This window comes from Triticum aestivum, chromosome 2B (genome assembly GCF_018294505.1).
Source record: "Triticum aestivum cultivar Chinese Spring chromosome 2B, IWGSC CS RefSeq v2.1, whole genome shotgun sequence".
In the NCBI taxonomy this organism is placed as follows: domain Eukaryota; kingdom Viridiplantae; phylum Streptophyta; class Magnoliopsida; order Poales; family Poaceae; genus Triticum; species Triticum aestivum.
Window position 1 is genome coordinate 666,019,484 of NC_057798.1, and position 72,089 is coordinate 666,091,572.

The 72,089-nt window shown below is 43.5% G+C and overlaps 2 protein-coding genes across 2 annotated transcripts; one reads left to right on the top strand and one right to left on the bottom strand.

Moving 5' to 3' along the window:
- Positions 1-38,433: 38,433 nt before the first annotated feature.
- Positions 38,434-41,736, top strand: LOC780683 (probable transcription factor FL). Its single transcript, XM_044469990.1, has 3 exons — positions 38,434-38,951; positions 39,045-39,442; positions 41,187-41,736. Exons 1-3 carry the CDS (start codon positions 38,537-38,539, stop codon positions 41,550-41,552), a joined length of 1,179 nt encoding a protein of 392 aa, XP_044325925.1. The 5' UTR covers positions 38,434-38,536; the 3' UTR covers positions 41,553-41,736.
- Positions 41,737-48,836: 7,100 nt separating this feature from the next.
- On the bottom strand, positions 48,837-50,584 carry LOC123046594 (60S ribosomal protein L12-3). Its single transcript, XM_044469991.1, has 2 exons — positions 50,003-50,584; positions 48,837-49,062 (listed from the first exon to the last, which is right to left on the bottom strand). Exon 1 carries the CDS (start codon positions 50,503-50,505, stop codon positions 50,005-50,007), a length of 501 nt encoding a protein of 166 aa, XP_044325926.1. The 5' UTR covers positions 50,506-50,584; the 3' UTR covers positions 48,837-49,062; positions 50,003-50,004.
- Between the last annotated feature and the right edge of the window lie 21,505 nt (positions 50,585-72,089).

Consider the following 72,089-nt stretch of genomic DNA (forward strand, 5'->3'; position numbering starts at 1 on the left):
TGCTATGATTGGTTTGAGTTGCATGTTTTATTATTGGTGCTGTCCTATAGTGCTCTCCGTGCCACGCAAGCGCGAGGGATCCCCACTGTAGGGTTTGCAATATGTTATTGATTTGCTTATGGTGGGTGGCTGAGTGACAGAAGCACAGACCCAAGTAAGTAGGTTGTTTGCGTATGGGATAAAGGGGACTTGATACTTTAATGCTATGGTTGGGTTTTACCTTAATGATCTTTAGTAGTTGCGGATGCTTGCTAGAGTTCCAATCATAAGTGCATATGATCCAAGAAGAGAAAGTATGTTAGCTTATGCCTCTCCCTCAAATAGAATTGCAATAGTGATTACTGGTCTAGTAACGTAGTCAATTGCTTAGGGACAATTTCACAACTCCTACCACCACTTTTCCACACTCGCTATATTTACTTCATTGCTTCTTTATCTAAACAGCCCCTAGTTTATATTTACGTGTTCTTTATTATCTTGCAAACCTATCCTATCACACCTACAAAGTACTTCTAGTTTCATACTTGTTCTAGGTAAAGCAAACACTAAGCGCGCGTAGAGTCGTATCAGTGGCAGATAGGACTTGAGAGAATATTTGTTCTACCTTTAGCTCCTCGTTGGGTTTGACACTCTTACTTATCGAAAGAGGCTAAAATTATTCCGTATACTTGCGGGTTATCAAGACCTTTTTCTGGCGCCGTTGTCGGGGAGTCATAGCGTGGGGTGAATATTCTCGTGTGTGCTTGTTTGCTTTATCACTAAGTAATTTTTATTTGATGTTATTAGTTGTTTTCCATCTTTAGTTATGGGTAGGAAACGCAAAATACCAAAAACATTAGTTGTACCTACTGCACCAATGGTTGAAGAACCACTCAAAATCTATCACACTACTGAAGCTCTTTACTTGGATCATCTTCGATCCCTATGTGCTCGTGTTGAAACCCCAACTAGCTTAGTTGAGGGAAAATCTTTAGATGAGCATGCTTGTTATGTGCGACACCGTTTATCTGAAAAAGGGGAACTTTTACTGGATCAAATTCATCATTTGCAATGCTATGCTTGTACTTTATGTGAACTATATGATTTTACTTGTTGTTCTGAAAACCCTAAGAAACACCTTCCCTATCAATGCTTGTCTAGTGATAATGGAATCGTATCTTCGTATGTTAAGGGTGTTTATAATTACTATGATGTTCAATAAATTGAAGAATTTGTTGCTTTTAAGGGTGCTTATGAAATTGCGTCTTTGATTGAAAAGTATGATGCTACTCTCTATAAATCTGAAATTTTTGCCATACTTGAATATTGTTATGATAATTATGATTCTAATGCCTATGTTAAACTATATATTGAGAAATTCTCCACTGTCCAAGAAGAGACTAATATTTTGCAGGAGTGTATGGAAGAAGAAATTGATGAAACTATGAGCTCATTGGATGAACAAGATGACGAGGAGAGCGAAGAACAAAAGGAGGAAGAGCGAATTGATCACCCATGCCCACCTTCTAATGAGAGTAACTCTTCAACTCATACATTGTTTAATTTCCCTTCGTGCTTACCGAAGGATGATTGCTATGATCCCTTTAACTCATTTGAAATATCCCTTTTTGATGATGCTTGATATGCTTGTGGCCAAGATGCCAATATGAATTATGCTTATGGAGATGAACTTGCTATAGTTCCTTATGTTAAACATGAAATTGTTGCTATTGCACCCATGCATGATAGTCCTATTATCCTTTTGAATTCTCCAAACTACACTATATCGGAGAAGTTTGTGCTTACTAAGGATTATATTGATGGGTTGCCTTTTACCGTTGCACATGATGATTTTGATAGATAGAATATGCATGTGCTTGCTGCTCCTACTTGCAATTATTATGAGAGAGGAACTATATCTCCACCTCTCTATGTTTCCAATATGATAAAATTGCAAGAAACTGCTTATACTATGCATTGGCCTTTACTTGGTGTGCATGAATTGTTCTTTTATGACATGTTGATGCATAGGAAGAGAGTTAGACTTCGTTGCTGCATGATATATGTTACTTTGTGCTCACTACTAAATTACAAATCATTGTTAATTAAAATTGGCTTTGATATACCTTGGGATCCGGGTGGATCCATTACTTGAGCACTTTATGCCTAGCTTAATGGCTTTAAAGAAAGCACTGCCAGGGAGACAACCCAGAAGTTTTAGAAATTCATTTATTTCTGCTGAGTGCTTTTATATAGTATAAAAAAAGAGGAACCTAAAAAAATTTCAAAAAGGAAAGTGAAAGTGAGAAAGACAAGCATTGTTGAAGTGGGAGCTAGCCTTGAACTTTGTTCATGCTCACGGAAGCTTTGTGAATCTTGATTACAGAAACTTTTCATCAAAAACAATTATCCCCTTGTAAAATTCCATTGTATTATAAAAATAATGTGCCAAGGTTTGCCTTTAGGATGTTTACAATACTTGTTGGTTTGTACGGTGCAGGATAGAAACTTTGGCTGTAGTGCTCGATTTTACGTTTTAACTGGAAAGTCAATTGGTTCTGATTCCTTTTTCACTGTCTTGCTGTACAAATTGTTTATCTGTCCTAATTTTCGTAGAATTTTTGGGGTACCATAAGTATGGTGGATGTTCAGATTGGTACAGACTATTCTATTTTTGATGCATTGTTTGCTTGTTTTGATGAATCTATTAATTTATATCAGTGGATTAAGCCATGGAAAAGCTATATTACAGTAGACACAATGAAAAAACAAAATATGAATTGGTTTGCTACAGTACTTAGAGTAGTGATTTGCTTTATTATACTAATGGAACTTACCGAGTTTTCTGTTGAAGTTTTGTGTGGATGAAGTGTTTGATTGAGAAGGTCTCGATATGAGGAAAAGGAGGAGAGGTAAGAGCTCAAGCTTGGGGATGCCCAAGGCACCCCAAGTAAGTATTCAAGGAGACTCAAGCGTCTAAGCTTGGGGATGCCCCGGAAGGCATCCCCTCTTTCTTCAACAAGTATCGGTATGTTTTTGGATTTGTTTCGCTCATGCGATATGTGCAAGTCTTGGAGCATATTTTGCATTTAGTTTTCACTTTTCTTTTATGCACCATGCTGGTATGAGATAGTCCTTGGTTGATTTATAGAATGCTCATTGCACTTCACTTAAATCTTTTGTGTATGGCTTTATAGAATGCTTCATGTGCTTCACGTATATCGTTTGAAGTTTGGATTGCATGTTTCTCTTCACATAGAAAACCGCCATTTGTAGAATTAAACTCTCTTGCTTCATTTATATCAATTTAGAGAGATGACAGGAATTGGTCATTCACATGGTTAGTCATAAAATCCTACATAAACCTATAATCGCTGAATATGATATGTTTGATTCCTTGCAATAGTTTTGCGATATAAAGATGGTGATATTAGAGTCATGCTAGTGGGTGGTTGTGGATTGTAGAGACACTTGTGTTGAGGTTTGCAAGAGCATGCACGTATGGTAACCATTGTGTGACAAATTTGAAGCATGGGGTGTTTCTTTGATTGTCTTCCTTATGAGTGGCGGTTGGGGACGAGCGATGGTCTTTTCCTACCAATCTATCCCCCTAGGGGCATGCGTAGTAGTACTTTGCTTCAAGGGATAATAAACTTTTGCAATAAGTATATGAGTTCTTTATGACTAATGTGAGTCCATGGATTATACGCACTTTTACCTTTCCATCATTGCTAGCCTCTTCGGTACCGTGCATTGCTCTTTCTCACCTCGAGAGTTGGTGCAAACTTCGCCGGTGCATCCAAACCCCGTGATATGATACGCTCTATCACACATAAACCTCCTTATATCTTCCTCAAAACAGCCACCATACCTACCTATTATGACATTTCCATAGCCATTCCGAGATAAATTGCCATGCAACTTCCATCATCATCATATACATGACTTGAGCATTCACTGTCATATTGCTTTCCATGATCGTAAGATAGCTAGCATTATGTTTTCATGGCTTGTCCATTTTTTGATGTCATTGCTACGCTAGATCATTGCACATCCCGGTACACCGCTGGAAGCATTCATATAGAGTCATATCTTTGTTCTAGTATCGAGTTATAATATTGAGTTGTAAGTAAATAAAAGTGTGATGATCATCATTATAGAGCATTGCCCCATGAAAAAAAATGAAAAAGGAAAAAAAAGAAAAAAAGGGAAAGGCCAAAGAAGCCTAAATAAAAAAGGGGGCCAAAGAAGCCCGCCAAAAAGAAAAAAAGAAAAGGGGCAATGTTACTATCCTTTTACCACACTTGTGCTTCAGAGTAGCACCATGTTCTTCATATAGAGAGTCTCTTATGTTGTCACTTTCATATACTAGTGGGAATTTTTTATTATAGAACTTGGCTTGTATATTCCAACGATGGGCTTCCTCAAATGCCCTAGGTCTTCATGAGCAAGCAAGTTGGATGCACACCCACTTAGTTTTCAGTTTGAGCTTTCATACACTTATAGCTCTAGTGCATCCGTTGCATGGCAATCCCTACTCCTCGCATTGACATCAATTGATGGGCATCTCCATAGCCCGTTGATTAGCCGCGTCGATGTGAGACTTTCTCCCTTTTTGTCTTCTCCACATAAACCCCCACCATCATATTCTATTCCACCTATAGTGCTATATCCATGGCTTGCGCTCATGTATTGCGTGAGGGTTGAAAAGGCTGAAGCGCATTAAAAAGTATGAACCAATTGCTCGGCTTGTCATCGGGGTTGTGCATGATGGGACCATTTTGTGTGACGAAAATGAAGCATGGCCAAACTATATGATTTTGTAGGGATAAGCTTGCTTTGGCCTTGTTGTTTTGAAAAGACATGATTGCTTTATTCGTAAGCTCAAAGTATTATTGTTTTTATGACAAATGATAGACTATTGCCGTGAATCACTCGTGTCTTAATATTCATGCCATGATTAGATATATGATCAAGATTATGCTAGGTAGCATTTCACATCAAAAAATTTATTTTTTTTATCATTTACCTACTCGAGGATGAGCAGAAATTAAGCTTGGGGATGCTGGTACGTCTCTATCGTATCTATAATTTTTGATTGTTTCATGCCAATATTATTCAACTTTCATATACTTTTGGCAACTTTTTATACTATTTTTGGGACTAACATATTGACCAGTGCCCAGTGCCAGTTCCTGTCTGTTGCATTTTTTTGTTTCGCAAAAACCCCATATCAAATGGAGTCCAAACGGAATAAAAACAGACGGAGATTTTTTTTGCCATATTTATGATTTTTTGGAAGAAAAATCAACGCGAGACGATGCCCGAGGGGGCCAGGAGATAGGGGCGCGCCCTGGACTCTCCTGGGGCCCCCGTAAGGCGGTTGACGCTCTTCTTTTGCCGCAAGAAAGCTAATTTTATGAGAAAGATCGGGCGAAAGATTCGCCCCAATTGGAGTTACGGATCTCCGGATATAATAGAAACGATGAAATGGCAGAATCTGAAAACGCGGAAACAGAGAGAAACAGAGAGACAGATCCAATCTCGGAGGGGCTCTCGCCCCTCCCACGCCATGGGAGCCAAGGACCAGAGGGGAAACCCTTCTCCCATCTAGGGAGAAGGTCAAGGAAGAATAAGAAGAAGAAGGGGGTCCCTCTCCCCCTTGCTTCCAGTGGCGCCGGAGCGCTGCCGGGGGCCATCATCATCATCGTGATCTTCACCAACACCTCCGCGATCTTCACCAACATCTCCATCACCTTTCCCCATCTATATTCAGCGGTCCACTCTCCTGCAACCCGTTGTACCCTCTACTGCTTCATATTATTATCCAATGATGTGTTGCCATCCTATGATGTCTGAGTAGATTTTCATTGTCCTATCGGTGATTGATGAATTGCTATGATTGGTTTGAGTTGCATGTTTTATTATTGGTGCTGTCCTATAGTGCTCTCCGTGTCGCGCAAGCGTGAGCTATCCCCACTGTAGGGTTTGCAATATGTTTATGATTTGCTTATGGTGGGTGGCGTGAGTGATAGAAGCACAAACCCGAGTAAGTAGGTTGTTTGCGTATGGGATAAAGGGGACTTGATACTTTAATGCTATGGTTGGGTTTTACCTTAATGATATTTAGTAGTTGTGGATTCTTGCTAGAGTTCCAATCATAAGTGCATATGATCCAAGAAGAGAAAGTATGTTAGCGTATGCCTCTCCCTCAAATAGAATTGCAATAGTGATTACCGGTCTGGTAACGTAGTCAATTGCTTAGGGACAATTTCACAACTCCTACCACCACTTTTCCACACTTGCTATATTTACTTTATTGCTTCTTTATCTAAACAGCCCCTAGTTTATATTTACGTGTTCTTTATTATCTTGCAAACCTATCCTATCACACCTACAAAGTACTTCTAGTTTCATACTTGTTCTAGGTAAAGCGAACACTAAGCGTGCGTAGAGTCGTATCAGTGGCAGATAGGACTTGAGAGAATATTTGTTCTACCTTTAGCTCCTCGTTGGGTTCAACACTCTTACTTATCGAAAGAGGCTACAATTATTCCGTATACTTGCGGGTTATCAGATGACAGCGTATGAACTATGGTTTAGAGAAACCTAAGCTGTCGTTTCTTAAAAGTTTGGGGCAACGACACTTATGTGAAAAAGTTTTAGCCTGATAAGCTCGAACCCAAAGCGGATAAATGCATCTTCATAGGACACCCAAAATAGTTGGGTATACCTCCTAATTCAGATCCGAAAGCAAAAGTGATTGTTTCTAGAAACGGGTCCTTTCTCGAGGAATAGTTTCTCTCGAAAGAATTGAGTGGCAGGATGGTGGAGACTTGATAAGGTTTTTGAACCGTCACTTCAACTAGTGTGTAGCAGGGCACAGGAAGTTGTTCTTGTGGCGCCTACACCAATTGAAGTGGAAGCCGATGATAGTGATCATGAAACTTCGGATCAAGTCACTACCAAACCTCGTAGGTCGACAAGGATGCGTACTACTTCAGAGTGGCACGTAATCCTATCTTGGAGGTCATGTTGCTAGACAACAATGAACCTACGAGCTATGGAGAAGCGATGGTGAGCCCGGATTTCAACGAATGGCTCGAGGCCATAAAATCCGAGAGAGGATCCATGTATGAAAACAAAGTGTAGACTTTGGAATAACTACTTAATGATTGTAAGGTTCTTGGGTATAGGTGGATTTTAAAAGGAAGACGGACAATGATGGTAAGTTTCACCATTAAGAAAGCTCGACTTGTCGCTAAGATGTTTTCTGACAAGTTCAAGGAGTTGACTACGATGAGACTTTCTCACTCGTAGCGATGCTAAGAGTCTGTTGGAATTGTATTAGTAGTTACTGCATTATTTATGAAATCTTGCAGATAGGATGTCAAAACATTGTTTCCTCGACGATTTTATTGAGGAAAGGTTGTATGTGATACAACCAGAAGGTTTTGTCAATCCTAAAAGATGCGACCAAGTATGCAAAACTCTAGCAATCCTTTTAAGTACTGGAGTGAGCATCTCGGAGTTGGAATATACACTTTGATGAGATGATCAAAGATTTTGGGTTTATACAAAGTTTATGAGAAACTTGTATTTCCAAAGAAGTGAGTGGGAGCCCTGCAGAATTTCTAATGAGTATATGTTGTTGACATATTGTTGATCGAAAATGATGTAGAATTTCTGGAAAGCATATAGGGTTATTTGAAAAGTGTTTTTCAATGGAAAACCTGGATTAAGCTACTTGAACATTGAGCATCAAGATCTATAAGGATAGATCAAAAATGCTTAATAGTACTCTCATATGAACACATACCGTGATAAGATTTTGAAGGAGTTCAAAATAGATCAGCAAAGAAGGAGTTCTTGGCTGTGTTATAAGGTGTGAGTATTGAGTAAGACTCAAGACCTGACCATGGCAGAAGAGAGAGAAAGGACGAAGGTCATCCCCTAAGCTTTAAATGTAGGCTCTACAGTATGCTATGATGTGTACTGCACCTGAAGTGTGCCTTGCCATGAGTCAGCCAAGGGGTACAAGGGTGATCCAGGAATTGATCATAGGACATCAGTCAAACGTATCCTTAGTAACTAGTGGACTAAGGAATTTTCTCGATTATAGAGGTGGTAAAAGAGTTCGTCGTAAAGGGTTACGTCGATGCAAACTTTGACACTAATCCGGATGATTCTTAGTAGTAAACCGGATTCGTATAGTAGAACAGTTATTTGGAATAGCTCCAAATAGCGCGTGGTAGCTGCATCTACAAGATGACATAGAGATTTGTAAAACACACACGGATCTGAAAGGTTCAGACCCGTTGACTAATAACCTCTCTCACAAGCGAGATATGATCAAACCCCATGGGTGTTGGATTCATTACAATCACATAGTGATGTGAACTAGATTATTGACTCTAGTGCAAGTGGGAGACTGTTGGAAATATGCCATAGAGGCAATTATAAAATGGTTATTATTATATTTCCTTGTTCATGATAATTGTCTATTGTTCATGCTATAATTGTATTAATCGGATACCGTAATACATGTGTGAATACATAGACCACAACATGTCCCTAGTAAGCCTCTAGTTGACTAGCTCGTTGATCAATAGATAGTTGTGGTTTCCTGACCATGTACATTGGATGTCGCTGATAATGGGATCACATCATTAGGAGAATGATGTGATGGACAAGATCCAATCCTAAGCATAGCACAAGAACGTGTAGTTCGTTTGCTAAGAGCTTTTCTAATGTCAAGTATCATTTCCTTAGACCATGAGATTGTGCAACTCCCAGATATCGTAGGAATGCTTTGGGTGTACCAAATGTCACAACGTAACTGGGTGGCTATAAAGGTACACTACAGGTATCTCCTAAAGTGTCCGTTGGGTTGGCACGAATCGAGACTGGGATTTGTCACTCCGTATGACGGAGAGGTATCTCAGGGCCCACTCGGTAATGCATCATCAACATGAGCTCAAAGTGACTAAGAAGTTAGTCACGGGATCATGCATTATGGAACGAGTAAAGAGACTTGCCGGTAATGAGATTGAACGAGGTATTGGGATATCGACGATCGAATATCGGGCAAGTAACATACCGATTGACAAAGGGAATTGTATAGGGGATTGATTGAATCCCCGACATCGTGGTTCATCCAATGAGATCATCATGGAACATGTGGGAGCCAACATGGGTATCCAGATCGCGCTGTTGGTTATTGGCCGAAGAACGTCTCGGTCATGTCTACATGATTCCCGAACCCGTAGGGTCTACACACTTAAGTTTCGGTGATGCTAGAGTTGTTATGGGAAACTGTATGTGGTTACCAAAGGTTGTGCGGAGTCTCGGATGAAATCTCGGACGTCATGAGGAGTTCCGGAATGGTCCGGAGGTGAAGATTTATATATGGGAAGTCCAGTTTCAGCCACCGGAATGGTTTCGGGAGTTATCGGTATTGTACCGGGACCACCGAAAGGTGTTCGGAGGTCCACCGGGTGGGGCCACCTGCCCCGGCAGGATTAATGGGCTGAACATGGGAGGGAACCAGCCCCCTAGTGGGCTGGTGCGCCCCCCAAGGGCCCAAGGCGCCTAGGGTTTGGAAACCCTAGGGGAGGGGGGCGCCTCCACCTTGCTTGGGTGGCAAGTCTCCCCCTCCTCGCCGCCTCCCCCCCCCCCCCCCCCCCCCCCGCCCCGCCCTCTAGATGGGATCTAGAGGGGCCGGCCCGCTCTCCCCTTCACCCTATAAATAGAGGGGGTGGGAGGGCTGTTGTACCCCTTCCCTGGCGCAGCCCCTCCCACCTGCAACTCTTCCTCCTCCTCCGTAGTGCTTGGCGAAGCCCTGTAGGAATACCACAAGCTCCACCACCACACCGTCGTGCTGCCGGAGCTCTCCCTCAACTTCTCCTCTCCCCTTGCTGGATCAAGAAGGAGGATACGTCCCCGGGCTGTACGTGTGTTGAACACAGAGGCGCCGTCCGTTCGGCGCTAGATCGGATCTTCTGCGATTTGAATCACCGCGAGTACGACTCCATCATCCGCATTCTAGTAATGCTTCCGCTTAGAAATCTTCAAAGGTATGAAGATGCTCATCCTCTCTCTCTCTCTCTCTCTCTCTCTCTCTCTCTCTCTCTCTCTCGTTGCTAGAATCTCCTAGATTGATCTTGGTGAGACGTAGGAAAATTTGAATTATTGCTACTGTCCCCAATAGTGGCATCATGAGCTAGGTCTATGCGTAGATTCTATGCACGAGTAGAACACAAGTAGTTGTGGGCGTTGGTTTGTACAATTTCCTTACCTTTACTAGTCATATCTTGTTCTAGTGGTATTGTGGGATGAAGCGGCCCGGACCGACCTTACACGTACACTTACGTGAGACAGGTTCCACCGACTGACATGCACTTGTTGCATAAGGTGGCTAGCGGGTGCCAGTCTCTCCCACTTTAGTCGGATCGGATTGGATGAAAAGGGTCCTTATGAAGGGTAAATAGCAATTGGCATATCACCATTGTGGCTTTTGCGTAGGTAAGAAACGTTCTTGCTAGAAACTCATAGCAGCCACGTAAAACATGCAACAAAAATTAGAGGACGTCGAACTTGTTTTTGCAGGGTATGCTATGTGATGTGATATGGCCAAAAGAATGTGATGAATGATATGTGATGTATGAGATTAATCATGTTCTTGTAATAGGAATCACGACTTACATGTCGATGAGTATGACAACCGGCAGGAGCCATAGGAGTTGTCTTAATTTATTGTATGACTTGTGTGTCATTGAACAACGCCATGTAATTACTTTACTTTATTGCTAACCATTAGCCATAATAGTAGAAGTAATAGTTGGCGAGACAACTTCATGAAGACACGATGATGGAGATCATGATGATGGAGATAATGGTGTCATGCTGGTGACGAAGGTGATCATGCCGCGCTTCAAAGATGGAGATCAAAGGCGCAAGATGATAATGGCCATATCATGTCACTTTATGATTTGCATGTGATGTTTTTCATGTTTACATCTTATTTGCTTAGAACGACGGTAGCATAAATAAGATGACCCCTCACTAAAATTTCAAGAAAGTGTTCCCCCTAATTGTGCACCATTGCGAAAGTTCTTTGCTTCGAAGCACCACGTGATGATCGGGTGTGATAGATTCTAACGTTCGCATACAACGGGTGTAAACTAGATTTACACATGCAAAACACTTAGGTTGACTTGACGAGCCTAGCATGTACACACATGTCCTCGGAACACAAGAGACCAAAAGGTCAAACATGAGCCGTATAGTAGATATGATCAACATGAAGATGTTCACCGATGATGACTAGTCCATCTCACATGATGATCGGACACGGCCTAGTTGACTCGGATCATGTATCACTTAGATGACTAGAGGGATGTCTATATGAGTGGGAGTTCATTAGATGAACTTAATTATCATGAACATAGTCAAAAGGATTTTGCAAATTATGTTGTAGCTTGCGTTTTAGTTCTACTGTTTTAGATATGTTCCTAGAGAATATTTAGTTGAAAGTTGATAGTAGCAATTACGCGGACTAGGTCTGTAAACTGAGGATTGTCCTCATTGCTGCGCAGAAGGCTTATGTCCTTAATGCACCGCTCGGTGTGCTGAACCTCGAACATCGTCTGTGGATGTTGCGAACATCTGACATGCACGTTTTGATGACTACGTGATAGTTCATTGTGTAATGCTAAACGGTTTAGAATTGAGGCACCAAAGACGTTTTGAAACGTTGCGAAACATATGAGATGTTCTAAGGGCTGAAATTGGGATTTCAGGCTCGTGCCCCATGTCAAGAGGTATGAGACCTCTGACGAGTTTCTTAGCCTACAAACCAAGAGAGAAAAGCTCAATCATTGAGCATGTACTCAGATTGTCTGAGTACTACAATCACATGAATCAAGTGGGAGTTAATCTTCCAGATGAGATAGTGATGGTTCTCCAAAGTCACTACCACCAAGCTACTGGAGCTTCGTGATGAACTATAATATATCAGGGATAGATATGATGATCCTTGAGCTATTCGCGATGTTTAACACCACAAAAGTAGAAATCAAGAAGGAGCATCAATTGTTGACGGTTAGTGAAACCACTAGTTTCAAGAAGGGAAAGGGCAAGAAGGGATACTTCATGAAACGGCAAATCAGTTGCTGCTCTAGTGAAGAAACCCAAGGTTGAACCCAAACCCAAGACTAAGTGCTTCTTTAACGAGGGGAACGGTCACTGAAGCAAAACTAACCTAGATACTTGATAGATGAGAAGGCTGGCAAGGTCGACAGAAGTATATTGGATATACATTATATTAATGTGTACTTTACTAGTACTCCTAGTAGCACTAGGGTATTAGATACCAGTTCGGTTGCTAAGTGTTAGTAACTCAAAATGAGAGCTACGAAATAAACGGAGACTAGCTAAAGGCGAGGTGACGATATGTGTTGGAAGTATTTCCAAGGTTGATGTTATCAAACATCGCACGCTCCTATACCATCGGGATTGGTGTTAAACCTAAATAATTGTTATTTGGTGTTTGTGTTGAGCATAGACATGATTGGATTATGTTTATCGCAATACGGTTATTCATTTAAGGAGAATAATGGTTACTCTGTTTATTTAAATAATACCTTCAATGGTCTTGCACCTAAAATGAATGGTTTATTGAATCTTGATCGTAGTGATACACATGTTCATGCCAAAAGATATAAGATAGTAATGATAGTACCACCTACTTGTGGCACTGCCATTTGAGTCATATTGGTATAAAACGCATGAAGAAGCTCCATGTTGATGGATCTTTCGACTCACTCATTTTTGAAAAGTTTGAGACATGCGAACCATGCCTATTGGTATGTACGCATGAAGAAACTCCATGTAGCTGGATCGTTTGGACTCACTTGATTTTGAATCACTTGAGACATGCAAATCATACCACATGGGCAAGGTGACTGAAAGCCTCATTTTCAGTAAGATGGAACTAGAAAGCAACTTGTTGGAAGTAATACATTTTGATGTGTGCAGTCCAATGAGTGCTGAGGCACGCAGTGGATATCTTTATGTTCTTACTTCAGAGATGATTTGAGTAGATGCTAAGTATATTTACTTGATAAAACACAAGTCTGAATTATTGAAAGGTTCAAACCCGTTGACCAATAATATCTCTCACAAGCGAGATATTATCAAACCCCATGGGTGTTGGATTCATTACAATCACATAGTGATGTGAACTAGATTATTGACTCTAGTGCAAGTGGGAGATTGTTGGAAATATGCCCTAGAGGCAGTAATAAAATGGTTATTATTATATTTCCTTGTTCATGATAATTCTCTATTGTCCATGCTATAATTGTATTAATTGGAAACCGCAATACATGTGTGAATACATAGACCACAACATGTCCCTAGTAAGCCTCTAGTTGACTAGCTCATTGATCAATAGATGGTTGTGGTTTCCTGACCATGTACATTGGATGTCGCTGATAATGGGATCACATCATTAGGAGAATGATGTGATGGATAAGACCCAATCCTAAGCATAGCACAAGATCGTGTAGTTCATTTGCTAGGAGCTTTTCTAATGTCAAGTATCATTTCCTTAGACCATGAGATTGTGCAACTCCCGAATACCGTAGGAATGCTTTGGGTGTACCAAACTTCACAACGTAAGTGGTTGGCTATAAAGGTTCACTACAAGTATCTCTGAAAGTGTCCATTGGGTTGGCACGTATCAAGACTGGGATTTGTCACTCCGTATGACGGAGAGGTATCTCAGGGCCCACTCGGTAATGCATCATCATAATGAGCTCAAAGTGACTAAGAAGTTAGTCACAGGATCATGCATTACGGAACAAGTAAAGAGACTTGACGGTAACGAGATTGGACGAGGTATTGGGATACCGATGATCGAATCTCGGGCAAGTAACATACCGATTGACAAAGGGAATTGTATACGGGATTGATTGAATCCCCGACATTATGGTTCATCCGATGAGATCATCATGGAACATTTGTGAGCCAACATGGGTATCCAGATCCCGTTGTTGGTTATTGGTCGGAGAATGTCTCGGTCATGTCTGCATGATTCCCGAACCCGTAGGGTCTACACACTTAAGGTTCAGTGACGCTAGAGTTGTTATGGGAAATTATATGTGGTTACCGAAGGTTGTTCGGAGTCTCGGATGAGATCCCGGACATCACGAGGAGTTCCCGAATGGTCCGGGGGTGAAGATTTATATATGGGAAGTCCAGTTTCAGTCACTGGAATGGTTTCAGGAATTATCGGTATTGTACCGGGACCACCGAAAGGTGTCCGGAGGTCCACCGGGTGGAGCCACCTACCCCGGGGGGATTAATGGGCTGAACATGGGAGGGAACCAGCCCCCTAGTGGGCTGGTGTGCCCTCCCCCAAGGGCTCAAGGCGCCTAGGGTTTGGAAACCCTAGGGGATCTAGAGGGGCCGGCCCCCTCTCCCCTTCACCCTATAAATAGAGGGGGACTGGGAGGGCTGTTGTACCCCTTCCCTGGCGCAACCCCTCCCTCCTCCAACTCTTCCTCATCCTCTGTAGTGCTTGGCGAAGCCCTACAGGAATACCACAAGCTCCACCACCACGCCGTCATGCTGCCGAAGCTCTCCCTCATCTTCTCCTCTCCCCTTGCTGGATCAAGAAGGAGGATACGTCCGCAGGTTGTATGTGTGTTAAACGCGGAGGCGTCGTCTGTTCGGCGCTAGATCGGATCTTCCGCGATTTGAATCGCCGCGAGTACGACTGCATCATCCGCGTTCTAGTAACGCTTCCGCTTAGCGATCTTCAAAGGTATGAAGATGCTCATCCTCTCTCTCTTGTTGCTAGAATATCCTAGATTGATCTTGGTGAGCGTAGGAAAATTTTGAATTATTGCTACGCTCCCCAACAACTTCCTCACTGCTCATCGGAGTGGAACCGCCGCCTGATGCTTTGGCCGGAGGGGAAGGGTCCCTATGCTGCATGGACCAAAGTTGGTTCTTGGGCAAGGGGATGATGGTGGCCGGCGAGAGGGCAAGACACCGGTTGTATGCCGACGGTGCCTCGGCGGTGGCCTTCCTAGAACCCAAGCAGTGGCGGCCTCTCATGTTCTACTTCTCGCTGATGGCGACGGACGCGGATGCGCAGGCCATCAGCTCGTCGACTTCCGCGCAGCCGGCTTCTTTCTCTGCCTGCATGTCATGTGGTCACAGGCACGGGAGGCACGGGACAACATGGCAGCGTCGACGGTAGCGACGATGTCCGTGCTACCGTGCTCCCCCGCCATGCTTGGGGTGGCAACTGGCTCTGTCAGTCTAGGCATGGGAGGTGGCGCAATGAGCTTCCTCGCTAGTATCCGGCCGGCTAGACGGGCCACCCATCTGGCTTTTATGCCGGAGAACCGCTCTTCCTACTCGTTTGATGCCATTGAAAGAGTGGAGAAAATTGAGGAAGGAGGAGATGGGGAGCGGCGAACTTATTGCTGCGATTCTTGCCCGGCGTCTGGCCTGGTTTATATAGAGGGCAGACGGGAGGAGCCTGCCCGACATTACGTTTAATGCCAACCCACTCATGAACGGACGTGTGGCCGGAGTAGGTTCCTCGGCTTCCACACGGGTTTAATGGAGGCGATTGAATGCAGCGAGAAGGCGTGTTCAGCCGGGCGTGCAGCATCTGATGAGGTCACCTATTACAGGTAGGGTCAAGGACCCATCATCTGGGAGCCACATGGGGCCCATCATCACCATGGGTAGGTCCCCCTACCATACCAACATTCGGATGCACGCATCAAGGATTCTACTCGGACGAGCCAACGGCACTAAGACGATCACCCGCCACTCGGCTGAAGAACCACCACTCGGACCAAGGAGGCCAGCGGGCGGAGCGGGAGCTGCAACGGTCGAGGAATCCCAAATCGTCTATTAGATAGAGTCATGGCTACCGTTACATGTAACTATCATAGTAGAGACTCATTGCACCCGTAACTGATGCATTCAATGTCATTCAATGCCCAGGAGACATGGAGGACGTGGGGCTGCGACGCACTCTATATAAGCCGCACCTTCCCCGCCACGAGCAATTTTTGTAACCATAACCATCAAATCAAAGCAAGCCTCCGGGCACAAGACATAGGTATTTTACCTCCATCGAGAGGGGCCTTAACTCGTAAAACACCGACTGTTACAACTGCGCCGTAGCTAGGTTCTGCCTTGTATTCGTACCCCTAGTACTCATTGTCAGGATCGTGACCCTGACAGCATCCTCGGTCAGCCCGCCGCTTCAATGGCGGAGGCAGTGAGTGGTAGTGTCCGTCCTGAGCCGCCTTCAATGTGGAATGGCATGCTCTACAACGGCATAAAGCGGACAGCTGACGCCGGGCGAGAACGCGTTCGGACGAGAGAGAAGGGGTTTGGGTGGGTCATGCCAACTCCAACGCGCGACCCCATCATGTCCGCCCGCGTCCGTTTGTGGGTAAACGGGCAAAGCAGGCCTTCCAATGCGCGGCCGTAAACGGTCCGCCGTCCATTTTTTGTCCGCTTTCGACCCATTCCCGGTCCAAGTTTGAGCCGAGTTTGCGGCCGAATGGACAGCACGCGGACGGGCGGGACACTTGCCCTTGTCCTCCCCTAGCCCGCGCTTCGGTGGCACAAGCGGTCACTTTCCCTTCCTTTCCTCCAAAACGCTCCCGCGCCCCGCCCTCCACTCTCCTGCACCCCCGACCTTCCCCCCTCCCTCCATCCATCATGGCCGACGACGTGAATCCCGTTGATGGCCGCTATGGCGGTCCTTTTTGAAGGCTGGCTGGTGCCGACGACAAAACTTGTCCATTTTGAAGGTTGGCTCATGTGCTGGCCGCCGGCTTTGATGTCGGCTCCCAAAACTTGACCATTTTGAAGGCTGGCTCATGTGCCGGCTGCTGGCTTTGTTGCCGGCATGAAACTGGATTAACAATTTCGTAAGTCGTTGGCTTTGTTGACGGCCGGCATGATCTAGTGTGAACGCGGCCGTTGACGTGAACTTGAGCTACATCTTTTTGTTTGCATGCACAGCGAACGAGTTGCAGCCGAAATTCGGCCGCGCATTGGGCGCACGGGCGCCGCATCCACAAATCCGGGCGGACACGGCCCTGTTGTCACCCTAAATGGACAAAACATACGTCCATTTGGGGTCGTGTGTTGGAGTTGGCCTCAGGACGGTCAGAAGCAGACATGACAGCGGTTCGGGCTCCCACAAACCTCCTCTTGTTTGTCTCCGGTTTGCGAAAGAAAACGCGTCGCAGACCGGTACAGACCCACGTTGGATCGCTTCTGCGGTCTAGAGGAGAGGTTTGAGGGTTGGAGATGGCCTGAGGCCAACTCCGCCGCACGACCCCAAATGGACGTCTAGTTTGGCCGAATTTTGTCCCTTTGGGGCGGCAATGGGTTCGCCCATGTCCGCTTCTGTCCGTTGGCTCGTGGGTGCGCCCAACGCCCGACCGCACCCCAAATCATGTTCGTGTTGGACGTGATTAAAAAACAAAAAAACTTAAATAAAATGACTAAAAAAGTAAATAAACACAGTTAAAAAACATAAAACATAAGTTAGGGGTCACGGCCACAAAACGGCCGAGTTTCACGGTTCACTTAACGGCCCAGTGCCATAATTAACATAAAAAGAAAATAAAAAACGCCGCCCGCGCGCTCCTGCCGTCGCCGTCTTCAGTGGCCATCACCGTCTTCAGTGGCCGTCGGTGTCGTCGTCGTCGCTGACGAGGTCGACGTAGTCCGGCGGCGTCCAAAGGTGGGTCGGCGGTCCGTGGTACGCAGGGACGGGCTGGAAGGCGGGGGCCTGCACCACCTCCTCCCTTGGCGACACATCCCCCTCTGGTGACCACGGCGGCGTGGGGCATCAGTTCACGCCCCCACGACGTCGGCCATCTTCGGAGCCGTGCACGACCAGCTCCACTGTTGGCCCACCAGGTCCGGGTGGAATGCGGCCACCGGCTCCTCCATTGCCTCCTACACGGCCACCATCTCCAGCTCGAGGATGGCGACGTCGCCGGCTACAAAGAGGGCCATCATCTCCTCGAGGCCCTCCCATTGGCGCTCGTCGTGCGTCTGCATTAAGTCCTCCATGACACGTGCCATGAGACGGGCCTCCTCCTCCGCTGTCATGCGAGGAGGTGGTGGTGGCGACGGAGAGGGTGAAGGCGACGGCGTGGGCGTGAGGCCGCGCACCCACGTACGCCCGCGCTCCTGGGGAGCACGCGCTTCGCGCTCTGGACGTGCCCGCCGCGGCCCCGTCGACGTGCCGGCGAAGAACGATGTGCGCCGCACGTCGTGCTCGTCCTGGAGCTACGTGTCCCAGAGCGGTGAGTCGGGGACGTACCTGTCGTCGTAGTACAGGACGTCGGGGAGGAGGCGGCGGCGGCGCTGGATCTCCTTGCGGCGTGCACGGGCACTCTGCGGCACCGGCGGGGTCGGGACCCGGTCGGCGGAGAGGTGCCAGTTATTGGGGAGGTGCACGTCGCTCCATGGGAGCGGTGTCCTCGTCTCCCAATAACGGCGGCATACATCTGCCGCGATGTACTGCCGGCCGCGCGCGCCGCCGGCCGTAGGGCCGATGGCGAACGGGGCAGGCACGGGGGTCCGACGCGGTGGCGGTGATGCGGGCTCCTCCTTCATGGAGTCGCGGCGGCGGCCCGACGATGACAACGCCTCACGATCGCGCTTCCCCTTGCGGCCGTGGTTTCAGAAGCCCATGGCGACTGCGAGGTGGCCAGCCGGCGAGTTCGAGGCTAGGGTTTGGGGGTTTGGGGGTGTCGGGTTTCGAGGAGGACGCGAGGTGGAGTGGGGAGTGTGGACGATGGCCGGTCCACGGCTTTCCCATTTAAGACCGTACGCCTAGGCCGATGACAGGCGGGGCCGACCGCGCGTACGCATTGTTGTCGGGCGGTGGGAGGTAGGTGGCCGCTTGCTACGCGGCTCCGACGCGGACGAGCGCGCGTCCGTTTGCTGTCCGCTGCGACCCAAACGCGACGCATGTTTGCGCTCGAAATGGATCGACCCGGATACAAAACGAACAAGATGGGTTCGGGCCGTCGCGCGCTGGGCCGTCCGGTTTGTCTATTTTACCTCAAACGGATGGAGCCGGACAGGACGGGATCGCGGTGGAGTTCGGGCCGTCGCGCGCTGGGCCGTCCGGTTTGTCTATTTTACCTCAAACGGATGGAGCCGGACAGGACGGGATCGCGGTGGAGTTGGCCTGACAGCGGCACGCAGATGCAGCTAGCGCCCCTCAGTCGTCTCGAGAGGCGCGCGAGGTACAACCGGAGACGGACGGCGTCAGCGAGATGCCGGCCGCATGGCGAGCGACGCAACAAGACAAGCGTGGTTCACGGCTTCACGCACGAGTTGGCGGGGCCATCGGGGTTGATGGGCAGTTGATCAAAGTGAGACTAGGAGCCAGTCAAATTGCACCGTCCTGGGAATCCCACGTACTGTCATCGGTCGTGGAACACTATGCTCGCGTGTTTGTTTGCTTGCAGGGAGGCAGGGGAGCCAGAGGGAAAAGCCTGGACCGGCTTAGACTAGCTGCTGCTTGCACTTGTGCGTGTGGAGGCCCTTCGACCTGCACACGGTTATTCCACGACTCCATGCTCTGGTGTGCTACTTTCAGTTCCCGGATTCGTTAATGCGATCGAGAGCAGGAGATCGATATTTCACTGGACGTCGAGGTTCTGACTGTGCATCGCTCACGCGTACGTGAGGCCGACATGCTCCGCCCAAGCCGTTGGAGAACCAGAAATAGCAGTCATGGGAGTACTAGTATCATGCGATCAAGTGATACTTGCGATTTAGCGGGAAATACAATCTATAATTTTTCAAAACCTGTGGTGGAAAAACCTGAAAGTTTTACTATTTTCATGAGGCTAAATAAATATTTTTATATCCACACAAAAAAGTCACAATAGAAACCATATCATCGGATTTTATGGTGACTTTTTGTGTGGCAACTGGCAAAGTCTCTTACAACCATGATCTCTTGTGGCAAATGCAAAGTTAACATGAAAACAGTTTGCCGTCCGACCGAGCTAGGTGGTCTCGGAATTCTGTGCCTCGACACATTTGCTCCCTTAGACTTTGTTGGCCTTGGCTTGTGCGGACCGGTCCATAGAAAATTTAGGTTGGGCTTGGGAACCTACGCAACCATGGTGATATGGAGCTACTTCACACCACAACGACGATTAAAGTAGAAAAATGGGATGAAAGCCGGATTTGGGACGCTTGATGGCTTCGCGGACAGCGCCCTAGGTACATCACCCCTCTCACATACGACTTGTCAAAGAAGAAGAAAGGATAATCAAGCATGCCATGGACCAAACGCTCGGGTTGAGCAGCTGGAATTATCAAATGGATTGTCTACCAAGCATATTGAGGAGTTGGTTGAGTTTTGGACCTGCATGGGGAGCATTCAACTGATCGAAGAGGTTGACAACCCCAACTCCTATTTGTCACCTTAAGCACCGTTTAAAGTGCATTTTGCTAACCAGCGCACACCCCCTACTCAACATTGGTATCTAAATGGCCGGCCCTTGTAGGACTTCTTCACCGGTTTTTCATTTTGCTTCCTTTTTCTTTTCCTTCTTCCTTCTTCCTTTTCTTTTTTCCTTTTCTTTTTTCCTTTTTCTTTTTAGTTTCTTTTTTCCTTTTATCAAATTTGTGAACTTTACCCAATTTTGTGAACTTTTTCAAATTTGAAATTCTTTCCCAATGTTTTTGAACTTTCCATGTCAAATCCGTGAACTTTTCCTCCAATTAGATGAACTTTTCAAATTATGAACCTTTTAAAATATTTTGTGAACTTTTTTCAAATTCTTGGACTTTTTTCGTTTTATTAAGTTTTTTTCCAAATTACAAACTTTTCCAAGTCTTCAATTTTTTTCAAATTCGTGTACTTTCTTAAATTTGTGATTTTTTTCAAATTTCATGAACTTTTTTAGAAAAAATGTGAAGTTTTTCCTTTTTTTGAAAAGTCAACGGTCAACTCTTAGTGGTCAAAGGTCGCCGGTGGACAACTCAGTAGTCAACGGTCGCAGGCCCACCATTTAACCATTTAAAAAATACTGAGATGGGCCGGACCGTACACTCTAGTGCGTGAGCACGAGTTACCCTAGAAACTCTTGTCGACGGCACAATTAAGTGGGAGTTCTTGTTAGAATTATTGGGCCTGGCCCGTTTAGTATTTTAGAATATTGCCAATAACTCTTAGCTAATCTCACATGCCCATGTGGCACATTCATGCATGACAACATGATATGAAAAGTTTAGTCCCACCCACTAGTGGAGGGTGTGCGAGACCAACTTATAAGGAGAGTCTTTTCACATACCACCAAGAGCTTGATGCACGCTCCTCCTCCGTCATGTGTCTTGCCACACCACATGACGCATCGCATATGTTTCATGTTTCGCGTCCAAGCCAAGCTAGGACCTGTGCAACGTGTGAGCCCTGCCTTCATTTTTGTCACGCAAGAAAAAGAAGTCGAAATGTTTTGCCTCTTGCGTGGGAGACGAATCTGAACAATTCCGTGGGTTGTTTCTCTTCCTCTTCCTAGTGGGCTCCAGTTTCTCTTCCCCATTAGCGACGGCTCTGTTGCAACTCATTTCGCTTATAAGAGGTCGCTCCTCTTCCTTGACGAGAAGCACTTACATTCCTTCGTTCTAGAGCATGGCATCGTGATACATCTCAACCGTATCTATAATTATTTTATTGTTAAATACTTCCCATCCATTCCAGAATATAAGGTTGAAAGAACAAGTGTTCCCTGGATGATTTTGCTAATTAATGTCAACATACCTCTCATTGGACTAATACTTTTATCTAGTATATTTCAGATGAGTTCAACAATGCCGTGGTAAGGACAAAAGGATGTGGAAACCTCTTCAAAATGCTAAGGACACATATTGGCAAAAACTCAAGATTCTCCATTTCTATTTTAGTGATCCAAGTTCACATCGAGTCCATAGGAAAAGCCAATACTATTAAAAAGGGATGAGGTGTTGCTTAATGGTCTACTTGCTCAAAGTGCTTAGTGATATTGCTCCAAAATCGTCAACCACTTTCCCACTCCAAATATGTCCAAATCTCAAAGTCAAACTCGGCCCCACCGATTTGATCTATCCGGCGCCACCGAGTTCATTTGACATAGCCACTGCCAGAAACCCTAACAGTTTGGTCACACCAATATGTTGGGGAACGTAGCAGAAATTCAAAATTTTCTACGCATCACCAAGATCAATCTATGGAGATTCTAGCAATAGGAGAGGGAGAGGATGAGCATCTTCATACCTTTGAAGATCGCTAAGCGGAAGCGTTACAAGAACGCGGATGATGGAGTCGTACTCACGGCGATTCAAATCGCGAAAGATCCGATTTAGCGCCGAACGGACGGCACCTCCGCGTTCAACACACGTATAGCCCGGGGATGTCTCCTCCTTCTTGATCCAACAAGAGGAGAGGAGAAGTTGAGGGAGAACTCTGACAGCACGACGGCGTGGTGGTGGTGGAGCTCGTGGTTCTCCAGCAGGGCTTTGCCAAGCACTACGGAGGAGGAGGAGGTGTTGGATGAGGGAGAGGGCTGCGCCAAGGGAAGGGTGCGGCTGCCCTCTCTCTCCCTCACTATATATAGGGGGAAGGGGGTTGGAGGAGGCGCCCTAGGGTTCCCTAGGGATGGGTGGCGGCCACAGGGGAAACCCTAGATGGGTTTGGGCGCCCCCACCCCTAGGAAACTTGCCCCCCAAGCCGGGAGGGGCGGCTGCCCTAGGGGAGGCGCCTCCACCTCTCCAGGTTATGTGAGAGGGGTTGGGAGGGGCGCACAGCTTCTTAGTGGGCTGGTGTGCCCCCTCCCCTTAGCCCATAAGGCCCCCAACGCTTGTCGGGGCCTCCGAAACACCTTTCGGTCACGCTGGTCGTCACCCGGTACTCCTAGAACAATTTCGGACTCCAATACCCTTCGTCCAATATATCGATCTTCACCTCCGGACCATTCCGGAGTTCCTCGTCACGTACGGGATCTCATCTGGGACTCCGAACAACCTTCGGTAACCACATACTATTTCCCATAACAACTCTAGCGTCATCGAACCTTAAGTGTGTAGACCCTACGGGTTCGGGAACCATGCAGACATGACCGAGACAGTTCTCCGGTCGATAACCAACAGCGGGATCTGGATACCCATGTTGACTCCCACATGTTCCACGATGATCTCATTGGATGAGCCATGATGTCGGGGATTCAATCAATCCCATATACAATTCCCTTTGTCAATCGGTATGTTACTTGCCCGAGATTCGATCATCGGTATCCCAATACCTCGTTCAATCTCGTTACCGGCAAGTCACTTTACTCATTCTGTAATGCATGATCCCGCGACTAACTACTTAGTCACATTGAGCTCATTATGATGATGCATTACCGAGTGGGCCCAGAGATACCTCTCCGTCATACAGAGTGACAAATCCCAGTCTCAATTCGTGCCAACCCAACAGACACTTTCGGAGATACCCGTAGTGCACCTTTATAGCCACCCAGTTACGTTGTGACGTTTGGTACACCCAAAGCATTCCTACGGTATCCGGGAGTTGCACAATCTCATGGTCTAAGGAAATGATACTTGCCATTAGAAAAGCTCTAGCAAAATGAACTACACGATCTTGTGCTATGCTTAGGATTGGGTCTTTTCATCACATCATTCTCCTAATGATGTGATCCCATTATCATTGACATCCAATGTCCATGGTCAGGAAACCATAACCATCTATTGATCAACGAGCTAGTCAAATAGAGGCTCACTAGGGACATGTTGTGGTCTATGTATTCACACATGTATTACGGTTTCCAGTCAATACAATTATAGCATGAACAATAGACAATTATCATGAACAAGGAAATACAATAATAACCATTTTATTATTGCCTCTAGGGCATATTTCCAACACGATACGGATCTCGGTCCCACCGAGATGGCCCTGGAAACTCCCTGTTTCTCTTCGTAACATTCCGGTCTCACCGAAATGAGCGATCGGTCTCACCGAGCTTGATTGACAAACTCTCTATTTGCTCTTTGCTGAAATTGACCTCACCGAGTTCGAGCAATCGTCTTCATCGAGATGAGGTTTTGCCCTAGCCCCAGCACATCGGTCCCGCCAAGTTGTTCCAGTCGGTCCAACCGAGATTCCTAACGTTCATATTTTGAACTGAATCGGTCTCACCGAGTTCCTCTATTCGGTCTGACCGAGTTGGGTCAAATGTGTGTAACGGTTGAATTTTGTGTGGAGGCTATATATACCCCTCCACCCCATCTCCATTTGAGAGATAGTCATCAGAACCTTCCTACACTTCCACTACTCATTTTCTGAGAGAGAACCACCTACTCATGTGTTTAGACCAAGATATACCAATCCTATCACAAGAATCTTGATCTCTAGCTGTCCCCAAGTTGCTTTCCACTCATATCATCTTTCCACCATATCCAAATATGTGAGAGAGAGCTGAGTGTTGGGGAGACTATCATTCTAAGCACAAGAGCAAAGAGTTCATCATCAACACACCATCTATTACCTTTTGGAAAGTGGTGTCTTCTAGATTGGTTAGGTGTTGCTTGGGAGCCTCTGACAAGTTTGTGGAGTTGAACCAAGAAGTTTGTAAGGGCAAGGTGATCGCCTACTTCATGAAGATCTACCCGAGTGAGGCAAGTCCTTCGTGGGCGATGGCCATGGTGGGATAGACAAGGTTGCTTCTTCGTGGACCCTTCGTGGGTGGAGCCCTCCGTGGACTCGCGCAACCGTTACCCTTCGTGGGTTGAAGTCTCCATCAACATGGACATACGATAGCACCACCTATCGGAACCACACCAAAAATCTCCGTGTCTTCAATTGTGTTTACACACTCCAATCCCATCCCTTACTTTCTTGCAACTTTCATGCTTTACTCTTTTCGCTGCTCATACTCTTGCAATGCTTGCTTGAAATGTATCGTGAATGTTTAAACTTGTGCTAAAACTCTATCTCAACTTGAAGAAATTAAAAATAGCCACTTTTACTTGTTGAGGGTCTAATCACCCCCCCCCCTCTAGACCCCTCTTCTCGATCCTCTCAAAGGTGTATCAGTTTTCATGCAAGTCAACCATTTGAATGTTTGTCCAAGAATATAGAATAAAATAACAACATCTGCAATATGTAATAGATAAAATATGAAACTACTTTTCATGATGGATCAAATGATATAGATTTGCTATTGTGGGTATTGATATATCTTTCTAAAAACTTGGTCAAACATGCACTCATTTGACTTTTGAAAAAACAAATACACCTTATATAAAGGAACGGAGGGAGTACCATATTATCACTTTTGTATGTTTTCTATGTTATTTAATATTATTTTCCTGGACTAACCTACTAATTTAGTGCTGAGTGACAGTTCCTATTTTTTCATGATTTTGATTTTCAGAAAATCGATACCTACAAAAGTCCAAACACGATGAAACTTTTGACGATTTTTTTTGAAACATAAGAGACCCTAGAAGCTTCAGGGAAGTATCAAAAGACCCATGAGGGTCCCATAAGGCAGGCGACGCGCCCTAGAGGATTAGCACGTCACCCTGGCTTGTGGGCCCCTCATAGCTCTGTTTGCCCTAATTCTTGGCCTATAAATACCCACATATTCTGAATCCCTTGGATAGAGACCTGAAAAAATTATCAGCGCCGCAAGCCTCTATTCTGATGTGGTCCCATCTGGAGCGTTGTTTTTGGCACTCTGCCGAAAGGGGGAATCATTAGGGAGGCCATCTTCATAAACATTGTTGCCTTTGTGATGATGTATGGGTAGTTCTTTTAGGACCTATGGGTCCATTGTAGTAGCTAGATGGCTTTATTTCTCTCTCTCTCTCTCTCTCTCTCTCTCTCTCTCTCTCTCTCTCTCTCTTGATCTTCAATACAATGATCCCCTCTAAGATCTATTCGATGTAATCTGTATGACATGTTTGTTGTGATCCAATGAATTGTGGATTTATAATTAGATTTTTCAATGATTTATATTGATTCTCTTTATCGTGCGTATGACGATCTATGGGACCAGCAAAGGCCTCTTTGCAGTTCGACTGGGGAAATCAGCGAGCACAAAGAGCACAACTAGCAGAACACACGAAGTTTACTCAGGTTCAGACCGTTGTGTAGTGTAAAACCCTACTCCTGCTTTCACATATTGGATGTATGAGCACAAGTACAAGGGAGCAAAATTCCGGCAAGGTTGCACGGGAAGTGCAGCTATGCGCGTGTTTGTGCAAAATGTTGACCTTTGTAAAGGTAGCCATGGGCCTCCTTTTTAGGGAAATGGGTCACCACAATGGGAAAACAGTCTTTACACAAGGTAAATAGTGGTTAAAGTGCCACACACCTAACTCTGATGGGTTAGGACAAAGGCATTAAATGCGTCGTGAGGTGTTATGTTGATGAAGTTCCCCGACAAGGATCGTCTCTCCTTGTGTTCTATTCACACATCTACCTCTTATTATCTTGACACGATCTTGGGACGGGTGTCATTAAAGTTGTGTCTTCAGTAGCGAGCTAACACGGGTCTATACAGGACTCACCTAACTACCTGCCCACTCAACACCTATACGATAAGTGACAACCTGGTCGATGAGGTGGAGTGATGGCAAGGTAGTGGGATTCTTGCATGGCTCAGAGCTTGCTAGGTCTTCACTTGCTTGCCGGCAAGAATCTTGTCGGTGTCTCCATTTTCAAGTACTAACCTTAGTACTTTTCAATCACCTGCCTGGAGGTCTTCTCCATAGCTTTATCAACTGAGTGTTGAACTTGTTTGCGCAGTCCTCCGGCAAGCCTTGGCGTCAAGAAATCTACTACTTATGCACACCAGTCTTGGGTACTTAAAGCTTTAGTATACCATTACTCTTGAAGTCTCTCCTTTCTGTAATTTTATAGCTATGTATATTTTCCCATCTATAAGTTTTCTTTGACCAAGATAGATGAGTAGTGGGTTCCATCTTGTGGTGATCTTGTTCAGTGACGATAGGGACAAAGAAAAATATTGTATTTTTACCACTAAGGATAAAACAACCGGGTTTGGTCATATTTTGATTGATCTCTTTCTGTCTACATTATGTCAATTTTTATTGCATCAGTCTGTTTATTATGAACTTAATAGTTTGAGATGCATGCTGGATAGCGGTCTTGGGTGGAATAATAGTAGTGGATGCAGTTGGATTAATGGTCTGCTTATCACGGACGTAATGCCTATGTTACATTATGACATGAATGATCATAGTTATAATTTGTGCTATTTTGTCAATTGCCTAACAGTAATTTGTCTACCATGGCTCTACATGCTTTTGGGAGGTATGCCACTAGTAAACCTATGGCCCCGGGTCTATCTTCCATCAATACAAAAACTCCTACAATTGCTCTTGACTTTATTTTATTATTTTGCTGCTTTTCCCTATCACTATTTGCTTTTAATCTTGTAACTAGCAAGAAAAAAGGAAGTGACAACCCCCTTGCCTTTATTGGGTGCAAGCAAATTATTTGTTTGTGTGTTGGTACTGCTAAATTTGCTAGCATAGCGAATCCTACTGGTTCGATAAATCTTGCCTCTTAACTAAGGGAAATACTATCCACTGCCATGCTACATCACCCTTCCACTTCAGGGAAATCCAATAAATCCTGCGGGAGTAGCAGAAGAATTTCTGGCGTCATTGCTGGGGAGTCACTATCTACCAAATCAGGTGCCTTCACACAAACACTTTACTTTTGCTTGTTTTAATTTTCTTGCATTTTCTTTTTTTACTTGATTTCTCTTTTGTTTGCCAAATAAACTCTTGTGTTACTATTTCCGCTTGTGTTGCTATCATGGCTAGTTCTTCACTTGCCATTTCTAAGCTCGAGTTGGAGGTACTTAGTTTTAAACAAAGGGACAGAGAGACTTTAAAAGATGCTTGGTACAGAATTTGCGATGCTCAAAATAGATCTACCCATAAGCAATATACCACTTTTCTTCTCCGTGATTTTTATGTTGGTGTTACTACTTGGTATAGGTTTGTGCTTGATACTATTATTGGAGGAAATTGCTTGAGTAGACACCCTTTCGATTCTTTTGATGCTATGGGAAATGTAGTGAGATTACCACCTATAAAATCAATGAAACAGTAGTGACAATGGAACACCTTATGCAAAGATTGGATATCATTGAAAAATGCTAACAGTTGAGCAATTTAAAAATTTGGATAAAGTGTGCATAATCGAGTAACTAAGTTAGGCTCTATGGTAGGAAATTGTATAAAGTTGGTAAAAGAAAAGGAACCAATTACCGATAGAGTAGGACAAAGTCCCGCTAGAATTGATAAGTTGGAGGAAGTTATTAATGTCTTGCTTCACCTTTTTTTCCATAAAAACTAGTAAGGAAGTCTCTAAAAATTAAAATATGAAACTTACTTGTGTATCCAAAGTTCCTAAACATAATAAGGGTGCTTCTTCTAGTAAAGAAAAGGGATATCTAAAAATGATAAGTGTTCACCCTAACTTCATAAAGATTAAAAAGGAAACCTATCTTTGACACAAAGTTTTTGGACTTTGTGTCGACGAGTGTTATGATTAATACAATGATTGCTAATCCTCCTAAGAAATCAAGTTTCCTTATTGAGGAGATAGAAGGTGGTAATACTTGATAGATTGAATCATGCCTAGGTAGAGGGTGTTAAACAAGAGCGCTTGTTGGGAGGCACCGAATAGTTATCATTTATTTTGTTTTGTTTTCAGTGTGTCCAGATGATTATTTCTACTATATTAATTATGTTTGTATCTTTCATTTTATTTTTGTGCCAAGTTAAACCTATGGGATGTTGCAAATTGCTTGTTTGTTAGGTTCGATGCAGAAACAGGAATTTTGCGTTCAATGTCTGAATTTCCATTTTTTTACTAGAACATGATCAATTGCCGAAAATTGTGCAAAGTACGTAAGTACAAATTCTATATGGTGTTCTAATTTTCAGAATTTTTGGAGTTACACAAGTATGACGCAAAATTAGATCTTTATGTACTATTCTGTTTTGACATATTATGTTTGTTTTCTTTCTTTGCTTGCTTTAGAGTTTCAATGGATTATATCCGGGAATATAAATTATGGAAATGATAGAATACAGTAGACATGAATTGGGAATAATTATGAATCTTGTATGAGGAATTTACTTTTATTATACTAACATGTCTCATGAAGTTTCGTTAAGTTTTGTGTGAATGAAATTTTCAAATTTTGGGTAAGATAGCCCTATAAGAAGAACAAAGAGCGGCAACAACCTAAGCTTGGGGTTGACCAAGGCACCCCAAATAAATATTCAAGGAATACTCAAGCATCTTAGCTTGGCGATTCCCCGGATGGCATCCCCTCTTTCATCTTCAAAATATCGGTATATTTTATTTGGAGCTATATTTTTATTCTTCATATGATATGTGTTTTGCTGGGAGCGTCATTTTTCTTTAGTTATGTTTTCTGGTATTTTCAATCATGTTTCCTCATTACATTTATTATGAGTGACACATGTTCATCCTATACTTAGTCTTACATGACTTGTTTGGCCTGCCTGTTTGCGATAGCTCTCCCAATCGCACACAATCACTTTCGCTCTTAGCGTGCGTGATCCGTGGAGCTATGACCGACAATGATACGGGACGACTCAGAAACGATCTTTCACGGTGCCAAAGAACTCACAAGGAGCAGCAACAAACTCACTCGATACTTGTTTCAACAAACTTTGTTTCTCTCAAGTGGCAAGAACAAGAGGCAACACTCTCAGATAAATTGCAGCGGATAACTAGCTGGGTTTACAAGGATGCAACCCAAACCATGAAGCTTGTGAACCTATGAAGAATCACAAGAGGGAACCACAAGGATCCTATATGAATTGAGGACAGGCCCTCCAATCCACACATACGAGCTAACACACAACGATATAGTGCTCACAGCACAACACAACCTCACCGGTTGTCTACAAACATAAACTCAGAAATCTCATGCCCCCCCCCCTCAAATGGAACAGCTTGGGAGTATTTATACTAGAAGCACCCACTAGTTAGGTGTGAAAACAACTCAAAAAGAAGGGTAAATTGGTGAGCCCCAAGCTGTAGCAGGAGCAAACTTGTTGAGCCTCACCCTGTAATAAATTCCTGGACAGCTTGCATGGAAACTTGCACAACTTTTGACTCAAGACCTCAAATGATGCACCGTTTTTTTTGAATGAAAGCTGACTTCTAAGACCATCTTTTCCAGCCTCTATAAAGTGCTAGAGACTTCTAGAATTAATTAGGTTTAGGTGGGAAGTTGTAGCTGAAAATCTGATGTGTCATTTCTCCCAAAATAGGCACCGGAAGCTTCCCAACTAAGATAATGGTTTTGTCCTTGTCTTCCTTTGGATGCTCTAATGGTTCAACATTTATGCTAGCATTAACCTCAATCTTGGATGCCTTGGTCATGATCTGGTCCACATCATCCTCCCTTCAAACAAAACCGTCCTCGGTTTTGAGGTATTCTTTTTGGGCTTCTTCACTTGTGGGAATTGCTCAACCTTGAGTACTTGATCCACCATAGGTTCCAAGATATGGTTCACTCCTTGATGCATGAAAGAATACTTGTTAGACCTCCCATGGTGAGTAGCATCATGATCAAACTACCACGGTCTTCCCAAAAGAAGATGACAAGCTTGCATTGGCACCACATCACATACCACTTTGTCCACATAACTTCCAACTGAAAATTGCACCCTAGCACGATGCGTAATCTTCAGCTTACCAACACCATTCAGCCACTTCACATAATATGGCTGGGGCTGCCTCCATGTTGATATCCCAAGAGCATGCACAAGATCACTACTAATGATGTTGTTGTAGCTGCCTCCATCGATGACCACCTTGCAGTTTTTGTCCTTGATCTTGCAAATGGATTGGAACACATTTTGTCACTGGCCCTTCTCAACAATAGGAGCATCATCATGAGCCACTTTGTGCACCATGAGATTAACAACATCTCATCCATCTGAACTCGGAGGTGCTCTGGTCTCAAGAGTACAAAAATTTGCATCTTTCTTCTCAGATTCAGATTTGTCACTTGAGTCATCGGTGACATATCCATCATTTGTGAGTAAAACCTTCTTCAGATTAGGACAATCCTTCTTGAAGTGACCTCTACCCTTGCATGTATGGCACTGAATATTACTAATGCGAGTGGCAGGAGTATTAGAAGATTCAACCTTTCATGCATTAGCTTCCTTTGTAGTCATCTTATTGTGTGAGCGAAAATCTGCAGTGACACTTTGGTCTACTTCTCGCTGAGCTGAACCTCTCCAAGTGCTTGATGTATAGGTTTGGCTGCGATTTTGGCGACGCTTCAGATGCTCCTCTAGATGAATAGCTTGATGCACAAGTTCTTGCAAATCTTGATATGTAACCATCTCTATCCTTTCTTGCACATCTTCATTCAGTCCATGAAAGAATCTTGACATTGTGGCCTCCTCTTGCTCATTCACCGCTGTCCTAATCATCAAAATCTCCATCTCTTTATAGTACTCATAGACACTAGAATTACCTTGGCACAACCGTTGGAGTCAATTTTACAAGGTTCTTGGAAATGTTCAGGAACAAACTGTCTCCGCAACAGATTTTTCATTTGCATCCATGTCTCCGGACGACCTCGAACATGACACAATTAGTTCCACCAAATCAAAGGATATCCAGTAAACTCAATGGATGCATATCGTACCTTCCTCTCCTTCGTATAGTGGTGGTTGTCAAAAATCTGATCCACATGCATCTCCCACTCCAAATAATCATCGGGCTCGGTTTTCCCATTGAACGATGGTATGGTAAGTTTGAATTTACCAATCCCATCATCTTCATGGTCACGATGAGCACGCCCATGACCTCTTCCTCCCATGGCAAAGCCTTCTTGGCCTTCTCCGTGACGATCATGATGAACACGTGGTCGAGGCTCGTAGTAGTTTCGAACATCATCGGAGTGGTCACTCCAATGCTCTCCATGGTGGTCCTGTTGTATGGGGACTTGTCGATGTCGACCCCGTGCCGCAAGCCCATCTCATGGTGGTGATGGTGGCACCCAAGTAGCACCTCGTTGGTCGTAGCGAGCACGTCAAGGTGGTGCAGCGTAGTAGCTATGAGCATCACCCGAGTAGACGTGGTTGTGCTCTCCATGCTCCTCCTCAAGGTGGCGTTGGCCCTGCTGTTCGGGGATTTGTCGATGTCGACCCCGTGCAGCAAGCCTATCTCGACGGAGTTCCTCAGTGAGGGGGCCGATTCTTCGGCCAAGGTTGGTCTCCACGGCCGATATGCACCTCTCCACCTTGTTCAACACATACTCTCGTGTATCCTCCAATGCAACACATAGGCGGGCTGCAAGCCTGGATCATACACGGGAAGTGGCAGCTCCACCTCCACGAGGCGCCTACCTCCATGCACACCATCAACACTGCTGGATCTCCTCGAACCCATGGAAGCTTCTCAAGAACAAAATCAGCAAGAGAGAAAATAGCACCGTGAACAACCTAAAGCTCTGGTACCAAGATGATACGGGACGCCTCGGAAACGATCTTTCACGGTGCCAAAGAACTCACAAGGAGCAGCAACAAACTCGCTCGATACTTGTTTCAACAAACTTTGTTTCTCTCAAGTGGCAAGAACAAGAGGCAACACTCTCAGATAAATTGCAGCGGATAACTAGCTGGGTTTACAAGGATGCAACCCAAACCATAAAGCTTGTGAACCTATGAAGAATCACAAGAGGGAACCACAAGGATCCTATATGAATTGAGGATAGGACCTCCAATCCACACACACGAGCTAACACTCAACGATACTAGTGCTCACAGTACAACACAACCTCACCGGCTGTCTACAAACATAAACTCAGAAATCTCATGCCCCCCCTCAAATGGAACAGCTTGGGAGTATTTATACTAGAAGCACCCACTAGTTAGGTGTGAAAACAACTCAAAAAGAAGGGTAAATTCGTGAGCCCCAAGCTGTAGCAGGAGCAAACTTGTTGAGCCTCATGCTGTAATAAATTCCTGGACAGCTTGCATGGAAACTTGCACAACTTTTGACTCAAGACCTCAAATGATGCACCATTTTTTTTGAATGAAAGCTGACTTCCAAGACCATCTTTTCCAGCCTCTATAAAGTGCTAGAGACTTCTAGAATTAATTAGGTTTAGGTGGGAAGTTGCAGCTGGAAATCTGATGTGTCATTTCTCCCAAAATAGGCACCGGAAGCTTCCCAACTAAGATAATGGTTTTGCCCTTGTCTTCCTTTGGATGCTCTAATGGTTCAACATTTATGCTAGCATTAACCTAACTCTTGGATGCCTTGGTCATGATCTGGTCCACATCATCCTCCCTTCAGACAAAACCGTCCTCGGTTTTGAGGTATTCTTTTTGGGCTTCTTCACTTGTGGGAATTGCTCAACCTTGAGTACTTGATCCACCATAGGTTCCAAGATATGGTTCACTCCTTGATGAATGAAAGAATACTTGTTAGACCTCCCATGGTGAGTAGCATCATGATCAAACTGCCACGGTCTTCCCAAAAGAAGATGACAAGCTTGCATTGGCACCACATCACATACCACTTTGTCCACATAACTTCCAACTGAAAATTGCACCCTAGCACGATGCGTAATCTTCAGCTTACCAACACCATTCAGCCACTTCACATAATATGGTTGGGGCTGCCTCCATGTTGATATCCCAAAAGCATGCACAAGATCACTACTAATGATGTTGTTGTAGCTGCCTACATCGATGACCACCTTGCAGGTTTTGTCCTTGATCTTGCAAATGGATTGGAACACATTTTGTCGCTGGCCCTTCTCAACAATAGGAGCATCATCATGAGCCATTTTGCGCACCATGAGATTAACACCATCTCCTCCATCTGAACTCGGAGGTGCTCTGGTCTCAAAAGTACAAAAATTTACATCTTTCTTCTCAGATTCAGATTTGTCACTTGAGTCATCGGTGACATATCCATCATTTGTGAGTAAAACCGTCTTTAGATTAGGACAATCCTTATTGAAGTGACCTCTACCCTTGCATGTATGGCACTGAATATTACTAATGCGAGTGGCAGGAGTATTAGAAGATTCAACCTTTCATGCATTAGCTTCCTTTGTATTCATCTTGTTGTGTGAGCGAAAATCTGCAGTGAAACTTCGGTCTACTTCTCGCTGAGCTGAACCTCTCCAAGTGCTTGATGTATAGGTTTGGCTGCGATTTTGGCGACGCTTCAGATGCTGCTCTACACAAATAGCTTGACGCACAAGTTCTTGCAAATCTTGATATGTAACCATCTCTATCCTTTCTTGCACATCTTCATTCAGTCCATGAACGAATCTTGACATTGTGGCCTCCTCTGGCTCATTCACCGTTGTCCTAATCATCAAAATCTCCATCTCTTTATAGTACTCATCGACACTAGAATTACCTTGGCACAACCGTTGGAGTCGATTGTACAAGGTTCTTGTGAAATGTTCAGGAACAAACTGTCTCCGCGATAGATTTTTCATTTGCACCCATGTCTCCGGACGACCTCGAGCACGACACAATTGGTTCCACCAAATGAAAGCATATCCAGTGAACTCAATGGATGCATATCGTACCTTCTTCTCCTCCGTATAGTGGTGGCTGTCAAAAATCTGATCCACACGCATCTCCCACTCCAAATAATCATCGGGCTCGGTTTTCCCATTGAACGATGGTATGGTAAGTTTGAATTTACCAATCCCATCATATTCATGGTCACGATGAGCACGCCCATGACCTCTTCCTCCCATGGCAAAGCCTTCTTGGCCTTCTCCGCGACGATCATGATGAACACGTCGTGGTCGAGGCTTGTAGTAGTTTCGAACATCATCGGAGTGGTCACTCCAATGCTCTCCATGGTGGTCCTGCTGTAAGGGGACTTGTCGATGTCGACCCCGTGCCGCAAGCCCATCTCGTGGTGGTGATGGTGGCACCCAAGTAGCACCTCGTTGGTCGTAGCGAGCACGCCAAGCTGGTGCAGCGTAGTAGCTATGATCATCACCCGAGTAGACGTGGTTGTGCTCTCCATGCTCCTCCTCAAGGTGGCGTTGGCCCTGCTGTTCGGGGATTTGTCGATGTCGACCCCATGCAGCAAGCCTATCTCGACGGAGTTCCTCGGTGAGGGAGCCGATTCTTCGGCCAAGGTTGGTCTCCACGGCCGATATGTGCCTCTCCACCTTGTTCAACACATACTCTCGTGTATCCTCCAATGCAACACATAGGCGGGCTGCAAGCTTGGATCATACACAGGAAGTGGCAGCTCCTCTCCACGAGGCGCCTACCTCCATGCACACCATCAACACTGCTGGATCTCCTCGAACCCATGGAAGCTTCTCAAGAACAAAATCAGCAAGAGAGAAAATAGCACCGCGAACAACCTAAAGCTCTGGTACCAAGATGATATGGGACGCCTCGAAAACGATTTTTCACGGTGCCAAAGAACTCACAAGGAGCAGCAACAAACTCACTCGATACTTGTTTCAACAAACTTTGTTTCTCTCAAGTGGCAAGAACAAGAGGCAACACTCTCAGATAAATTGCAGCGGATAACTAGCTGGGTTTATAAGGATGCAACCCAAACCATGAAGCTTGTGAACCTATGAAGAATCACAAGAGGGAACCACAAGGATCCTATATGAATTGAGGACAGGCCCTCCAATCCACACACACGAGCTAACACTCAACGATACTAGTGCTCACAGCACAACACAACCTCACCGGTTGTCTACAAACATAAACTCAGAAATCTCATGCCCTCCCTCAAATGGAACAGCTGGGGAGTATTTATACTAGAAGCACCCACTAGTTAGGTGTGAAAACAACTCAAAAAGAAGGGTAAATTCGTGAGCCCCAAGCTGTAGCAGGAGCAAACTTGTTGAGCCTCACGCTGTAATAAATTCCTGGACAGCTTGCATGGAAACTTGCACAACTTTTGACTCAAGACCTCAAATGATGCACCGTTTTTTTTTTGAATGAAAGCTGACTTCTAAGACCATCTTTTCCAGCCTCTATAAAGAGCTAGAGACTTCCAGGATTAATTAGGTTTAGGTGGGAAGTTGCAGCTGGAAATCTGATGTGTCATTTCTCCCAAAATAGGCACCGGAAGCTTCCCAACTAAGATAATGGTTTTGCCCTTGTCTTCCTTTGGATGCTCTAATGGTTCAGCATTTGTGCTAGCATTAACCTCACTCTTGGATGCCTTGGTCATGATCTGGTCCACATCAGACAATTAATATGGGTCGTGTGGGACGGACCTCCCTGACCCTATCGCCCACCTTTGCAAGGCAATGGTTTGAAACTATGTCGGCAAAAGGGTGTTTAAACCGTCTGCATATGACAACTCTACACTAGTGTTGTTTAGGAGAGGTGGGTCTATCACAAAGAGAAGCTCTAGTAGTCATAGTTTTAGTAAAGATCTTAATAGAACAATTACTTAAACTAATTGGACAAAAGAAATCATGTTTTGGCATTAGGTTCTTTAGGAATAAGGGTAATGATATCAAAGTTTAAGCCCTAGACAACCAACACCCCTACTTGAAAATCCTTGACAAGCAACATATAGTCACTCTTTATTACCTCCCAAAAAGTTTGGTAAAAAATAAAGGAAAGACCATCATGGCCAGGAGCACCAATTGCATAAGAACCCATGATGGTTGCCTTGATTTCTACCTCAGAAAAGTTTTTTTTCTTTCAAAAAAGGCATTTTCCTCTTCAGTGACTAATTCAGAATCTAGTCAAAAATCAAGGCTCGGGTGGATATTGGTTTTAGGTTCAAAAGGGAAAAGATCTTTGTAGAAAGAATTAGCAAATAAGCATATCAAAGGTAGAGGTCACAGGACCATCATCACCAATCAGAGTATTAAATGATTCTTGCGGTGTCTATGGTTAGCCAGAGAGTGGAAATAGGCATTATTACGATCTGCCTCAAGAATTTCTCTATCTCTGGACCTTTGCCATAAAGAAGTCTATTTTTTCCACATGTCATCTAGTCCATTTTTAATCACCCTCTTCATGTCAGAGTCAGCATCGGAAAGAGTGCTTTTCTCGGAAAATCAAATCAAATAAATCAAACTCCATAAGGAGGGCCTATTTCTTTCTTTCCATATCAGCTTCAATATCAATACTCCATCCTTTAATCTTTTCGCAATGTAGTTTTACATCGCCAATTCTCAATAGCAGAAGAGGCATGAGAGACAATATTCCAAACATTAGCAACGAGTTGAGCAAAATAAGGTTGAGATAACCATCATGTTTAAAATCTAATCATTTTAGGGACAAATGTTCTTATCGGGAACAGGTGAGTTTTCTGCATAGCCCAAGTTGTGTTTTGGTGGGCTTCTGCCTTTAGTGCCAACCTAGCCGAGTTGGGATGTTCTATAAGATTCAACAGACTCAGAACTGTGGCAAGTCGATTTTGATTATTCTTCAGTTTTGTTTGGCCGTGTGATCATAAATCAAGGGCAGACCAGAATTTGACAAATCCAAACTCAGAATTCAGTCGACTGACTCATAGCCGGTCCCTATTTTTAGGTTTATAACTTCGACGAGACTTGTCTGCTCCCCTCACATGCGCCCATCCGTGCTCCCGCATACGTGGCTTGATTTGATTGGACCAAAATAAGGCCCGGCCCCACCTCCTTAAAATCAGGGGTGGAGATGATTATATTAGAAAGGAAAAAGAAAAAAAGACAGCCATAGGATGAGGTGGGAGCACGGATGGAAGCATGGGAAGGGAGCAGGCAAGCCGGATCCTTATAACTTGCACCTTGTTTGCACCATTAAAAAGGATAATGCCCGAATAAACCTATTCTACAAGCTTACTCTTAGCAAAGCATCTCGAAGAAAACAGTCGGGGCGCATGAAGGAGAAAAGCACCCAGCAAAAGACGGAGATCTTTTGGAAGAACTTTGCGACGTGCACAGTACTGATGCATGCACGCACGCACGCACGCCGTGATAGGACTACACAGTGCACTGCTGGTGTATTATTAGGTTTAGCGTGTCTTCTTTTTATGTGCCAGCCAGCACGTAATAGGCGCTAGAATCTACAGTGTCAAATCGCGGCCCCGGTGGCGACGCAGCTTTCTACAGGACTAGTCGTTTTCACGGAGCCAGCCAAGCCATAGCCATAGCTCGCTCGCTTCAAGCTTTGGCCAAACGACAGAGCATGCATGAATAAATGCCGAGCAGATAGATAGATGTCCATCCGAAGCAACAGTAGGTTTTGTCAAGTCAACCGCTTCCTTGCATGCATGCATGCATGCAGCAACACTACAGTCACGGCTTTATATGGCGAGCCCCGATGCCATTGCGATGCACGGCCACGGCAAAGGCAGAACACCAGGAAGAAGGAGCTAGCATAAGCGCCAAAAGCGAGAGAAGAAGACTCTCGTCTCGTGTCGTGCATGGATCCCAACGACGCCTTCTTGGCCGCGCACCCGTTTAGGTGGGACCTCGGCCCACCGGCTCCGGCAGCCGTGCCTCCTCCTCCTCCCCCGCCTCCGCTTCCTCCTGCGCTGCCTCCGGCGAACGCGCCGAGGGAGCTGGAGGACCTCGTGGTCGGGTATGGCGTGCGCGCGTCCACGGTGGCGCGGATCTCGGAGCTCGGGTTCACGGCTAGCACGCTCCTGGTCATGACCGAGAGCGAGCTCGACGACATGACGGCCGCGCTCGCGGGGTTGTTCCGCTGGGACCTGCTCATCGGCGAGCGGTTCGGCCTTCGCGCCGCGCTGCGCGCCGAACGTGGCCGCCTCATGTCACCAGGCTGCCGCCACCACGGATACCAGTCCGGCAGCACCATCGACGGCGCCTCACAGGAAGGTGATTATAAATGCACGATGCATCCGATTATGTTGTTGTGTTTGTGCATGTGAAGCCGTTAAGTAATCGTTGTGCGTGTATACGATCTAACAGTGTTGTCGAACGAGCGCGATGGGGCGGCTAGCGGCGGCATCGGCGAAGACGACGCCATGAGGATGATGGCGTCTGGCAAGAAGCAGAAGAATGGGTCCGCAGCGAGGAAGGCCAAGAAGGCGAGGAGGAACAAGGTGAAGGAGCTGCGACTGGACATGCAGGGGGACGAGCACGAGGACGGCGGGGGCGGCCGGTCGGAGTCGACGGAGTCGTCAGCCGGAGGCGTCGGCGGGGAGCGGCAGCGGGAGCACCCGTTCGTGGTGACGGAGCCCGGCGAGGTGGCGAGGGCGAAGAAGAACGGGCTGGACTACCTGTTCCATCTCTACGAGCAGTGCCGCCTCTTCCTGCTCCAGGTGCAGTCCATGGCCAAGCTGCATGGCCAGAAGTCTCCAACCAAGGTACATAATTCGCCATTGCTAGTAACTCTCTCTACCTACTCTACGTTGGCTGCTCTGAATCTGAAACTGAATACAGCTGCATGTCAGCTACTGAACTCACCGTGACTACTCAAGCTAGTATTGATTACTGACAGTTCTGTTCATTTGTATACGCTGCCATCTCATAAATTTCTGATAGAACCAAAGATCTCATGTTAGTTTAGAAAATTTGCACTCACCTTCATGTACCATTGGCTTCTGAGGTGGCAGTCACTGCCAAAAAGTACAAAAGAATTTATTTATTTGCGAAATAAAAAGTACACAAGATTTTTTTTCCGAAAATACAAAATACAAAAGACTAATTAGAGATCAATACGAGGGAAGTGTGTGCTTTGATTAAGTTAGTTTTACAACGGCAACAGTGTATAAAATTCTGGAAGTAATCATGGGTACATGTTGCTGCATGCATGGCCTCATAATCAGGTGCATTACATGTGAATTGAGGTGTAGTTTAAACGTGACCTGTTTTTTCTAAGCAGTGTGTATTAGGGTTTGCTAACGTAGTCCTTAGCTGGAGTAGTAGTAAGAACTCGGTATGATACTCCCTCCGTTCCTAAATATGAGCTTTTTCAGAGATTCCAATATGGACTAGACTCGAAGCAAAATGAGTGAATCTATACTTTAAATACGTCTATACACATCGTATTTAGTTCATATTGAAATCTCTAAAAAGGCTTATATTTAGAAACGGACGGAGTATACTCCCAACGGGCGTTCGGTTGCAACGTAGATATTTCTTTTTTTGGAAACACCGTTGAAAAATTAGGAAATAACGAATGAGATGAATTTCCCAAGAGGTTATATTCAATTAAATACTGATTTGTACCTTCAGTGCAAAATTGCATATGTATAAGTATGCTTGGTTTGATGATAATATTTGATTCGTCGATGTTTGTGTGAAGCCATAAAAACTGTCTTCTATTGCTAACTTATGGCGACAAACCAAGCACGACGAATAGTGGAATAGTTTGAGCTAAAAAGGCCTTGAACTAACAGGAGTAGTTCTTAGTCGAATTTTGTGAACTTGTGGACTCGAACTCAACATGGCTGAATGTACTGGATATTCCCTACTTCCCTTACATAAATTTGGGCTTCGTTTGGTAGTTCTGGAGTCTGGAGATGCTGCTGTCACATAATCTTGCTAGTGCTCTACTAGTAGATACTAGAATACATAAGAAAAGGTAGAATATATAGACCACAAGCCGTAGATACTTGGAGAGGAAATGAAGCGATCAAGCACTAGGAGCATTCTCCGGTGCTAGACACGCACGCCGACGCCCTACGAGCAGTCGTAGAAAACCTGGAAAAGAGCCCGGACGTGTCAGCTATCGATAGGCCCCGAAAGCCTGCCCGCCCTGTGCTGTCCTGTCGGCCCCTAGCTTAGCATCAGGTAGGCGTGCATGACATGGAGGCAGAGGCAGGGGGAGGGGCCCTCCCTCGGGTGCCGGGTGGCTGGCTTCCCCTGCCACGTAAGTACGCCGAGCCATGTGACCTCCCCAGTGCTCCGCCTGCCACTGTGCGTGTGCGCGCCACCGCTGCCTCGCCTGCCCGGCCTGGCCGGATTCCATGGTGATGCGACGGGCGCAGCGCCCAGTCAGACCGCACCGGGCTGAGCCCGCGCGCGCACTGTGCGACGCATGACGAACTGGCGAGCTGATGAGCCTGAGCTAACTCGTGTACTGGGTGTACTTGTGGGCGCGTGCAGGTGACGAACCAGGTGTTCAGGTACGCGAGCAAGGTGGGGGCGAGCTACATCAACAAGCCCAAGATGCGGCACTACGTGCACTGCTACGCGCTGCACTGCCTGGACGAGGACGCCTCCGACGCGCTGCGCCGGGCGTACAAGGCGCGCGGCGAGAACGTCGGCGCCTGGAGGCAGGCGTGCTACGCGCCGCTGGTGGACATCGCGGCGCGCCACGGCTTCGACATCGACGCCGTCTTCGCCGCGCACCCGCGGCTCGCCATCTGGTACGTGCCCACCAGGCTCCGCCAGCTCTGTCACCAGGCGCGCAGCGCCCACGACGCCGCCGCCGCCGCACACGCCGGCTCCATGCCGCCGCCAATGTTCTAGTCGTGCGGCCCTCTCGTCGTTGCAGACGGCGGTGGGCTGGAATCGAATGTTGTGAGTTTGTTGCTTGGGCCAGTAGAGTGGACCAGCCTTAATTTGTGTGTGTTTGCATGGGACATGCGATTGTGATGAATGTTTGTAACATGGATGTTTAATTCTAAGACATCTAGCGAAATGTGATAAGTCATCAGCTATTGAATTTCATCGATGAAAATTTTAACTGATATCATCACGACAAAGTCTTTGTTTGGGACGCAGCCCATCTCCTATCAAAACCATCAACAGGTTCCACCAAACACACCAGGGCAGCCTCAACACCAAAAGACCAAGCTAAACTGACTCCATCACAGCAGCATTACTCCTATAAAGATGCTGGAGTACCCGCCTTCGAGGGCAAAGACATGCTTCTGGTCGTCCATTGCCGGTTGGCTTGCTGGGGAGCCTCTCGAGGCGGCTTCGGGCAGTCTGGTCTATCTTAACGGCGTGGACCCGGGTGACTCGGCTTGTAAATGACTCTAACATAATGATTTCGGATTATCAAACAAACGCCACACTTGCTTGGCTAGCAAAGCTCAAATTGAAACAATGTATATCTCGGAATCCCATTCATCCTTGTTTTTTTGGGACACATATCTTTCACCACGCCATTAAATGCATTCTTTTCTGATTGTCTTCGTCACCCCATCAAAATTGCGACATCGCGTCAATAATCCCTTTGCAAAAAGAAAATATGAATTTTAAAGACGGACATGGTATAAGTTGGGATAGATTGTACAACAGATTTAAGTAGAATTTCCTTTCCTCCCTCGGATAACAGCTTCTCTTTCCATCCACTAATTTTTGTAATAATGCGATCAATTAGGAATTGGAAACAATTGCTTTTGTCCATGCCCACATTTGCAGGCAAACCCAAATATTTGTCATTGAGGGCTTCAGTCATAATATTCAGTATTGTGCAAATTTGCGCTCTATCTTCTACTTTTGTATTGGGATTAAAGAAAATACTAGATTTTTCAACGCTCACCAATTGCCCTGAGGCAGCACAATAATAATCCAAAACTGATTTCAACGCCTCCGCATTCATAGCATTCGCTTTCATAAGGATCAAAGAATCGTCGGCGAATAGAAGGTTTGAAATCGATGGGGCATCTCTACAGACCTTAACTCCAGAAATATTATCATTCTCCTTTGCATTAGCTAGTAGAGCGGTGAGGTCCTCGGTACATAACAACAATAAATATGGGGAGAGGAGGTCTCCCTGCCTCAGACCTCTAATAGCTTTAAAACTCCCAGTCTCTTCATTATTAAAACGAACCCGGTACTCTACAGAGGATACACATTGCATAACTATCTACCCACTTCTCTTGGAATCCCAATTTTAGCATTATTTCCTTTAGAAAAGACCACTCTACTCGGTCATGTGCTTTATGCATGTCCATTTTGATGGCACACATACCCTCTTTACCACTCCTTTTTTTCTTTACTGTGTGAAAACATTCATAGGCCACTAAAATATTATCTGTCATCATTCTTCCACGTACAAATGCACTCTGAGTCATACCGATAACATCTGGAAGGACAAACTTCAAACGAGCCGCAATAATTTTTGAAATAACCTTATACACCACGTTGCACAAACTGATTGGTCTAAACTGAGTTACCTTTTCTGGGGAAGCAACATTTGGGATCATTACAATTGCCGTATCATTCCACCCATCAGGTATAGTACCAGTATTCACTGCCTGGAGTACCTCTTCAGTCAGATCATCCCTCAACATAGACCAAAATCTTTTATAAAAAAAATGGCATGTAGTCCATCGGACCCGACGCTTTTAAGTCTCCTATATCAAATAGTGCCTTCCAAACCTCCTCTGCCGTACAAGGGGCGAGGAGAGCAATATTCATTTCATCTGTCACTTTTCTTCTGACAAGGGATAAAACCTCCGAATTAGGTTGAGCAACTTGTGAAGTAAAGAGATTGGAAAAAATACCTTATGATATGGTTCTTCATCTCCGTATCTTGCACCCAAACACCGTTATCATCAAGCAAATTTTTAATCCGATTTCATTTGTTCCTAGCCGTTGCCGCATTATGGAAAAAAGAAGTGTTGCAATCATCATGTAAAAGCCAATTTGCATGACCCCTTTGTAATCAGTAGATCTTCTCTTGCTCCAAAAGGTTTTCAATAATGACAAGAATCTCTTTTTGTCATGCCTGGGACTCCGTGTCTATAGGACCCCTCTGTAGCTTTTCTAATTCTTTTTTTAGTTTATTAATTCTTTTTTCGGTCCTCTGAGAATATCACGGTCCCAAATGTGCAAATCCACATTCACCGCCCATGTATGCTCAGCGAGAGATGGCCCAATACCCCATATCTTTTCTTTTTCCCACGATGTACATACAATTTCTTCAACTATTTCTTCTTTGAGCCATTGGGCTTCAAATTATTTCAGTCGGCCTCTTGGGTGGTTAAAAATATTACCATCAAAATATTATGTATCCAGAATGAGAGGGCGATGATCAGAATGTATATGTTCTTCATTTATAACTACAGACCTAGGGAAGTTGTTTGCCCATTTCACATTACAAACCGCACGGTCAAGCCTCTCCCTTATGTCGCCACTCCTCCAAGTGAAGAGGTCCCCATTCTCCCAAACAATTCCGAAATTCTCTCATCATTGCATTAGGTCTCGAATTGCCTCCCACTTTTTCCGAAGAAAGAAGAATCTTATTGAAATTTCCCAAAACCACCCAAGGGTGATCACCTTTATTGTGCAAGTTACGGATATCATTCCAAGATAAAGTATGATCCCTACAATTCGGATAACCATAAACGCCCGTAAAACGCCATTGTATAACATTTCCATTCATAAATAGAACATCTATAAAATTAGCCGCCACATAGTTTAAAATAACTTTATTCATTTTGTGGTAAACCATAACGAGGCCACTAGTCCGACCATCACTCTCCACTACAAACATCGAATCCAAATCTAAAACACGACGAAACTCATCAGTTTTATATTTATTCAAATGAGTCTCTGAAAGAAAATTAAATCTGCCTTGGTTCGCCTTTGTAGATCCAAGAGCTCGTGAACTGCCATGGGGGAGACCATACCACGGCAGTTCCACCGTATGATTTTCATTTGGCCCGGCGGACCTTCTCCTCGAAGGCCGCTGATGCGCCATCATCTCCAACCGATTCTCTCCTACACCTGTCTCCTTTGTTACATGTGTAGTGACCCCATCTCCATCCCTAAGTCACCTAGTTTGTGAGAGTGTTGGTAGTTCCATGTGTGTTTAAGTTTGTAATAAGGCAACTCCCCTACGCGACTATCCTCATTAAAATTTGTGTGACGTAGTCTGTGAGACTATTTATTATTATTATTATTATTTATTTGATTATGAAAGGGTAAGGGAGAATATCATGTGCTTCAGGAGCACATAAGCTTAGGTGCTCCAGCGCGAGCACTGCTGTTGGATCTAGATCCAATGGTCATCTAAAGATGTGCAAGACCACGATGTAATCATTTGACTCCTCGGGGTTTTCTACAAAAATTGACGAGCTCTAAAACAGAATCCAAAAACACGTCCAGGTCCAGCGTGTCCAAACCGAAAAGGAGTCTACCAGCAACCTCCAAAGCTATAGGAGAAAACTCTTATTACAGTTCAATGGGCAAAAGCCATAGCAGTAAAACTTCGGGAATTTGAGAGAGTAGTTAGCAGATCCGAGCACATACTACTGTGTAAATCTTGAAAGCTGATCGTGAATTCTAAAAGTCTCCAACGTCTCGCTAATAATGCATGCCAGGGAATCGACACAAGTGCTAAGCAAGAGCGGGTGGTTTGCATTGTGTTGAGCTCACCTAGGTCTTGTCTCGTACTCCCTCCATCCGAAAATACTTGTCTTAGAAATGGATAAAATAGATGTATCTATAACCAAAATAATCTAAATACATTCATTTCTAAGACAAGTATTTCCAGACAGAGGGAGTACTAAAAATGCAAGAAAACAACTGAATACAGGGTTTTAATTAGTTAATCACTTTAGCTTATATAAGTCGCCTGAATTTTAAATTTGCGTAAGTCAACTTTCTAACCATGAATCTTTTGTTAAGATTTGTGTTTTTTTTCTTGTGATAATTTGGACTGATTTTGACTTGCCCTTCTTTGAGGTAAGTTGATTTTGTCTTCTTAGCCAGAATTTTTGACTTGCCCTGTTTGCGGTAAGTCAGTTTTGTCTCGGCTAAATATTTGACTTGCCCCTATTTGGGGTAAGTCAGTTTTTTCTTACGCCAAATTTCTGACTTGCCCCTATTTGGGGTAAGTCAATTTTCCCAAAAGAAAATTGCTTTTCTTTTTTTTAGCTGGTTTTCTTTTTTTTTGAATAGGTATTTTTTGCATATTGGATGAGTGGAAATTACACTAGAGTGTGAAATTACTATAGAGTATGTGAAATGCACTATAGAGTATGTGTGTAAATTACACTAGAGTGTGAAATGCACTATTATATGTTTATTCATTGCATATCTAAAAAGTGCAATTTCAGAGCAAAATTGTGTGCAAGTTTTCTATTTTGATTTTCTTCTTAAAGGTAATACCAATGGCACTAGTTCATTCTGCCTTAGAAACCTTCATTGTGCTGATTTTTTTAGTTTTATTTTATTTTTGTTATTTTTAAGGGTAAAATGCCAATGCCATTAACATATTCCTTCATAGTAAACTTCTTATATTATTTAAATTTTGTGCAAATTTTGTCATTATTTATTTCATATTTTTCATTTTATTTCTTCTGAAAGAGTAATACCATTGCCACTAATCCATCCTTTTTTAGCAAACATTATTGTTATGATTTCATCTAGTTCTTATTTTATTTTATTTCTTATTTAAGGGTCAAATACTAATGCCACCAACTCATTCCTTCTTAGGATTTTTACTTTTTTGCGAAAAATATACTATTATATGCATATTCTTGCATATTATGAAAATGTGTAAATTGCCTGCAGATTTGGTCAGTATTTGTTTCATTTTTTCAATTTTCTTCTTCTTAAAGGGTAATGCCAATGTCACTAATTCATACTTTCTTAGAAAACTTTATTATTTTGACTGTTTTTGTTTTTATTTCTTTTTTTATTCTTAAGGGGTAATACAAATGTCACTAATTCATTCTTTCTTGCAAATTTTTATTATTTTGATTTTGTTTTACTTAATCATTGTCTTTCTTCTTTGAGTGTAATATCAACATCACTAATCCATTCTTCCTTTTCTTCATTTTTTATTTAGCTTTACTTTTATTTCATTTTCTTTCTTCTTCAATGGTAATACCGATGCCACTAATTAGTACCTTATTACAAAACATGTTTTTTGCGAAAGTTTGACTGGTATATGCTTATTAGTGCATATTTTTAAAAATAACAATATATGTTTAAATTGTGTGCAAATTTTGTTGTTATTTGATTTATGTTTATAATTTTTTAAGAAGTGTAATATCAGCACCACTAATTTATCCCTCCTTAGAAACTACTAGTTCATTGGTATTACCACTATTTCATTTTTATCTTTGAAAACTTTATTATTTCCATTTTGTATTTGTTACCACTACTAGTTCATTTTGTATTTGTTTTTTTATTATTATCAATGCTACTAGTTCATTATTTCTTATGAAAATTTACTATTTTGAAAAAAAAATCATTTCCTTTCTTCTCTAAGGGTAATACCAATGCCACTACTTCGTTTTTCTTTATAATACTTTTTATTTTTTTATTTCAGGGTAAAATAATGCCATTAATTAATTCCTTCTTGAAAACATGATATTTTGCGAAACTGTTGCTGTTATATGCTTACTCTTGCATATTTTAAAAAATCAAAAAATCGGTGCCAATTGTGTGCAAATTTTGTCATTTTTTATTTTAATTTTATTTATAAAAATTTCAGTATAAAAAAGCGTAGTTAAACCATGGTAGCAAAAAAAAATGGCATTCTAAGAACACTTAGGAAATAGCGGAATGGGGGGGAGTTGTATGGTTGGAACTTGGAAGAAAGCTGTCTTTTTTCTTACTTTTTTTTCTTTTTTGCGGGTAGGAGGAAAGCTATGTCTCACTATAAAGATGACCAGTATCACTATCTCTGTGGGCGTAGAATTTTTGGAGAAACACTCCCGGCCGTGACGATGTTTTTTGACTAACTAGATGGGTGATCGGTAGCAACATCCATGTACATGTACCATTTTTAAAGAAACACTCCCGACCATGACTATGTTTTTGACCAAGATGAGAGCCGCTCACACGAGTGTTGCTACCGCGGGTGGTCACGCTTGGACGCGCATGCCAGGGCACATCTAGAGGGCACATCTAGATGACTCAACCAAATCAGAAAGAAAAAAAAATGTTTGCACGAATTTTAGTGTAAAATCAATGATATAGGATTTAGATGTGTAATATTAAGAGCACATGTGGACGAGACTTGCCTGCTTCCCCGACGTGTGCCCATCCGTGCTCCCGCGTACGTGGCTTGTTTTGATTGGAACAAAATAAGGCCTGGCCTCGCCCCCTTAAAATCAGGGGGGGAGATGATTAGATTAGAAAAAGAAAAGAAAAAAAAACAGCCGTAAGATGAAGTGGGAGCATGAATGGGAGCATGGGAATGGAGCAGGCAAGCCGGATCCCCCGGCCTTGGTCTGTGCGGGCAACTGAAACGATTATGGGTCCGTCAACTGACCCAAAATTAATTTTCAGCTGACTGTCCCTTAGTTGATTGTACATTAGTCGACACCCTTGGTGACAGACATATGCCCTAGAGCTCATTTGTTTCTCTCATCAAGTCGTCATCAGATCATATCATTGCACTCATCAGATCATATCATTGCACTCATGCAATATACGTAACGCGGCTGCACATGGCTTGTGCTTCTTATAAAAAGAAAAAAATGTTGTTTCCGAAACGAAACTTAGCTTCAGCCAGTCGTATCGAAGAGGGGCGATGGAACTTGCGGCGAATGTTGAATCTGAAGAGGGGCGAGCTAGAGCACGAACATGCGGAGCTCACCGCCCCAACCACAAGGATGCGGCCTCCCCTTTGCTCATGATAGGAGCAACTCTAGCAGATGATAGGAGGAACTGAAAGCTCATGCGAATGCACTGCCAGGGTATTTTGAGAAGGGTCAGGGTTCCTTTGTCTTCAGCTTTAGGAAGCAAAGAGCCCTCCCGGAAGCTGAGAAGAACTGCATCATTCACAGAACCATTGGCATCATTCAGTTAACTGAATCCCACACACCCAAGGAAATGACATGGAAGAACAAACTTCTCACCACTGAATGGTATAGATTAAGTTAACTGAAGTGCACAAACTACATTGCAAAGACCAAATATGCAGTAGTAACAATGAGGTCTCACAGGATTACTGCTAAAACATGACAAAAAGAGGAGGGATCACATCGTTTGGGAGGTACATAGGCAACATTTGCAACAGGGTATGACTTCCATATCATCAGATGATAATCACCTCGACATCAGCCTGCAATGTAAAAAATAATCAAATTGGTAAGATGAAACTATGGCTCGTTTCTAAGAAAGCAAGAAACTGATTAAGGATCAGGAGCATCCGTGGATCAAAATTAGGCCACTAGAACGTACCAATGTTCAAATAACAATACAGATGGCAGAGGGACATGATTCAAGACAAACATTCAAATACTAAGTAATCTACAAGATAATTATGCTAGCGCAAAACAAAGATACATCTCCAAGAACAAGACATCAGTTACTTCATACTAAACCTGGTACAAAGTTGAGACACTTATTTTGGGACGGAGGGAGTACAATAGAAATTTGCAACAAATAAACAAAACATCTGCCCCTATTTATCCTGCAAGTCAGAAAATAAGGAACTACTGGGATGGTAGATTTAGGAGCAACTTATCACTCAAACAATATCACAACAGTGCATATGATAGGTATAGGTACATTCATTACAGAAAAAAATTCAAAAGTTCGCATATATAATTACATACTCCATAAACAAAATAGTAACAGTGATTAACCAAGCCTAGTTATAGTAAACAAAAACTTACTTCGACTCAAGATTGAAAGAGAACTAATGAACTACTTAGAGATCAAAACACAAAACAGAACTTGTTGCCCTGTTAATACCACAATAGAAACTCATGTCTCCACAAACTATTTCAACAGAACATATAAACAAATTTGCAATAGATGATCGTATGAAACAAACAGGTCGGCATAGCTGTACACACGGCACTGTTGAATTTTTTTGTCCATTTTGACACAACATGATTTGCAATTCACTTAATACTACAAGGGGAAATTTCTTGTAGCGGGTTGTATTCATCATATTTTACCGATCGCAATAAAATACCAGAATGGACTCACCAAAGCCGTAATAATCCAACATTGCATTGTAACATCAGTAATGCAAGAAAAGCTCTCGGTTATACCTTTAAGCGGAGGGGATCTCGACCTCGCCGTCGTCGATCTCCGTCTGCAGGTCCTTGGGGTCCTTCCCGTCGACGGTGCAGCCGACGCTGACGCAGGTGCCGAGGATCTCCTTGACAGTCCCGGCCATCTCCTTGGCCATGGACCTGGGCTTCATGATCTTGGCGATCTCGATGACGTCGTCGAGGCTGATGTTGCCGTTGTGCTTGATGTTCTTCACCTTCTTCCTGTCCCTCTCGGGCTCCTTGAGGGACTTGATGACGAGCGCCGCGGCGGAAGGGACGACGGAGACCTTGGCCTGACGGTTCTGGACGGTGAGCTTGACGGTGACGCGGAGGCCCTTCCAGTCCTTGGCCGTCTCCTTGGCGATGTCCTCACCGATCTTCTTGGGGGAGAGACCGAGGGGGCCGATCTTGGGGGCAAGCGAAGACGCCGCGCCGACCTCGCCTCCGGTCACCCGGACGTAGACCTCCACCACCTGCGACGGGTCGAGCTTGGGCGGCATGGCTGCTGTTCGGTGGCGGGCGGCGGCGGCGGCGGCGGGAGGGTTTGGGAGAGGCTTCGGAAGGGCAGTAGGGTTCGGCACGAAGAGTTATGCGAGTTTATATAGCACCTTCCTTGTGCTCGTGCTGTATCATTCGGGTAGGGCTTTGTAGCCCGCTATGAGGCCCATTTTGTGTCAGCTGAAATGAAATAGAAAACCCTTGTTTATGTATAAAAATAAAAACCTACATCCTAAAAAGTGGTCGAGTGCCACCTTGTCTTACAGAGCACTCGGTATTGCGCGCCGTCCGATCCAGATCTCGCGGTCGCCAGGTGAAAACAGCATAATCGATGCGCGCGCCAGGTGTCCCCTGGTCATGGCGTCGTGGTCGAGACCCGTTGGGTGCTCAGTGCGGTTGCGTCTCGCCTCCCCTCTCCTGTTCCTCTCCACTCACCCTCTCCCGAGCGCAGCGGAGCGGATCCTCTTACAATCCCCCATTCTTCCCCCAAATCCAGCGGTCGAGACCCGAGAGCAGCCGACGGCGTGTCGGCGATTCGGTGGTAGTCTGCAGCCGGAGTGAGGGCAGGACAGCGGGCGCGGCGTGAAGGAAGGCGGTGCAGCGGCGGAGACGCGACCGAGGAGGGACGACGCGCTGCAGGCCGCGGCGAAGGAGCAGTACCGGAGACGCGGCAGAGGAGAAACGGCGTGCGCGGCCGTTGTTCTGTTGGCGCAGAAGGGCAAAATCGCGGCGAATCCCCGGTATGCCCATCGATCTCTCCCGGTCCTCCGCGTTTATGTTGTCCAAATCGACGCGCTCTGCCGCTCCGCCGCGAACAGAGGAGGAACGGCGCGGGTGCGGCCGTCGTGCGGTTGTTGCAGAGGTGCCGAATCGCGGCGGGTCGATGCGCTCCTCAGGTGGTAGAATAAGTTGACGAAATCGAGGAGCAGGTGGTATAATTGATGGAGAACTCGTTAATTTGGAGAGGGACGACCACACGGGGCATTTTCATGTTCCTAGGTTACCGGTGAACTAGGATTGGTAGTATTCGAAGGCAAGCCTTGGTGCTGTAGATTTTCAGTATTGTAGATGGGTGACTGACTTTGCCTGAATATGGTTCATGTGTTGCCTATACAGGCGTTTTGACGATGTTTTGATTTAGCGCACGAGAATAATGCTTATCCCATGTCAATGTTGCCCTTGTTTTGTGAGTGACTTGCCTGTTATGGTTCATGTGTTGCCTGCGCAGGTGGGTTCCACAGAGTGTTTTTGATTTAGTGCAGGACGGTAATGATTTAGCAATGGAAAATGTACATGTGATTTTTTTGTGTGTGCGTGAGGTAGGAAGTAATTCAGTAGAGGGAGGTTAATAGGGCTATTTTGTAGGACAGTTTTAAGCATTTTCACGAGAATTCATTCTGTGATTTTTTGTTCTTGGGGTGCCTTGATTTGTTTCAGATTCTATAGGAAATGTAGAGGGAGGGTAATAGGGCCAATTATAGGATAGTTGTAATATAGTGAAAATCAGATAGTTTACAACAAATGGAACTATGCTATAGGTTCATGTTGTTGAAATGTTTGTGTATTAGGTTCGTGTGATGTGGTTCGACGCTCGTGTTTGTTTCGACTGAGTTGTAGATATGTATGTCAGTTTTCGCTTTAAGTTTTGTGACTGAGTTGTCAGGCTTTTTTGCTGGAGTTTTGCTAGTCAGTTGCCCGAATTGCTCTCAACTGTTGCCTAGTGTGCCTGGCTGTGAAGGTTTTGTTAGTCTGTTGCCCTAACATGCCTTCAACCGTTTTTTGCCTAGTGTCTTTGTGTAATGCCTGGCTTTTGCTCAAGCTTTCTTAGCCATTTGCCTGAAATGCCAACATGTGTTGCCTAGCAGCCACTATATGTACTGCATTTGTGTAATCTCAAACTTTCTCAAGCTTTTTCTTTAGCCGTTTGCCTTAAATGCCAACATGCGTTGCCTGGTAATTGATGTGCAATAGTTGTTTTGTTGTTCCTTGTAGTCATGTTTTACTTAGGTTTTTTGTATGTACTTTTGTATTAATGTTGTAACATATATTGAAAATCAGATAGTTTACGACGCTTTTCATTGCCCACTTATTTTAAATCGATGTCCTTTTAAATATGCAGCAGATATTAGATGGCTGGGATAAGTCACAAGTCAAAACAGGGTGTACCTGCTAGATCAAGCCATGACGACCTTGCATCTCATGGGGATGAAGAGCATCAAACACAGGTGTGCACATGCTCAGTAGTTTTTATGTTCTTCCTGTACATAACACATTTTATTTTCCATTTCTTATTTATTTTTTGTGGTTTCTATCTTCCAGCCACGGAGCAGTGCACCAATAACTGGGTACAAGCGTATGAGAACTAAAGCAGCTGCTGTAAGGGGGAAGCGCCCTGATGATATCATTAGTAACGACAATAGCAACAAGAGCCAAGCTGCAGATGCTGGGAATAAAAATGTCGGATGTGCAGACGTCGACCAACCTCCAAAAGCAAAACGCCAGAAGACGGGAGAAACTGAGGTATTTTGCATAGTTGCCTCAGTTTCACTCAGCAGTTGCCCAGCATGATGCATAAGTTGCCTATGTTGTGATGAACCTTTTTTCCCTTCCTTTTTTGCTAATCCCCTTTTTCTGTTTTTTCCTTATGTGCTATAGGGTTGTAGGAACAGGGCATCTCCTGCAAGGCTCTTCAAGTTGAACAAGGACTTGGTTCCTGACCAAAAGCGTGTCATCATCGGAAAAGAATTTGGCGGCATTCTGGACCTTGCAGCGAGTAGCATGCCCGGAGATCTTAGCCAGTGGATAATGAAGCATTACGATCCGGAGATTTCGCAGATAGTCATTCCAGAAAGGGGGAAGATTCCTGTAGATGCCGCTAGTGTCCGTAGGATATGGGGTTTGCCCAACAGGGGCAGGAAGGTGTGCTTCGAGAATCGGCCTGAAATCACAAAGGCAATGTACAGTATTTACAACATCACATCGAAGAACTCTCCAACCCTCACAGAATGGTGCAAGATGATCGTAGACATGGGAGGATCTCATGATGATGACTTTGTCCGCGCTTGGCTAGCTCTTGTTTTTTCGTGCTTCCTTGCCCCTTCAACTAGTTTGAGCATTTCCCCAAAGAGTTTCCCGGCGGTCATGGATGTCAATGGAATAACGGAAACCAATATATGCCAGTTTGTTGTTGATCAATTAAAGCTTGCGTTCACTTCGGGGCGTGCTAACAAGAAGGCTGTTTGTTGTTGTGTTTTCCACCTTGTTGTAAGTGCTTCAAGCTGTTTTGTTTTTTAAGCATCAATTGTTTACTTATCTTTTATTTTTCTTTTTTGCAATCATTAGGTAACTTAAACATTTCTGTTCTTTTTTCCTTGTCTATACGCAGCTGTTGTACCTAGACTCTTTGGATGTTGATGAGCCAATCCCGAACTTGGTACCAAGGGTTTCTGTCTGGAATTCAGATTTAATCTCCAGAGTTATCAAGAAGGACAGGAAGGCTCCAGGAGAATATGGCCAATTGCGGGTAACTCAATTTTTATGTTTTAGGATATATATTTATTGTCATATTGTTTTTAGGCAACACTACCATTTTTTTAGAGTAGGCAATTCACTTTGAAAGAGCATGCAACTTAATGTACCTTTTTGGGCAAGTGCCATACATATATTTCAAGTAGGTCCAAGTAGTTATCAGACTTTTTTGTTTGCCATGCACACAGTTGGATTATGTTCACAGGAAGGATTTGTTGGGTTGTTGTATTCTAACAGTAGCTGCTGGAGTACATCTTTTTTAGCTCTTTTTTTTGTCTGTGCAATTTACATGTTGAAAAGTAGCAAATTTATACATCCACCTAAGCAACTTATGTTCTGAAAACTAGCAACTTGCATACTAGTTGTTCATTTTTGTTGATTACAATATCCACTAATAGTAGGCAACAAGGGGGGGGGGAAGTGTTAGAATGGTTGCAGGAATTTAAAGACTATTAGTAGTACTGTTTTTCTTCATTTCTCAGTTCTTTTTTTGGTATGGGAGTGCCAGAATTGTTGTCACTCATAGTTTTTTTTAATCTTCTTTTGCTATAAACCACCAGCTCAAGACGGAGTTTTCTCGGTGTGCGGATGATAGCTTGTTTGGCAGTATGGACCACATCACCAAATTTGTTGCTGCAAGATTGCCCGAGTCATATGACAAATCAGTAAGTTATCGAGCACTGTTTTTTTGCTCTCACTGTTGTTCCCTTTTTTATCGCCATTTGTACATTCAACCATTTTCTTTCAGAATCTTCAATAGAAGATATGTACTTATCATGTTCTCTACCATCCACTTTTATGTTTTACAGAAGCAAAAGAAGCTCACAGGGTTGGTGCACGAAATGTGTTCCGTAATGTCTCATGCAGTGGGGAAGCTCGTGACTGGGGTTGGGAAGATAGATGATGATGAATGGGGGACAAAGGAGGCAGACCCTACTACTGCAGAGACAAGCAGGCGGCAGTCTAACAGAAGGAGCAAGCGAGTACCAGCCGGAAGAGACAACTTACCAAGTGAGGAGGAGTCGTTTAATTCAGACAGCGACGACAGCGAGGCAGCCGACAGTGAAAGCGAGGGAGATGGTAGAGATAAAGGTAGTGATGAAAGCGACAACGATGAAAGTTCAGACAGCGATGATGGTCATGATGGATCAAGTGGAGTTCAGGGGAAATCAAGTAGCCAGGGAGCACCGTCCCTCACGGTTGACACGGGGACGGAAGACGGAACTGAGGGGAACGAGGACAATGATGATGATGAAGAAGAAGAGGATGACAAAAAAGAAGATGATGAAGGAAAGGAGGACGATGACGATGAAGAAGGCGATGGGGATGGCAAAGACAAGGAAGACGATGGGCAAGGGAAGCAGGATGAAGATGATGAAGATGACAGCGGAGGTGGCAACGGTGGTTCAGGCAGCAATGGTGGCTCCGATCGGGACGAGGATCCCGTAGATGAGGAGACAGGCAGCGATGATGATGAACAATGCACGCTGCAATTTCTGATTGAAAAGAAGAAGGACAGAAAGGCAAAAGGATTGGATGAGGCAGATAGCATCTGTATGAAAAACATTGTGTTGACAGAATTCAAAACTTATGTTTCCCAAGAACCACGTTTCCCTTTTTTTGAAGTGAAAGAAATGTGGGATATTGATGACATAACCATGGCAACCGAAGCAAAGAGGATGTTCGAAGAGTTGCTGAGGGGGGAAGACTTGGATTTGGGCTTCACATTCAACCCCAAGGAAATATGCCCAAAGGCGACTCGGCAGAAAATAATGAGACAATTTGGCGCCGCTCTAAATGAAGCTACAGAACAGAAGATTGCTTGTCGAAACCAACTACCACCACTCCCTCCATCAAAGAAGATGAAGAAAACTGTCAGTTTCGTATTGGAGACCATCTGTGATGAACAAAACAGCAATGCATTCGCAAGCATATCGTGCCGAAAATCCCGGTTACGGCCAAGGGGGAAAGCCAAGGCAGTCAGTCATGAAAAAAATCTGGTCCTTCTCAGCAGCAACAACAAGCAAATTCTGAAACAAAAGAGGCAATTCATGGGAATGCCAAAACACAGGTTGTAAAGAGTACACCATCAAGCTCAACAAGCAAAGTTGGAGATGAGGCAGTACCTACAGGAGTAGATCCAAAGCTTTCGGGTATTTTTCATTCCCAATGTCAAGCAAGTGGATCACATATTCTGGCAACTCAGTCTAAGGAGGAAGCAAGACCAGCTGCTTTTCAGGCAAGTTCTGCAGAGGGCCAAGGTGTAACCAATGTGATGCAGTCAGCCAATGGTATCCAGAGGGCCAAGGTGCAAGACTTCAAGGCATCACCCGAGGCTCGATCATTAAATCATGCAGGACACAAAAAGGAGAAAGAGAACATTCCTTCGGTCCTATGTACGGAGATCAATAGGATACAACACCCGCCCGAAGGTGTAACCAATGGAAAAAGTCCGGAACAAAAGCTGCTAAGAGCCCTAGGGAAATTGCCTGTCTGCCAAACTGTACTTGCCCAACCTGAGGCCACTAGTGTTCTAGAAGCAGTAACCATGGGAAAAAGCCCGGAACAAAAGTTGCCAAGAGCCCTAAGGAAATTGCCTGTCTGCTTAACTGTACTTGCCCAACCTGAGGCCACTAGTGTTCCAGAAGCAGTAGAAGCAACTGGCCAGGGGAACACTTACCATTTCTCTAATGTGGAGGAGCAGTACCACGAATTCATGCGTGTTAATGGGAAGGCAACCAATGCACTAGAAATCAATGTTCTAGCTGTGAGTGAGCTGTTTGCAAGGTGTGTTGATCCAAACAGCAAGAATGCCCAATTCAACTCCACAAATCATAGCTTAGCAAATGAAGATAAACAACATTTTGAGCAAAGGGACACCGAAAGATCTAATGATTTTTTCAAAGAGTACTGCCCAGCACCAAGTTTCGATCTAGGCATAGATGATTTGCCCACAAGACCTGGAGACAACAAAGCACATGAACATGTTGGGTCAAGCACATTTGCAGAGCATGAGTTCAAGGAACTCCCAGCATATAACCAGCCAATCATTGATATAACTGAGGATGATTATCTGTTGGACGTTGAAGGCATCGACCCGTGTGTGCAAGCAGAAGGAAATGTGTACCAAACACCTGAAAAAAGTTCTAACCAAGGAGAAGTGGGGTCAGGCAGCAAGATTTACAGCAGTAGTAGCTCAGGAGAGATGCATCCACATCAATTCGAGAGAAGGATTATCAAGCCACCTCCCTGCAAGAGGTCACCATTTATTGACTATAATGAGAAGAAAGTCTACATGCCCAAACCCGAAGCAAATAGATTGTATGCATCAGTTATTTTGCATGGAAGAATTAATGAAGAAGAATCACCAGATGTGGATACCAGGTATGACAGTATATTACTTCATTTCTTTTTTGTCAGCTTTTGCACAATGCACTTTCCACAGGCAAGGTCTATCATGTTATCTAGGCAATTCAAACTGTATTTACAAGCAATCCACTTATGGAATCAGGCAACTTGTCTTAGTGTTAAATTCTTTTTTTTGAAACAGTCTCTCCTTGACATGAACATGCCCCATATGTTTTTCCCAAGTTGAAATGGTGGTAGGCAAATTACGGAATGATTTTGTGAGCTTAATGCCTCTCTTTTTTTTCATGCAGCCCAAGGGTAATTGAATATGGCAAGTACTTTGTCACTGTCAGGGAGCTCGCAAACTCAATGAAGAAGGGGGGTTTTGTCGTGAGCCATGTAATGGAAGTTGGTATAGAGAGTATAATGATGAACTTGCCACCAGACTCAAAGAAGCTTGTGATGCCCGTTAGGTTCTCGGTAAGAAAACGCAAAGCAACTAACAGTGTAGTTTTGCGTTTCTTTCTTTTTCTTTTTTCATAAAAGGTCATGGTCATGTCTGTATTCTTTTTTACACCAGGTTCAGATGCAAAACATGGAATTGAACGGCAACGAGCTCATTTCCCGGTTCAAGAAGTCGAATCGCTTGGACCGTAAAGACATGGTAAGTAAATGGTTTTCTTACTTTTTACCAATGCATTATATAAGACTTTTTATGCTAAAACTTTTGCCCATGAAATTGCTTTTCTGTGACAAGTTGCTTACATATGTCCATAACTTGCCTGTGCATTCTTAGATGGTTGCTTACATAAGTACATAACTTGCCTATGCATCTTTCTGTTTTTTGGCAAATTACTCACACAAGCACCAAACTTGCATGTGCATTTACGCTTCTTCAGTCCATGTCGTAATTTGCGAGAGCACACAGGAAAAGTTGCTTAAATCCAGCTTCTAGTATTTTATTTTTTTATACTAACCCCATTTGTTTTTTTCTAACAGATTATGTTCCCAGTTTTAGAGAACATTGACAAGACAAAGCCTAAAACAGGCTATCATTACTGGATTTTTAACGTGAACATAAGGGATCGACGTTTCGAAGCTCTTGATTCTTGGAGGACGCTAAAAAACAAGTCTTTAGATGTTTGCACAAGGAAAATGGTTGCAAGTTTTCGGTATCTATGGGAAGAGCATTACGCCAGTTCCCGTGTCTCGCTGGATGACTTTGGGCTTACCAACATCAATGTTCCAAAACAGAACAATGAGTAAGCATCCACTTCTTTTTACAAGTGACATATTAACTATGGTTTGTTTAGTTTTTTACAAGTGACATAGAGGAAGCTAGCTACTACATAGAGGAAGCTAGCTAACTAGAAAAGTTCTTTTTTTCAATTTTTGTTTAGGTTCGACTGTGGTGTTTTTGCTCTGACGCTAGCAAATGGATGGGAGGCAAGGGTTGTTCCAAAATTCACAGCTGAGGATATTCCAAGCATAAGGAAACAGTTGACTAATGCGTGGGTTGACAACGCCAATAACAAGGCTCCATGGAAAAGCATACTCAAGTTAGCGTATGTCAGTTTTTTCTCCCCTCACGCACACTACATCCCATGTAAATGCATGTCTTGTTTTCTTTGCTCCTTTTTGAACTCTTTGGAGTGTCGAGGGGGAGGGGAGTTGCTTGCATAAGAACTTGGAGCAGGCAACTCAATTGCATAAACAGGCAATTTAAGCTTTACCGCAAGGCAAGTTATTTAGAATAACACATAAAAGACAAATAATATGACCATTACATAACCAGGGAATTGTTTGCATTTTTAGCACTGCAGAATCTTATGTATGTAAGTTTTTCGACCATTATGGGGGAGATCAAGGGTGTCTGCGGGGCAATTCAAAGCACACAACAGGCAACTCAAAACTTATAACCAGGCAACTCAAACTCTAGTGTGAGGCAAGTTAGCCACAAGAAACTGTAAACCAGAAAATAATAGTTTAGGATGTTCAAACATACAGACCCACAAATAGTTTAATTTGTCAATTCCATTCGACACATCTTTTTCAGCCATCTGGTCACTGTTTGACCATTACACCAATCTGGTTGGGCAGCTTCCACCATTGTGGTTAACAGAACCACAATAGCTGCACTTGTTCTTTCTCTCCGGATGCAGCTCAAGTGCTGATTGAATTCTTTTTGACTTTGCCCTCCCTTTTGTTGTTGATTTTGGAGGGTCTCTAGGAATTATAGGGCTAAGTGTGATACTAGGTCTTCCAAACTGTGGTTCAACCATCGTAGTACCTTGTGCTGCAGCAACAGCTGCATGTAGAGATGCCGTACTGAGCGGCTGGTGCGCATGTCCACCAGGAGCTTGCACAATAGGAGATGGAATTGCATTGGCATTTTCTTCTTGTGTAGTTGAAGAACCTGGGTGCTGTCCATACCTGCCATCAACTGTTGCTGATGATGCAGGCGATGGCGCCAGTCCAGGAATAGCCACATAGGTTGTGTTTGCCGTGGCAGGCCCTCGCGGTGGTTGTATAGCCACCATAGTTTGTGGTGCAGGCCAAATTGCTGGTCTAGGACCCATAAGAGGTCGTGCAGGACCTCTTGCTAGTGTCGTATGCATCAAAAGTTGTGGCGCAGCTCCTCTTAGCACTTGCACAGGACTTGTCATTGTTGAGCCCCTTGAAATGTGTGGTGCTGCTCCACTGTTTAGTGGCACATATCCCGACAGTTGTTGTACAGGCCAGCAGCTTTGTGCGGGAGGGCTCCTGGGTAGTGGTACAGTCCCACTGTGCATCACTACAGCCCTGAACGCTGTTTGTTGGTGTCCATCCTCACTCATAGAGTTGCCAGCTAGTTTTGGTGCCTTTTTTCTCTGCGGTGCAGAACTAGATCGTTGCTGCCTAGGTCCAGAAGAGGTTTGTGCAAGTTCGCCAGGACGCACCGCCTGGTCACTAGTTGCCTGAGTGTTACTCGGCGGTGGCGCAGAAGTATGTTGTTGTTGTCTAGATCCAGGATGCACCGCAGGCCCTTCAGGACGCACCGCAGGGCCACCAGTTGCCTGAGAGTTACTCGGTTGTGGCGTAGAACCACCAGCTGATGGTGGCGCAGAACCACCAGAGGGCCCACTTGTTGGTGCTGCCGTTTTCTTCTTCTTTGACATGTTGGGATTTTTGATTTCATGACATGCACCACACATATGTTTTTTACAATATCCGTTGCAGCATCTGATGCACTAGCAACCCTTGCAAGACTACCAAAATCCATCATCAAATTTGCATGCTTGAGTTCCTTCTTCGACTGTGGTGGCATCTCATCAGGTTGGTCTTCGACAGCAGGGGGTGCGTTGGGGATTGCCATAGGGGTCCATCTTCTAAGTATGTACTGCGCTGGGATTTCATCAACACCAAGTTGGTTGAAAACTTTCAAGATATGGCAGCAAAGCATGCTGTCCCTCTCAATCTTGCAGCAGTCACACCTGTAGTCTCCAGCACTAGCTTCGACCATGACAAAATAGCCCCTAGAACCATATTTGGCAACCCACTCTTGATTGGGGTAAACCTCATACAAGTTTTCACCATGTGGTCGCACATTGTACCTTGTAGTCAACTGAAACTCATCACGAAACTTCTCGTACAAGTCCCTAGTATACGATCTGTACGCCTGCTTCTCTATTGGGTAAGATGACCACATTTCAGTCTGTAAATGTGCTGTCCTGTAGTCTTTTGAACCCTCCCGGACTAGTATGTGTGTTTGGATTTTCTGATATTGCTTCACAAAGTTCAAAATGGACTTGTGTGGGTTCACATATCGCTTAAGGACAGCATTGAACCCCTCGCTGCGTTGAGTTGACTGCAAGAAAGGGAAGAATTGGTGCTTGAAGTAGCAGGGTACCCATGTCTCTCTGTACTTGTACAGATTCTCGAAGTGAGAGTCAGTCATAGCCTCATACTTCATCATCAGCTCACTCCACCCTGCCTCAAATTCTTCCGGCATCAAGCTAAAGTCAACACAGGTGTTGAAATCTTTAGATAAGCCAGGGTTTCGCCCCAGCAATGCTCCAAGCTTTTCTTGTGCCTTTTTCATAATATGCCAGCGGCAACAGCGGTGCACACTTGTAGGAAAGATCTTTTTAATTGACTGTGTCATTACGATGTCTTGGTCGGTTATGATGTTGGTGGGCACTACATTATGCATTGCCTCAAGGAAGGTTTCGAATAGCCAATCAAAGCTTGACGCCAACTCTTGCCTAACAAAGCCACAGCCCAACATGAATGACTGCCCATGCCTGTTAATCCCAATGAATGGTGCAAAGGGCATGTTGTACATGTTAGTCATATATGTTGTGTCAAAGGAGATACAATCATGATAAGATTCCACGTACGCCTTCCTTGCTGCACCATCGACCCAGAAAATATTCTCAACCCTGTCTTCCTCATCATATTTTATCTTGTAAAAAATCTGGATCCTCTCTCTGCTGATCTTTAAAGTAAGCAACTGTCTCTATCATATCCCCTTCTTTTGTATCATCCTTGTTCAAGAGCATCTTGAGGTTTGTAATGTGTTTTGTGCTATAAGGTACAATGAGTTCTGTCCCATAGAAATCTAACATGATGTGCATCATACGACCTGTTGACATGAAAGTCACAATGGTGGTCAATCCTTTATCCACACAAAAACAGCGCCAAAAATAGCTTCTTTTTTTGTTTTCAGCAAGGCAACTCAAATGCAAAGCTTGGGCAATTCATGAAGCTATACAAGCAACTACAACCATACGCCTCAGGCAACACATGAGCAAAATACACAAAACAAACCAGAGGGGTAACTATGCTTTAGTGAGCAAGTTTAGGTTCAACACCAAATTTATTTTATAAAAAAAGTAGGCAAGTAGGAACTTTTGCATTGAGCAAGAAATATGTAAATATTAGGCAAGTCCAGCATCCAGAAACAAATTAGGCATTTTATCTCTTTTTGTACTGTTATAAGCAATTTAGTGTCACTATAAAGCAACTAAGGCATATGTTTGAAGCAAATTAGTGACATGTGTTCAAGCAAAATCAAGTAACTTGTTGATGGGCTAAGAAACACACAACCAGTAGGCATGTCCAAGTTCTTAAAGTTGGAAGATAGGGGGGGAGGTGGGTGTGGTTCAAAACCTGTAGTCAAATTGCAGTTATGAAGGTGAGTAAGGAAGGCCCTTTCTTCTGGCGGTATCCCTTGGTGTGATCGCAAATACTTAGTCAAACATGGTTTGTCAATCAACGGATGGTTGTGCTCGCTAACAAAGTAGATCACCTCCCATCTGCCATCTATTACCTTCACAATCATCTTAGCTTTGCAACCAGTTTGTACAATTTTATCTCTTTTTCGTTTCTTGCTGCTCTTTTTGCCCTTACTATCATCATCAAGAAAGACAATAGCCTCATCTTCATTATCATCTTTTGCTTGTTCAACAATGTCATCTAGCACGGGAATCTTTTCTGCCCCTCCGTCATCAACACCAGGCTTTCGAAACTTGTTGCAAACAAACTGTTGTTTTATCAACTCCCCAGTTTTCATATCCTTCCTTGAACTATTCATTTTGATTGAAAACCCCATCTGCAAGGAATATGCATTGTAATGCACCTTGGCATCTTCCAAAGTGTCGAACCTCATACCCACGTAAGGCTCCTTGGGCTGTGACCAAGCTTCATCATCATTTTTAGCACCCAAACCATTACCAACAGTGCCACCGGTATCACCTGCAGCACCTGTGCCATCAAGGGTATGAGCATCACTCCCAGCTGCTACAGCTGTAGGTACTTGTGTACTGCCCGGAGCACGCCCCCATGACTTGATTGCCGATCTCTCTCCATTGCTTCTGTAGCAGCACCATCCACTCTTTGTATGATAGGGGGATTAGGTGATTCCGCCACAAGTTCTGCATTTCCAGTAGCATGTTGTGTACAGTACAAAGGATCATCATTATTTTCAGCTGGTTCCTCATTTAGGTCAATCATCGCCAACCTGTGTTTATTTATTGAGAATATGGGAAAAAGTAAAGCAAGTCAGCAGAGGGATGGAAGCAAGTAGCACAGTAAATACAGGCAAGCCAATAGCACACCTACCCCAAGCACACAAAAATAGCTCAATCATGTTCAACCTGTGCATTTTTTGAACCAGAAAAATCAAAGCAATTTTTATGTTGTTGAGGCAAGCTAGTACCACACTAAACTCAGGCAAGCAAACAACACAGCAACGCAAGCACACCAGATTCATAAGATAGCAATTGAACATAACCAATGCAATTCAAATTGCACTATCAGGCAACCCAAACCATATAATCAGGCAAGTCAAACTATATATGTCAGGCAATATATTATATTTCAGGATATGTATGTTTTTTTTGTATTAATGAATCATGTTTGTACATATAAACATAACATAAGCTATTTGTTTTTTGTGTTTTCATAATATATTTTCTTATTTTGTTTTTTCTTAAACGCAGGTAACAGTTGATTTTTGGGGAAGCAAGCATACTGCCATAGAAGTGCTACTTTTGAAGTGTCTTCAGAATGGATTTCACTCCCAAATCAGAGAGATTAGAGCATGTTTAGTGTTAGGAAAAACTTAAGTTAGAATTATGGGCATGATTGCTCTTTTATATTCAGACTACTTCTGCTTTTCAGTACCTATGTTTGTGTGTTAGAAAGAACTTAAGTTGACATTTTTAGGTTTCATCTATTTACAGCAGCAAGTTTGTGTGTTTTTGGATATGCTCAGTATGTTTTGAAGCAACGTTTCGCTGCTGAGATAGTTACTGGTATATGGATTTTCTTTGTTGGCTTTTTCCTCCTTTTGCAGGATGAAATACTAATAATTTTGCCACTGTATCCTGGCAACTTTCCAGCTTTTCTTGGATCATGGTGAAGGATATGATACAACAAAGGTAAATTGTAATACGCAACTATCTCTTGTTTTTTAGTTGCAAGTTTAGTTACATTTATTTTCTTCTAGTGTTTTTTCACTATAGAAACCAAGGAATAATGGAAACAAATGACCAAGAGGAATCTTTCTCTAGTTTTCTTCAAGAGTTTGACATCATTATGCTTTTTTGCTTAATCATATAATGCAAGGGGAAAGCCTTGTTTTCTCCTTCTTTTCCATAGTGATGTCAGTATTTCATTGTCTTATAAATTTCAACAGTGTTCATGTTTTGCCATGGCATAAGTTTTCAAAGTTTTGTGCATACATATACTTAGTTGCCTCATCATAACACTGGTTTTGCCCAAACATCAAGCAATCAATAGAACCGGAACACGTCAGAAATAGATCATGATCAGTTGTTTCTCATCCTCTTAATAAGTACTATTTTTGCTCAATTGTTTTTCTTGCTTAAGGCATTATATTTTCCTAATATTTTTGTCCCCAGCATTTACTATCAGCACTTGCCTACAGATTTTATAAATGTGTTCATACGCAATAGATTTGTAAATAGATGTTGAAAACTGGGAAGAAATATCATGCTTAACATTAGACTGAATTTTGCCCAAATCAGGGGGCTAAAACTTGCCTAAACAACAGACTAAACATGCTTAACATCACATCTTTCTTACACAATGTTTTGCATAACTGAAGCCTTTTAAAATTCGTGGGGAAAGAGGAGGGGGATCTGGAAGATGAGCTAAATCTGACCTTTTTTCCTTGCTTTTTTGCCTTTTTGCCAGACAATCAGGAACAAGGCGCCTAGAGAAGAAACATCAATGGAGTCGCCATTGGAGGCCTCTGAAGCTTTTCTTTTTGGATCTGGAAGTGGTGAGGAGAAGGGGCGTGCTGTCCTTTTTTGCTTGGGAGAGAAGAAGATGGGGCTGGAGAAAGGCAAAGACCCGCAGGGGTGGGGGAGGGATCGGGCAAAGGGGGGACCAGGTGATTTGCTCGCTTCGATGGGTGGCTGCTGGAATCGGTAGCGGGGGGCCAGGTACTTTCCTATCCTGGTGAGGGGGGGACAGAAAATTGCTATATATGGGTGGCTGCTAGGAAACGCTAGGGAGCACCCGGCTGCTCCCTAGACGCGTCCAAATAAAAAACTCTCAAAAAATGTATAAAAATAAAATTATTACCCTAAAAATGCATTAAAAAATAATTACCGCTCAAAAAATTTATAAATAATTTGTCCTAAAATAAATAAATAATTTATATTAAAAATATATATAAATCCAACAAAAATCTAACAACAATTCACTAAACGAAAATAAAGTAAAAAATATTTACTAAACTATAAAAACAAATAATGCTTAACCTCCTAACATTTTCTAAAATTAATCATATTTTTCCCTGGAGAAGTACCCTCTCAAATAACTGGATAGAATTAATACAAAAAATGGTCATTGAACTAAAAGTTTCTTCATCGAATTTAAGAAATGTCCATTAGTTCATCAAACTAAAAAATGTTATCAAATTTGAAATTTGTTCATCAATTTTAAAAAGTGTTTATCAAATTCAGAAAAATCAATAAAATTAAAAAAATGTTTATTAAATTTAAAAAGTGTTCACCTTTTTTCTAAAAAAATGTTCTTGAATAAAAAAAATGTGTTCATCAAGTTCGAAAAATGTTCATCGAATTAAAAATTTGTTCATTATTCAAAATCCTCATGATTTTTTTAAAAAATCATTAAACTTAAAAAGTTCATTCTTTTGAAATTTTGAATATTTTGTAATTCAAGAGCTATTTTTTAATTCGTCAACATTTTTTGGAAGTCAGAATTTTTTTCAAAATGTCAAAAAAACATGGGGCACCTCGCCCCCACATGGGCCAGTCCAAATTCACGCGAGGGCGAGCGAGGGGTGGCGTTACCTTGCTCCCCAGCGCGTAGGTCGTGGAATAGGGGTTGCCGAGTCGATGACTCGCTTTATGTAAGAATGAAGAACTTACGAAATCACTGATTGAGGAGTACTCATTGTAAAGATTACTCCCACTTTACCAGGTTGTGACAAGTGACGCACCGCCACTTGTTGCAACTTGGGAGTTTTTCCTTTTTTCGTAGATCCGTTTATTCAAAATGTTTTATCTCTAACATCGTGCGTCCAGATCTTGAACCGCTTTTGCCATTGGATTCTTTGCGTCGAGATCTTCAAAACTAGATCCCATGTTAATAGGTTTTGACAAACTTTTTTTTTCACGCAAAAACCGAACCGGGAGCACGGGTTTTTCCCTTTTCGAAAGAGGCACGTCCATGTCTCTCACGAAATCACAACTGTGCCTCTCGCGAAAGCAAAACCGTGCCTCTCGCGAAAGAAAAAAAAAGAAAAAACGTGTTTTCTCCGTTTCCGAGGAGGCACGGTCGTGCCTCTCGCGGAAGCAAAATCATGATTCTCGCGGAAGCAAAAAAATGCATTTTTTTTCATTCCCAAGAGGCACGACCGTGACTCTCGCGAAAGCAAAACCATGCTTCTCACGGAAGCAAAACCGTGACTCTTCGGAAGAAATAAAAACAGAAAACGTGTTTTTTCGTTTCCAAGAAGCACGGCCGTGACTCTCGCGAAAGCAAAACCGTGCCTCTAGCGAAAGCAAAACCATGACTCTTGTGAAAGGAAAAAAAACGTGTTTTTTCACACAAAAAATCGTTTTTATCCAAAAGCCAAGGAAGACTGGTGGAAAACCGAAACATAAAAAACCCCGTTTAAAAGGCCGAAATGCATGCGGAAAAATTTAAAAAAATCCGGAGGGAGCGCCAGAGCGCGACACGTGACGAATGTTTGAGAGTGCGTCAAGTGACGCTGATCGTTGTGAGGCTCCCGAAGGAGCGCTCGCCAACTAGTCGCTCCCAAGAACTTGTCGCCTACACGGAGTTAGTACTAGGCCGGCCCAGTGACATGTTTTTTTCTTTTCTAATTTTGTTTATACTAATAGTAAAGTGCATTTGTTCAAAAAATAGTAAAGTTCACGTGCTTTGCATGTCGACACTTACCAAAATCAAGAAACATGTAAACAAAATATGATAAATTTTGAACCCAAAATGGTGTAACTTTACGAATAATAATTTGGGTTGTATATCTTCATCTATAGAAAAGGTTGACCTCTTAATTTCACCACTTATGCTAATTTTTGTTAACTTGTAATGTTTTTTCTTAGTCAACTCTTTTTTGCTCAATCCTAATTTTATGAAACGTGCTCTAGTGCTATGGGTCAATCTCTTATTTGGTGCTTGGATTAAGACTCATTGGCACATGATGGAAAAACATGCAACAGGAAAATTAATAGCACAAAATTGAAAAGTTGATCATCTATTTGGAATGCTTAGAGCAGAAATACTTCTGAATATTTGGGAAGTGAATTAGTAATATTTCTTGAGAAACAATATTGTACATAGTTCTCCCTAGAAGATTCATTTGTGATTTCTCAAATGGAACTAAAAAACAAAATTTCTTGAGAAACAATATTGTACATAGTTCTCCCTAGAAGATTCATTCGTGACTTCTCAAATGAAACTAAAGAAACAAGGGGGGCACTAGAGAGCTCACTCACTTGATGACCAAGAAAAACTATCAATTTTATACTCCTTCCGTTCGGAATTACTTGTCACAAAAATGAATAAAATGAATGTATCTACAACTAAAATACATCTAGATACATTCATTTCTTGGACGAGTAATTCCGAACGGATGGAGTACTTTTTCACTGATCACCGTTCTCTCCAATTGCTCTATAACAAAGATTCTACTCCAGTCATCTTTGATGGTTTTGGATGATATGTCCTCCGTCTTTTATCAGACTAGATTATGCCCCGCATGGTGCTATGGGAGTCCGTAGCAATATATCTCGATTAGATTTGATTATGTGGAATATAATAGTTAGACTAATAACACGTGAATGAAAATTAAAAATACATATGAATTATTTTGTAGTTGTAAAATAGTTAAGCCTCCTATAGTTTGAAGGATTTTGTAGGAATTTCATATGATATGATTTTTGTAGGAAAAAAATCCTTTAGAACCATTTGGTTTGTAGGAATGACATCCTATTCCTATGGAAGAATTCTTCCTATCCTCCACATTTTATAGGAATAAACATTATCCTAGACTCAATGAAAAATAATCCTATGAAGTGAATCAAAGGACATCTCCTTTCCTATTCCTACTCATTGTATTTGAGATGTATGTCATCTCATTCCCTATGACTTTTCTATTCCTATGATTTCCTTACCCTATGAACCAAATGATGCCTTACTAAATATAAGTAGAATAATAGAATGAACAATATTTTCCTCATGCATGGGTGTGTGTGATGGTGCGTATTTTCTGGTTGCATGTTGAGATGGGTCTTATCTCATCCATAATTGTATAATTGTATGGTGATGTGACATGCTTGCATGTTAAGATAAATAAGATAATGAGATGAACTTCTTAGGTATACAGGATATGAATCCTGACAAGCAACACAAGTGATACGTCCATTTTGCATCATGCTTTAATGTTAATATTTATTGCATTATGGGTTATTATTCCACATTATAGTACAATACTTATGCCTTTTCTCTCTTATTTTACAAAGATTTACATGAAGAAGGAGAATGCCGACAACTGGAATTCTGGACCCGAAAGGAGCAAATCTAAGAGAGCTATTCTGCACAACTCCAAATCTCCTGAAACTTTACGGAGAATTATTTTGGAATATATATAAAAAAATTGGGTGAAGAAGTTACAGAAGGGGACCCATCAGGAGGCCACAAGTCTGGGGGGCCCACCCCCAGGGCTTATGGGCCCCCTAGCCATCGTCTGGTACCCATCTTCTGCTATATGGAGGGTTTTGACCAAGAAAAAATAAGAAGAAAACTTTCGGGACGAAGCATCACCGTCTCGAGGTGGAACCTGGGCAGAAGCAATCCAGGGCTCCGGTGGAGCTATTATGCCAGGGAAACTTCCCTCCTGGAGGGGGAAATCAAAGCCATCGTCATCACTAGCGATCCTCTCATCGAGGGAGGGTCAATCTTCATCAACATCTTCACTAGCACCGTCTCCTCTCAAACCCTAATTCCTCTCTTGTATCCAATCTTCGTCCCAAAACCTCATATCCATACATGTGAGTTGCTAGTAGTGTTGATTACTCTTTGTAGTTGATGCTAGATTGTTTATTTAGTGGAAGATCATATGTTCAGATCCTTAATGATATTTATTACCCCTTTTATCTTGAACATGAACATGCTTTGTGAGTAGTTAGGTTTGTTCCTGAGGGCATGGGAGAAGTCGTGTTATAAGTAATATTGTGAATTTGGTATTCGTTCGATATTTTGATGAGATGTATGTCGTCTTTCCTCTAGTGGTGTTATGTGAACGTCGACTACATCAGACATTTACCATGATTTGGGACTAGGGGAAGGCATTGGGAAGTAATAAGTAGATGATGGGTTACTAGAGTGACAGAAGCTTAAACCCTAGTTTATGCGTTGCTTCGTAGGGGGCTGATTTGGATCCACATGTTTCATGCTATGGTTAGATTTATCTTCATTCTTCTTTCATAGTTGCGGATGCTTGCGAGAGTGGTTAATCATAAGGGGGAGTCTTGTCCAAGTAAGGACAGCACCCAAGCACCGGTCCACCCACATATCAAAGTATCAAAGTAACGAACGTGAATCATATGAGCATAATGAAAACTAACTTGACAGTAATTCCCATGAGCTTTATATAAGAGTTTGTCCAGGCTTATCCTTTGCTATAAAAAGGATTGGGCCACCTTGCTGCACCTTTGCTACACTTGTTACTTGTTACCCATTACAATTTATCTTATAAAAAACTATCTGTTACCAATAATTTCGGTGCGTGCAAAAAAATACCTTGCTGAAAACCGCTTGTCATTTCCTTCTGCTCCTCGTTGGTTTCGAAACTCTTACTTATCGAAAGGACTACGGTTGATCCCCTATACTTGTGGGTCATCAAGACTCTTTTCTGGCACCGTTGCCGGGGAATGAAGCGCCTTTGGTAAGGAAACATTTATTCTATGTGCTGAAATTTATTGTCACTTGTCACTATGGAAAATCATCCTTTGAGGGCTTGTTCAGGGTATCTTCACCTTGACAGGAAGATCAAAGAGTTGCTTCTCAACCTACTTCACCTACTCAAAAGATTTATTATGAAATTCGTTCGGGTATGATAGAGAAACTTCTAGCTAATCCTTATGCAGGATATGGAACAATACATCCTGATATGCATCTAATCTGTGTGGATGAAGTTTGTTGATTATTTAAGCTTGCAGGTTTACCCAAGGATGAAGTCAAGAAGAAGGTCTTCCCTTTATCTTTGAAAGGAAAGGCATTGACATGGTATAGGCTATGTGATGATATTGGAGCTTGGAATTACAACCGATTGAAATTGGAATTTCATCAGAAGTTTTATCCTATGCATCTAGTTCATCGTGATCGGAATTATATATATAATTTTTGGCCTCGTGAAGGAGAAAGTATCGCTCAAGATTGGGGGAGGCTTAATTCAATGTTATATTCATGCCCCAATCCTGAGCTCTCAAGAGAAATTATTATACAAAATTTTTATTCTCGGCTTTCTCGTAATGATCAATCTGATGGAAATATGCCCTAGAGGCAATAATAAAATGGTTATTATTATATTTCCTAAATCACGATAAATGTTTATTATTCATGCTGGAATTGTATTGACCGGAAACTTAAATACATGTGTGGATACATAAACAAATACAGTATCCCTAGTGAGCCTCTACTAGACTAGCTCGTTGATCAAAGATGGTTAAGGTTTCCTAACCATAGACATGTGTTGTCATTTGATAACGGGATCACATCATTAGGAGAATGATGTGATGGACAAGACCCACCCGTTAGCTTAGCATAATGATCATTCAGTTTATTGCTATTGCTTTCTTCATGTCAAATACATATTCCTCCGACTATGAGATTATGCAACTCCCGAATACCGGAGGAATGCCTTGTGTGCTATCAAACATCACAACGTAACTGGATGGTCATAAAGATGCTCTACAGGTATCTCCGAAGGTGTTTGTTGAGTTGGCATAGATCGAGATAAGGATTTGTCACTCTGAGTATCAGAGAGGTATCTCTGGGCCCTCTCAGTAATACACATCATTAGCTTGCAAGCAAATGACTAAGGAGTTAGTGACAAGATGATGTATTACGGAACGAGTAAAGAGACTTGCCGTTAACGAGATTGAACTAGGTATGAAGATACCGACAATCGAATCTCGGGCAAGTAACATACATATGGACAAAGGGAATTATGTATGTTGTCATAACGGTTCGACCGATAAAGTTCTTCGTAGAATATGTAGGAGCCAATATGGGCATCCAGGTTCCGCCATTGGTTATTAATCAGAGAGGTGTCTCGGTCATGTATACATAGTTCTTGAACTCACACTACTGCAGGATGCTGCTAACGCGACACTATGATTAGAGACCCTTCGAGAAACTGTGTGCGATGCAATAATCAAAAACGATGGTGTCAGAGAACCGTCAAAAATGCCTAAAACTTTGTGATGATGGATGCATCAAACACGGTTCAGATTTTAGTTGTGTGTGCGATGCAGGGCATACGGTTCAGTTCAATTAACTATTTGCAATGAGGAGGAATAAAAGAAACGGGCAGCCAGATGAAGGCATGTGCGATACACAGCATACGGTTCACTTGGATGAACTGTTTGTGATAAGGAGGAACAACAGAAATGAACAACTAGATAAAGGTGTGTGCGATTGAGGG

Excerpts from the sequence above, each read along its gene's own strand:
- LOC123046594 (XM_044469991.1), bottom strand. The coding sequence starts at position 50,505 with ATGCCGCCCAAGCTCGACCCGTCGCAGGTGGTGGAGGTCTACGTCCGG.
- LOC780683 (XM_044469990.1), top strand. The coding sequence starts at position 38,537 with ATGGATCCCAACGACGCCTTCTTGGCCGCGCACCCGTTTAGGTGGGAC. Across the intron at positions 38,952-39,044 it reads CGACGGCGCCTCACAGGAAG|TGTTGTCGAACGAGCGCGAT; the intron begins GTGATTATAAAT and ends ACGATCTAACAG. Across the intron at positions 39,443-41,186 it reads GCCAGAAGTCTCCAACCAAG|GTGACGAACCAGGTGTTCAG; the intron begins GTACATAATTCG and ends GGGCGCGTGCAG.